The following is a 60880-nucleotide window of genomic DNA, read 5'->3' on the forward strand; positions in this document are numbered from 1 at the left end:
CTAGACTCGCCGAGTCGCCATGGCACTCGCCGAGTCCGGTCGAGTTGACCGTTGACCGTTGACCGTTGACCGTTGACCAGAGTTGACCTAAGTCTGACTTCTTAGGGATAGTCATACTTAGAAGACATAAGTGCTAATGAGAGATATGTGATATTATAGGAAGGTTGTAGCTCGTCGGATTGTGCACGAGTGATTTCAGGAGTTGTTAGCTTTCAGCATTTACGAGGTGAGTCTTCTCACTATACTGTACCCGGAAGGGTTTGACTGTGTGACCGGAAGGTCAGATATGATATGTGATATGTATGCTATATGTGGTAAGTTATTTGTTATATGTGTGCTATGTATGTTATGTGGGCCGGAAGGCAATGTGTTATGGGCCGGAAGGCGATTATGTTATGGGCCGGAAGGCGTTGTGTTGAGGACCGGAAGGTCAGGGCCTGGAAAGGCGTATGTGCGTAAGTGTATATTGGGGGACTCACTAAGCATTTATGCTTACAGTGGTTATGTATGTATTTCAGGTACTAGCGAGGACCGTGGGAAGGCGCCGGCATGATCGATACACACTGAAGAATGCTTTTATGATCTTGGGATTTTGATTATTTGTATTGGACAGAATACTTAAACTATTTATGCCTTGTTATGAATGGAAATAAATATATTTTTAAAATGAAAAATTTGTTTTGAAAATTTGCGTTGTTACAATGGCGATCTAGTTGTTATTTTAATTATTTTCATTTTGATCATCATTTTTCAATATTTTTTTGGTTATTTGTGTTATGGTCATTATAGTGTATATGGTTTTCGTTATTTGGTATGTGTATATGGTTTTGTTCACATTGGTTTCAACATGTATGTGCATTTTGGTTACATTGGTAAGGGTAGTTTGGTCCTTTCTATTTTGGCCACTGATTTGGTATATAAGGTAATGGTAGCTTGGTCCACTTGCCTCATATAGATCAAACTTTTTACATAAGGGTAGTTTGGTCTTTTTTGTTGGTACATAAGGTAAGGATAGTTTGGCATACTTGCATCATATAGCATCATACTTTTTACATGAGGGTAGTTTGGTCCTTTCTATTTTGGTCAATGGTTTGGTACATAAGGTAAGGGTAGTTTGGTCCACTTGCATCATATATCATTGTCATAAACATATAAACTTCCCTATCATTCTCATAAAAATCCAGTAGTAATATATATATATATATATATATATATATATATATATATATATATATATATATATATATATATCAAAATCGGTCTGGACTATACAAACTACAATTTTGTACATCTATCTACACACACAAAAATGGTTAACATTGGACATTACCAGACACTACTTCAAACTTAACAACCTACCACAATATACTACTTGCCCATTATATGCCATCCATATCTAAATCCCTACCATGATTATTAAAAAGACAAGCAAGGCAATCACAACCCTAGGAAGAGCTAGCATAGTTATTTCACCATGATAAGGGTTCTCTTTTCCTTTTCCAATGGTTTTTTTTTTTCTTTTTGACATAACTTCACACATAAGTTCCTTGTACCATGAACTTACTTCACCAGAGTAACCACATTCTTCATCTTCATCAGGTCGGTACTTGCAGCTAAAGGAACTTCTGGTCCATAGTAGCACGTCCTAGAGGGACCACTGGTTGATTTAATTACCCCATTGTGGGATATATATATATATATATATATATATATATATATATATATATATATATATATATATATATATATATAGAGAGAGAGAGAGAGAGAGAGAGAGAGAGAGAGACCATTGCATAGTGCTCTTGAATAACTGAGAAGAAAAGTAACGATGGATCAAGGGAAATAAGAGTGAAGGAGGTTAATATTCATTTATAAAGTTGTTACTGCCATCTAAGATATTAGATGGATGCCACATAAGCTAATGACCTAGTCATTAAAGTGCAAACTGTTTGACCTTAAGACAACATGTACAATGGTTACATTTAAAATAAAATTAATAACACGTTCTCAAATTTGAGACTAAAATATAATAATATATAAACACAACCTCAAATTAAAATTTAAGTGTAAACTTAATGACTCTTATATTATTTTCTCTTCTTAGTTCTTTAGTTTATAATGTAGAAAATGACTGAAATTCATGTTTCGTCCTTATAGTTTTTAACTTATAAAATAACATTTTTAGTTCGTATAGTTTTTTTTTAATCTATAAGAAAACAGAATAGTTATAGTTTTGGTCACTATAATTTTTCAAATTTAAGAATTTATACTCTTTAGTTTTTAATTTAGAAAATTACAATTTTGGTCTTTTTTTTTTCTCATTTTACTTATTATTATATAATAAATATATAATTATCTATTACTTGCTTTAACAAATAGATCATCTTTATCTTCAAGTAATTTTACATACCAACATTTGCCGAGACTTTAGTCTCTTTCAAAAAAAAACTTTACGTACCAACAAATTTCTGTTAATTTAATCAATCCAAAGTCCGAACGAATGAACCATTTTGGAAGTCGACTCACGGGAAACCATTAATGGAAAATCCTCTATCAACAAGAATCGTTTGGCCAGTGATATAAGAAGCAGCAGGCATACAAAGAAACGCGACCACTGATGACACTTCATTCGCTTCAGCCACGCGTTTCAAAGGTATTCTTGATACCATTGTATTTAAAAACTCCTCACTATTAAGCAACTACACAACACAAAATAAATTCTTACAATACGATCAAAATAATACAAATAGAAAGAAGGCTAAAATTGAGGTATATTACACTTTCCACAAGCGGGGTCCTAGTGCACCCTGGAGCTACACCATTACTCCGAATGTTATCTTTAGCCCATTCACAAGCTAAATTCTTTGCAAGTTGATTCATAGCAGCTACGAACAGAAAATGGAAGCTTAAAATTTTTTGTAACACCAATTACAATGATCAGGAAAATCAAAGTATTACCTTTAGTGGGTCCGTAGATAGATGTATAATTAACATGAACATACAGAACCTGCAACAGAGGAAATGAAGACAATGCTTCCAAATCCAGAAGCTTTTAAAAGAGGATGTGAAAGTTGAGAGATATGGTAACATGATTCCAAATTGGTAGCCATGATCAGGGAATACTCTTCTGCAGTATACTCCAAACTGGGTCTCACTATGTTCGTCCCAACATTGTTTATCTACAGTTTCGAAGTTTGTATAATTATTTGTAAGAATACAATTAGTAACACAAGAATGAATAATGAATGTGTTCGTTTCAGAAGATTAGGAATTCCTGCAAAATAAGATGAAACTTGATGTATCGAAGAATTCCCTAATTTATCGGTGAAATAAAATCAAAAGAACTTACTAGAATGTTGAGCTTTCCATTGAAGATAGAGGAGACTTTTTCTAGAAGCTGTTGGCGTTGAGGTCGAGAAGTTGCGTCGCAGACGGATCCAGTGACGGTGAAGCCCTTGGAAGACCATTCTTGTAAGCGGTGGTTGAGCTCAGCCTCGTTGCGAGAGCAGGTGTGTACTGCCGCCCCTAACTCTGCCAATTCCTCCACCACAGCGCAGCCGATCCCACGTGTGCCGCCGGTGACGAGAGCAGTCATGCCGGCGAGAGACCATCTGGAATTTCTAGTTTTAGAACTGCTCTCCGCCGCTGCCGCCGTCGTCATGTTATCCGATTGCTTTTGCAGTCGATATCTTCGAGAAGATGACTAGTTTAGACCTTCCGGTTTATAACAAGCAGATGATGGTAGTTGCTGAATATAGTCCATAATTTCTCACTCAATCAACGCATGACCTTTTCTTTTTTTTTTTTTTGGTTCGTATCACGCTTCTTTGTGCGTAATTGATTTACGCCCAATGTTTTAAAAACCAGTTTTAACGGGTCGGTCGAACCGGTTGGACCGGGAACCGGGAGAAAGAACGGTTCAACTATCACCGGTTTTATATTGATTTCTAAACCGGATTAAACCGGCTGGTTTTTAGAAAAAACCGGTTGAACCGGTCAAAATAAACCGGTTCAACCGAATAAAAACACATAAAAAAAGAACCATTTACATAATAAACTTTAGTGATTTTTTTCAAATCTATTTAGTTTTCTCTAAATAAAAACATATGGTAAATGTTATAAATTTTTTTGATGTGTTTGTATTCATCAAAAACTATATTTCGTTTCGGTATTATACTTTATTTTTTTTTTGACGTATATGAATTGATTTAAAACACTAAAACTTATAGTTATGTGTTATTTTAATGTATTTGAATTCATCTACAACTTATTTTTATGTATATTTTTAATGTTTGGACTTTTAAACATCAAATTCATAATTTCTATATATATGCATGTGTAGAAAAATAAAAAAATATATGAAAAATATAGAAACCGGTTCACCCGACGATCGAACCGGTTAAACCGAGAGCCGGTCACCATACCGGTTCAACTAAAAAACCGGTTTTTAAAAAATTGTTTCCGCCAAAAGGAAAAACTACTTCAGGTACATATTTTGATTGTGAATTTTTTACATATTTTATTTGAATTTATTTTACATTAATTACTAAATTGTCTTTTTATTTTATTAAAAATATTCCATTAAACTTTCATTTATATTTTAAGGAAATTTGCAGTAAATTCTAAATATTTTATAAATTTATGGTTTAATTTTAATTTTTATTTTTTGAAAAAAAAATCCCTAATTATTTTATATTTTGTATAAATTAATGAAACAATTTTTTTTTTGTATGACAAAGTATTGTATAAAATTAGATAATCAAGATTTTTATGTTCAAAAAAAATGTTTGGATTAAACTATAAACTGACCTAGATTATAATTCACGTTAAATGCTAGGAAACGCATAAAAAAACATACAAATGTTTGTAGATATTGTATAATAATTATTAAAAAAATTATGGTTATTTGTATTTTTAAAATGTATAGAAGATACATTGAAATCAATAAATATCAATAATCGTTGAACCTCTTTGTAGACTACATGTTTTATCTTATTAGTTGAACGATATTTTTCATCACATATGAGTACGTTCAAAATCGGATATAATTACATTAGTGTAATTTGATAAAATATTGATGTGTAAAACATTAAGGACAAGACTTTTAGCTTATTTTTTTCTTGAAGAAGATGAATCGTCACTTGAATCCATCACTTTGTTTTAATGTTAATGTTTCTTATAAAATTTAAATATATATATATATATATATATATATATATATATATATATATATATATATATATATGCATATTGGTGGGTTTTAATATTTTATATGAGTAAAGTAATAATTATAATGGGTAACATTATCTAAAAAATAAATGTTTGAAATATCTTTGGAGGGAAAAAATCGGGACCATTAAAAAAATTTATATAAGGAAAATACAAATTTAAATTGGGTGAAATTATTGATGAAATTAATGATGATTAAATTGGTAGGTTACGATTGTAATCCGATTTTGGAAAATTTGAATTTGATAAAGGAAACGCATAAGTCATCAAAATATAAATTTTTAAATGCAATGGAAAATATAAAAAAAATACATATAAAGTTATAAAAAACCGAAACAATAAAAAAAAATAAGTTAAAACAATATAAAAAAATATATCATAATCAATAAGAATCATTTTGTCACATGTCCTTTTCCCGTTCATTTCGCCGCATGACAATTTTTGGTATGAATTATTTATTTTTAACTTTTTATTATTCTATATTTTTCAATTATTTAAAAATGTTACTTAATTATATTGTTATATAAGCATAAACATTCTAATTAAACGTTCCTTCCATAATAAAGTTATTTAATTTAAACCAATATTAACAACCAATATATTGTTTTTTCATTCCATTAAATATTGATAACTATTTCATTTATTCAAATAAAATCATAGAGCATAATTTATGGAATGTTAAGTGTTATATGGATTTAATTTTGGTATTAAATAATGACAACTATTTCATTTATTCAAATTAAGTCGTAGGGTTTTCCATGACCGAGATATGACCTTTCAAAGATAGGGACCGATCAGGAAAAAATATTGAAATAAGAGTTTTGGCTTTTTAAATTTAAAAAAACCACATATATACATTGTTATTAACTAAATATGTTAAATACAAAATAGAAATTGCAATGATCTTAAATCACTCGATCTGAAGCATTTAGTTCATAATTCTTTCTTCTTGACTCTTTTATCATAGATCTTAAAAAAAATTAGAGAATCTAAATTGAGAGCGAGGCTTCAAAAATTAGTGAAATCGGGAGTGAAGTTTCGAAAATCAGAATTGGAGACCGGGTCTAGGGACAAAAATCAAAATGTATTGTTCATTTTTTTATCTGTCTAACTCATTTATGATATTCTTTAGAAGTAGATTAGTTTTTTTTTCTAATTCCTTTTTCCTCGAATTCAGAAGATTAAAGCAACAATATGTCCACCTTCAATCTAGCTTTGCGACTTACATGTTTCTGATTTCAAATTTTCTTCAAGCGTCAAAATCAGATGTTATTATAAATTTTTTTTATCCATTTGTACATTTGTGATATTGTTTAGTAGAAAATAAGTTATTTTTTGCATTATTTATGATCCCTATTTTCTAAAATTCATAAGCATTGAAGCAACGATCTATTGACTTTCAATCCATGTTGGAAGTTTAAAGGTATCTGATTTCAGATTTTTTTGAAGTGTCCAAATTTAGAAGGTTTCTTATTGATTTCTGATTTTTTTTTTTTAATTAGAAGCAAATCATAGTTTCTGTAACGCCCCAAATTTCGAGTCAAAAAATTTCTTTAAAAACATTACTAATTCATAACGTTAAGTTATTCAAACATACAAAACGGGTTTATATGACAAATCATAGTTTCATTTCCAAAACACTTGTTTAATTATTAGAGTAAATATCCCAGGCTAACTTGCTGTGGTGTGTGCACTGCAACCCTCCCGAGCTCCTCTTCTGAAAACTGAATACCTGAAACCAAAACTGAAAACCGTAAGCACGAAGCTTAGTGAGTTCCCCAACCTACAGCATACCAAACATATCTACTGATCCATACATGGCATACATAATACTGAGCACATAACCACATTTTGCGACTATTGGGCCACGCCCGCTATTTCGGGCCTCGCCCGCTACAACGGCCCCGCCTGGCTTCGAGCCCCGCTCGGATACAGATCTGTTTCTCTTAGGCCCCGCCTGTCTCTAGGCCCCTCCTGCTAACATATACTAACACATAAACATACCACAATACATAACCGAACATATACTACTGAATATTGTTCTAAGGCCTCGCCCTTGTCCTGCTACTGATGAGTCGCGGAACCCCGTCCACACTCCTTCTGATAGTGAGATACGGGCCCAGCCCACACTCACACCTTTCCTAACTTGGGCCTTGCCCCCTGCTCTACTGCTAATGAGATATGGAACACCGTTCATATTCTGCTATTGGTGAGATACGGGACCTCGCCCACAATCACCTCCCTACCAGGCACATACATGTATCACACAGACAACAAGTATAAACTATCATATAAACCATTCCTTGGGCACCCGCCCGCTACCATTTGACCTTGGTCCTGAATGCTATACTAGCATACTGTTCCTAGGGCTAACCCCCCGGGTCTTCCTACTCATAACTACATGGGTCGGCATTATGGCCGTAGACCCATTCACACAAGGGAACTCACCTGCACTGCTGAACGTTGTTGATAACCCTCTGGCTGCTGCCCGGCAACTTTCTGGACCGCTGTTCCACTAGCTCCCCGAGCTACTATTATCAATATAACACTTAGTTCCAAACTGAACTCTAGAAGTCAAACTAAGTCAACCCTGGTTAAAGTTAAAGTCCTGGTCAAAGTTAACCTTCCAGTTGACTCGACTCGCCGAGTCAACTCATAGACTCGCCGAGTCAACTCATAGACTCGCCGAGTCCCTAAACTCAGAAACTCTCTAAATACGACTCAACTCGCCGAGTCACCCTAAGACTCGTCAAGTTCAACGATCTCTGAGTACCATTCTGTCCAAATCGCTGAGTCACCACTCAACTCGCTGATCTTCGTCTTAACCAGAAAAGATTGAGGTTCTGCAACCAGACTCGCCGAGTCCAAGGCCATCTTCAACAAACTCGCCGAGTTGTTCTTCCAACTCGCTGAGCCCACGCTCATGATCATAAAACTCGCCGAGTACACCCATGTGACTCGTCGAGTCTCTTCAGATCTCAATCCATACAGTGGCTTTTCGAGCCATGCAGGGGCTCCAAGCCATAGATCCATTCTTCTACAGTCTATCCCCCACGTAAAGTTGTAAACTTTACGTGAAACCAAGGAGCCAAAGGCCCAAAACACTCTAGGGCTAGGGTTTATGACAAAGGGACTTCACCAACAACTTATTGACATAAATTTTATGACCTTCTGGACCATCACAACCCTAGATTTGAAGTAGTAACCTCAGATCTAAGTCCCAAACCCAAAATAGATCTCAATCCTACTAAAATAGCCCCAAAATCTCACACATAAGATAGATCTAATTGAAATAAAGCCAAAGAAACAGCTTATTACCTCAAGGATGACCTCCCACTGAAGAATAATCCAACTCTCTACAAAGCCCCTTGCTCCAACCTTCTTGATCTTCAATATCTCTTCACAAAAATCCCCTTATCCAAGCTCCAATTTGCTTCCAAGGGCTCTCACTCACGATTTAGGGTTTTTGGGTCTGAAAAGGGGAGTAAAGAGGTTGGGGGAATGGTGTAATGTTCTTTAAATAGGGCACAACCCTCGGAATTAGGGTTTTTCTCGTCCAGACCAGACTCGCCGAGTCCACTAGCCAACTCGCCGAGCCGGTCACTTACTCAATACCCCGGATCCCGCTCCAACTCATCGAGTTCCTCCCTGACTCGACGAGTAGACTTATGACTTAGAGCTTTTCCTCTCTTTTCTTGGTCTTTCAGATTATGGGTGTTACAACTCTCCCCCACTTAAACTAGACTTAGTCCTCGAGGTCCGCTATGGCCAACTGTCCTGCAATCCGCTCACTTCACCCTTGCCTGATGAATATAACTCCGGCCGACCACTTCCATGGACCTTCCGCCCGGTTACCTAGAATAAAACTAGTCCTCTTATGCTAAAAATTCTAGGGGTTCACCCCCTTTGTCCTCAAGTGCACTCAAATCCCGCCAATCCTGAGCACACACTCACTCAACTGAAAATCCTTCCAATACTCCCCAAGTACTTATGCTAAAAATTCTAGGGGTTCACCCCCTTTGTCCTTGCGCATTTTCTGGCCTTCCCAAGGCAACGTTCCACCACGAACCACCTCCTCTACCACTGTGAGAGACATATCCTTCATGGTATCCATTACTCCAGCCACTCCCAGTGCAGGTCACTACTGTCGATACCCACCGAACACTTCATGCTACTATAACTTGGCGCTGAGCACCCAGCCCAACGTATGGACCAGATAATCCTGCGAGTAAAAGATTCATCCCTGTAACAATTAGACTCCAACGAGAGCTGCGCAGCAGGGTCAAACCCTTCCCTCTGGGATTATCCATCCCTGCCGCAAGAGGCGTAGCACTCCTCGATCAACTAACTGACCCACGCCATACTTCTCTGTCATCACTTTCCTGCCTTATAGTCCTGCCCTTTCTCATCCGCCTTCCGAATGGAACGACCACCCTGGTCCCTCTACAGATCCTGCTGATAACCGAGTTACCGGATATTCACCGGTCACTACAACTACTACAATCTCTTAGTCGCTCCCAACGACTTCCAAAGAAACTTCGGCTATCTACACTGCTCTATCTATTCTGCCACTCTGGCGCTACAAGTCTTGGGATCCTCGGTCCCATATCTTAACCCTAAGATCCCTACCAGGTCCCACCTGCTGCTATAATCTCACGGGCCTCGCCCATGGGTCTCACCCGACTATATCCTAGAGTGGTCCTCCCTTCTGGTCTCACCTGCCTAACTACTGTCGCACGGGCCTCGCCCACGGGTCTCACCCAAACCATACTACTGAGCAATCCTGCTCCCAGGTCTCACCTATACTGTTGCTAATATACGGGCCTCGCCCACGGGTCTCACCCAACTGCATACTGGAGTGGCCTCACCTAACAAGGGCTATGCAGGCCAACTCCATACTAAACCTCAAGGACTTAGCCTATCCTGATCCCCATCGCTGACTAGGAGATACGGGCCTCCGCCCACACTCCACGAACTAGGAGATACGGGCCTCTGCCCACACTCCGCGAACTAATCTGCTAATGAATGCTACGGCCTACCCGCAGTCTTACATCACTACCCTCATGACTTATTGTTGGGGAATGCTGTGGCTACCCCACAATCTTACGTCCCGCCTAAACTCGCACCTGGCAAAGGCTCTGTGACCTGGTTTTCCCGAACCAGTCACCCGCTAGACATGAATACACAAACTCAAGGTTGGAAAGTTTCTCCAACTCCCAACTAACCTGATCCTCCATCCAAACAGCCACTTGAGCTGCTTCCTTCCTTACAAGGACTGCGAAACCACCCCTGTCTTGTACTTACTTCTATCCTTGGCCACACGGATGGTTCTCCCCCACTTCGAGTTGACTAGCTCCTCACAGCTCAGAGCTCGGAAGAATTTCCAAATCTTCCTACCATCCCCTGTTCACTTCACTGAAAACCCGACCTACTACAGCTGGGGATCTAACCGATCCATTTCCAATCGATACCTTCCCGAACTAGTGAGGCACTACCAAGCCCCTCAAAAGCATGCTGCAGATAATGCATCCTAAGTAACCCACTCTAAAGGAGACGACCTCCAACTATCATTCTAACATTCAAGGTATGCAGATGGCATATAAATCAATCACCAGTAGGCCGCAAAATTCCGAAGTATCATTATCAATACCGATGCAGAACCATAAAAAAATAAGACCATATCTTAAGCTGTTAGAGAAATGAAAGAAGATATGTACCTGACACATCGGGCTGCTTACACCTCATCTAAAACCAACTGATACACCCTGTTCCTTGCTGCAGGCGTCTCTGCCCGGCCCTGACGGCCGTCGGTGATCCTCATGGCTGCAGGGGCAGGTGCTATCACCTGTCCTGCTGAATGCAAACTCGGACATTTGGCCTTCTTGTGGCCCCTCTGACTGCAATGGAAACATAACAGGTCAGATCCCAGGGTGGTGGTAGCAGTACAATCTCTGTTGAAATGACCAATCCAGCCGCACTTGAAACAACCAGAATCACCACCGCTGCCACTCCTACATGCACCCTCGTGCGTCCTGCCGCATTTGCCACAGCGGCCCCGGTCCTGAGGACCTCTTGATCTAGAGTCTGATGTCTTGGGCCTCTTGCCCGATCCCATAGATACATGAACCTCCTCCGGCTTCCTCTTCCCGAGGTGCTCTAGATCGATCTCCCTTTCCCTGGCCCGAGCAATCATATCCTCCAGCGTCTTGCAGCTAGACCGACTCACAAACTCTTTGATGTCTTCTCTCAGCATATCGTGATACCGGGCCTTCTTCATCTCCTCATCTGCGACATACTGCGGAAAAAGAAAAGCCCTCTCCTTGAACTTGGTGGTGATCTCCGCCACCATATCGATCGTTTGCTGTAGATCCTGGAACTCCCAGGCTAACTATTGCACCTCAATAATCGGTGCAAACTCGGCCTTGAACCTGGCCGAGAAATCACTCCATTACATCGCGTCCAACGCGACATCATCCCCGATAACATGACCAACCTCCTCCCACCAATCCTGTGCTCTGTCTTTCATAAGACAGGAGGCGAGTCGAACCTTGTCCCCCTCGGGACAGCGGCTAGAACGAAAAGCATTGGCGACATCAGTTAACCATCTGCCACTAACAATGGGGTCCCTAGCCCCATGATAATCTGGAGCTCCATAGGCCTTGAACTCCTGGAAAGTCAAAGTACGTGCTCCCAACATAGCCATCAGCTCTGTGCGAAAGGCTCCAAACTTCTCATCCAAAATCTCCAGGATGCCCTCCTTGATCGTGCCAAAGATCACATGAGTCTGGTCAAGAATACCACGCATAATCTCAGCTAACACAAACTCTCTCATCCGCTCCTTGATCTGCTCGATCCCTGAACCCGAGCCTGACCCTTCTCTGACACCTGATCCATCCGCTGGTCCATCTTGCGATGTCGTCATTCTGAAAGCATACCATAACAATCATCAAAATACACATCACTGCTGAGGGACCTCACATGCACTGCAAGTTCCATGGTTTCGTCTCGGATCCTCTTGAATCGAGTATGGATCCTCTACTTTCAGTAGTATGGGCCCATACTACCTTCCACATCTATCCGTACTTTCTTCAAGAATTGCCTCAACTCCACCAAGTCCCTTGCATGACCACCACTGCTCCCAGCACTAAACTCATCCTAGGCCTACCCTAGGGAAATCTCTAACCCAAACCAGTCCTCAGCTACTGAAGGTTTCCTCATAATGCCAATCAGCCATTACCTGAATACCATCACATGTGACGAGGCTCAGATAATCCTTCAAGTAAAGGACTCGTCCCTACAACGGTTAGACTCAAATGAGAGCTGCGCAGTAGGGTCAAATCCAAAACTCTGAGATTATTCAACCCTAATCACATGTGACTTAACGTATTCATCTAATGCCTAACTCTCATCACTCAGAATCCCACAACGCACAGAGCAAGCAACATTTAGACAAAGGAAAATCTAACCATAACATAATTCAATCAAGTTGTTCTATACTCTACATAGGAATCTGTACTAGCATGCCATATAAGCTCACATAATCAGGTATAACCTAAACAGGCTATCCTACCACTGTCTAACCAATGCTAGCATGTAGCTCAATAAGCGCATATAATAGGCACATAAAGCATCCTCTTACATCCTTATCCCTAATCTAGCATGCTGATCACATAATCATATTATAAGATAAACTTGTATGGGTAATTTGGGAGAACTTAATTGAGCTCGGCTGATTGCATGCACCACACCCTTTTCTCTTTTCAAAGTTCTTTTTGCTTTTTCTAAAACCCTTTTCTTTCCAAAAAATCCTTTTATAAATATGGTTTTTCTTTTGGAAAATTTTATACCACTTACTCAGTTTGAGTTCAGGCACACCCTGGAGTGTGCCGGAATCCCTCAAACCAAGGCTCGGATACCAACTTGTAACGCCCCAAATTTCGAGTCAAAAAATTTCTTTAAAAGCATTACTAATTCATAACGTTAAGTTATTCAAACATACAAAAAGGGTTTATATGCCAAATCATAGTTTCATTTCCAAAACACTTGTTTAATTATCAGAGTAAATATCCCAGGCTAACTTGCTGTGGTGTGTGCACTGCAACCCTCCTGAGCTCCTCTTTTGAAAATTGAATACCTGAAACCAAAACTAAGAACCATAAGCACGAATCTTAGTGAGTTCCCCAACCTACCGCATACCAAACATATCTACTGATCCATACATGCCATACATAATACTGAGCACATAACCACATTTTGCGAATACTGGGCCACGCCCGCTACTTCGGGCCTCGCCCGCTACAATGGCCCCGCCGATCCAGGCCCCGCCTGGCTTCGAGCCCCGCTCGGATACATATCTGTTTCTCTTAGGCCCCGCCAGTCTCTGGGCCCCGCCCGCTAACATATACTAACACATAAACATACCACAACACATAACCGAACATATATTACTGAATCTTGTTCTAAGGCCACGCCCTTGTCCTGCTACTGATGAGTCGTGGAACCCCGTCCACACTCCTTCTGATAGTGAGATACGGGCCCAGCCTACACTCACACCTTTCCTAACTTGGGCCTTGACCCTGCTCTGCTGCTAATGAGATATTGAACCCCGTCCATACTCTGCTATTGGTGAGATACGGGACCTCGCCCACACTCACCTCCCTACCAGGCACATACATGTATCACACAGACAACAAGTATAAACTATCATATAAACCATTCCTTGGGCACTCGCCCGCTACCATTTGACCTTGGTCCTGAATGCTATACTGGCATACTGTGCCTAGGGCTAACCCCCAGGTCTTCCTACTCATAACTACATGGCCCGACATTGTGGTCGTAGACCCATTCACACAAGGGAACTCACCTGCACTGCTGAACGTTGTTGATAACCCTCTGGCTGCTGCCCGACAACTTTCTGGACCGCTGCTCCACTAGCTCCCCGAGCTACTATTATCAATATAACACTTAGTTCCAAACTAAACTCTAGAAGTCAAACTAAGTCAACCCTGGTTAAAGTCAAAGTCCTGGTCAAAGTTAACCTTCCAGTTGACTCGACTCGCCGAGTCAACTCATAGACTCGTCGAGTCCCTAAACTAAGAAACTCTCTAAATACGACTCAACTCGCCGAGTCACCCCAAGACTCATCGAGTTCAACGGTCTCTGAGTACCATTCTGTCCAACTCACTAAGTCACCACTCAACTCACTAATATGCGTCTTAACCGGAAAAGATTGAGGTTCTGCGAACAGACTCGCTGAGTCCAAGAACAGACTCTCCGAGTCCAAGGCCATTTTCAACAAACTCGCCGAGTTATTCTTTCAACTTGTCGGGCCCATGCTCATGTTCATAAAACTCGCCGAGTACACCCATGTGACTCGCCGAGTCTCTTCAGATCTTAATCCATACAATGGATTTTCGAGCCATGCAGGGGCTCCAATCCATAGATCCATTCTTCTACAGTCTATCCCCCACATAAAGTTGCAAACTTTACGTGAAACCAAGGAGCCAAAGGCCCAAAACACTCTAGGTCTAGGGTTTATGACAAAGGGACTTCACCAACAACTTATTGACATAAATTTTATGACCTTCTGGACCATCACAACCCTAGATCTAAAGTAGCAACCTCAGATCTAAGTCCTAAACCCAAAATAGATCTCAATCCTACTAAAATAGCCCCAAAATCTCACACATAAGATAGATCTACTTAAAATAAAGCCAAAGCAACAGCTTATTACCTCAAGGATGACCTCCCACTGAAGAATAATCCAACTCTCTACAAAGCCCCTTGCTCCAAGCTTCTTGATCTTCAATATCTCTTCACCAAAACCCCTTATCCCAGCTCCAAATTGCTTCCAAGGGCTCTCACTCACGATTTAGGGTTTCTGGGTCTGAAAAGGGGAGTAAAGAGGCTGGGGGAAGGGTGTAATGTTCTGTAAATAAGGCACAACCCTCGGAATTAGGATTTTTCTCGTCTAAACTAGACTCGCCGAGTCCAGTTGCCGACTCGCCGAGCCGGTCACTTACTCAATACCCCGGATCCCGCTCCAACTCGTCGAGTTCCTCCCTGGACTCGATGAGTAGACTTATGACTTATAGCTTTTCCTCTCTTTTCTTGGTCTTTCAGATTCTGGGTGTTACAGTTTCTTTCTGATTGTGTAATATAACTTTCTGAGTTGATTTATGTTTTTTACAATTATTTGTAAATGACAAAGGTCTGATACTTGAGTTATAAGTGAATGATGATTACTGTCACAGCCCCCCCCCCCCCCCCCCCGACGACAGACACACAGAGTTGTGCGCTTATGTCGTGACTCACAGATATTGATTACATTAAACACTACACAAAAGTATATAACATGAATATCACTTCTATTATGGAATAAATATTACATGGAAGTATGTTTTTATAATACTAGGAATTTAAATACAAATAGTACATTGACAATTAGGCATAACAATAAATGTAAAGCCCGTGTTTCTAGGCTAGGCATTAATATTGACATAATGGTCTAGGTTAACCTTAGTAACTCATTTAGAATAAATGAAAAGGAATTATGTGAATATTATGTGAATTATGTGTTTTCTGCTTAATTATTAGGGCTTAATTAATTAAGAATAAAAATAAGCGTCAAAATTAAAGTTTGAGATAAGCCCGATATCTTTACATAAAGTTGTAGTGGTCGAAACAAGGATTTCGGGGATATAAAGAATACCAAAATCCGAGTTATAACGAAGAAGTTATGACCTGTCGAAGTTTCGCGACAAAACCGGCACGGTGCTGAATGTCGTAAAAAGTGAGTTTTCGATAAACTACTTTTTAGCCTTAGTGATCTAAACGAAATTTGTAGTATTCGTTAAACTGAGAAGTTCGATAAAAAGAACGCCCAAATCTGACTTCGTACGAGGAAGTTATGATTTTTCGAAGTTTTAGCTTAGTAGTAGACAACTAAAAACTTGAATTTTAGATCGAGTGATTTTTAGCCAACACAACCTAAACGAGAATTGAAGGTCTCGTCATTAGGAGCACAACGGTAAAATGTCTGACGAAAACGGACATCGGATGAAGAAGTTATGAATTTTTAAGGGATTTCCTGTCCCGGTCTGTTAAAAATAATAATATTAAATTTAAAGTCAAAATTAGCTGACGATGTCTAAACAGAAGTTGTAGAGCGTAATTTTAGCTACGCGTGCATATAAAGAATGTCAAAAACAGAGCTCGTATGCGAAAGTTATGGATTTTAGAAGTTTTGGTGCGAAAATCGAGAAAATTCGCATAGTCACACTTTGCCACGTCACCCTCGCCTCGCATGCGCCACGTGTCCTGCTGAGTCACCCGAGCTGCTGAGTCATCTGAGCACCTGGCCTTATCCGAAGCGGTTCAATCAGCGAGTGCCACCGAGACCCTCGCACATGCTGACCACCTACGCATCGGACACACGCCTCGGTCCAATCACAGACTGCCAGCGAGCCCTCGCATGCGCAGACCATGTGCGAGCCACCCCCCTGCGAAGCCTCTCAACCGTCGGATCAGAAGACTCTCATCCCTTGGATCATAACTTCGGACCCTATAAATAGAAGGGTACCTGCGAAGGCTCTCGGTTACTTTTGGAGTTTTGCCATATTTAGCCCCTCTCTTCATATTTTCTTCATCTTAGAATCCCCCAAAGCCCCGGTATCGATTGTAAAGCCCGGAATACGCCACGAAGTGCCCGAGAAGCCCGGAAAATTTATTTTTTCGGTTTCGAAGCCCGACTTATACAAAGCCCGGTTTCTCAATAAAACTCCCGGTTTTATTAGAAACGATCGTTTTAGGAAACGAATTGCTGCCCGATTATCATCAAATCATGTGAGTGTATAGTCACTTTCATTTTACACATAGATATGAAGTATTAACTTATAATACGTGCTATGTGTAGATATATTAATTGTTTATTTGAGGTGACTGTTGAGTTAACGTTTTATACAAGTTTTAAACTGTATAAGTATTTTTATCTATAAATATGTTGGGTAGAACATGGGTAGATAGTGATGTGTGATAAAATAAAATTGAGGAGAGGCCTCGACGAGTTTTGAGATTCAGTCATCTAGCGGAGTTTGGATGACGACCACAGACTTTCTAGATAGTCCAGTGGGAAACATTAGCAGGTCCGCAACCTGTAGGTGTTAATGAACTGAGAGTGTTCATTCGTTGTACTCCATCCTCCTCATGGTTGCCTTTAGGACATGTATGGCTGGGGAAACCCCTTAGCAATAGTGTCCATCCCGATGATATTCTTTAGGCAAGGTCCCTTGTGATAAGTGTTTAGGGACATAAAGTAAGGATAACGGGAACGGGTAATCAGGGTTATTGTTGATTGATGAACTTAGTAAGTTTATTATTATTGTGGGTTGAAAACCCTATATGCTCACCAGGCTCCCAAGCCTGACCCACTCAGCTTTTTATGTTACAGGTAGTGGACCCCGAGCATAGTCGGAGGACAATGAGGGATTTTTGGATTATAGGCCAGTAGTTGTAAATAACTGTTGAAAGGCTTATAATGTCCTGTTTATGCTTTTGATCTGTATCGGAACATGACATCCCGAGGTTTTGATATGAAATGAAACTATACATTTCTTAAAGAAAGTTTTGATAAACTTTTATCATGTTTTGTTTTGGGAACAAATTCCGCAACATCTTTTAAAAAGATTTCTCTGATTTTATTATAAAGAGGATAAATTAAATCAGTCTTTTCTGGCCGAGAAATTAGGGGATGTCATAATAAACGACAATAATAATAATAATAATAATAATAACAACAACAACAACAACAACAACAACAACAACGCTTCTAGTGATCCCATATATGTTTCCCCTAATGATATTTTTGACTTTTACTTTCCTGAGAATACATGAGATGTTGAAAACATCAACATAATGTTTGTGAGTTCACAAATTTGAAATGTTATAACTCGAAAATACCTTTTTATTCTAACTATATTTAGTTGTATATAAGTATTTTTAATTATGATGTTAGGGTACCTTTATTTTAAAAGTAGTATTCTACTATAATCTAAGTGTTATTTCCTTTTGCTTATCAACCTTATTTAATGTTTTACAATATATAAGTACATTTTAACTTATATATTATTATCTTTTTCGGCGTTTGATGAAGCAAAGTTACAATGAGTTACCATAATTGAGTTTCTGGCTAGAGATTTGCCCCACACGATGTTTCACCGGACATCGTAAAGATTAGACAGTTATCACTAGCATGAATCGTCTATACATAACTCTCTCATTCACTTAAGATTTAACGATTATAGGACGGAGTCTTAGTTAAATAATTAACTAAGATGAGTGAATAAATCTCATTTCACAATTGCATGAATATCCCTTAAGAGTTATAATTCCCAATGTTTTATTAGACCAACTTTATTTGGTAAGGTTAACTTTATGATGATTAATTATCTTTTTAAAGATTAGAGAAATAACAAAGTGTAATATTTTCCATATTAGAGTGTGGACTATGTATATTATTATAATAAATAGGCAGAGTAACAACAGATAACAATATCTACTATATTATTTGGGCAGAGTAAAGACATGGAATAATATTTGTTATATTATTTGGTTAGGGTAACGATACAGTATAATATTTATTATGTTATTTGGGCAGAGTAACGACATAATATAATATATACTATATTATTTGGGCAGAGTAACAACAAAGTATAATATCTACTAAATTATTTGGGCAAAATAACGATATGGTATAATATTTATTATATTATTTTGATAGAATAACGACAGAGTATAATATTTAATATATTATTTGGTGCAGAGTAACGATAAGGTAAAATTTTTACTATATTAATTTGAGAGAGTAACAACAACTAATTGTATGTAACAAAAGTTGATTAACATAACTAATGATAATCCAAATATATAGTAAATGATAATTACATAAATAAATTATTATTATAATAGACATGATAATCCCACTCACTATATAATAAAATAGTAAATAGATGGGATCCTATATTATGGATGTCAACAGGGGTAAACGGGACGGTGAGTGCATCCCCCGCCCCCGAAATAAAAAAGTTAAAAACATGTTTTTTGTATCTGACTGGGTCAACAATGTCTGACTCACTCATACCAAAAAAAAAAAGCTTGTTGACTGAAGTTGATTGAAATCCACTCCATCATTGCCTCTGAACCAACACCACCCTCATCCTCCTTCCTCATAGCCGTTGATTTAATCTCTAGAAATGGAAGAAGAAACATGAACAGAGGCATCAAACGAGGTGGTCCGGTAAAGGATTAGCAAAAGGAAACATGAAAAGGGAAGGAAGGGTGGAGAAGATTGGGCATACAACAGGTGTGTTACATCCCAATGTTCAGGTACTTCTAAATTTATCCCCTTTAAGTTTATTATATGTTAATTTGATCCGTAAGTCCAAGTATTATGCCTTGAAGCCCTAGTGGCATTTTTGTAATATAGATATGAGGAGTACGCTAAGTGTACATGTGTGTACGCTAAGCGTACTAGGGCGCACCCTAGTATGCTGGGCATACACTTATGTATGTTGGGCGTACTCATGTCAGGAGGAAACCCTAAATTTTAGGGTTTGAATGGTATTTAAGCATCATTATGGCTCATTTCCTTTCCACCTTTCCACCTCCACTCCATTGGGACGTTTTTGCAAACCATATCTCTAAGTGTGTATTTTGGAGCTCAAGTGTGTGCTTTTTGGTGTGTTCTTGGTGTGCTAGAGGAAGAAAAAAAATCTTGGAGAAGCCTTGGTGAGGGAGCAACTTGTGGATCTGGGATTCTTACCTTCTTGAGAAGCTCCAGAAGGTATAAAGCTTTAATCTTGCCTTGTTTTCTTTTAGATCTTGTCATGAGGAAATTATGTGTTCTTAGTCCCCTTTTTTTTGGTGTTAATGAGTATGAGCTACTCTAAGACCAAAGGATATGTCCTTTCTTAAGAAATAAGGTGCAATAAGTCATAAAAATGCTATCTTGGCTCATTTGGTGTATGCATGCTAGTTGTAGAGTTATTTAGTGGTTAAGACAAACAAGAATATTGGTGTTGGGCCTTATTAAGACATGCAAAACCATAAAGTTGGAAACATTATGGTTTGAAACACCTTTTTAGACCTGGATCTGAAAGTTGGACGTCAGACTGAATGAGATAAGCTCTTAATCAAAGTCTTGCATGGCCACCACGTACGTTGGGCGTAGGTGGTCAGAGGCGCGATTCCGGGTCAATGCGGAGTATGATGGGCGTACAACTGGGTACGCCCCGTATACTCAGTCTCATGTTATGTATGCTAATGTATTGTTATGATCTGTTAGATCAGTATCTTGGTAGATAGGATGTTGTTATGCTGTTATGATATGTTAGATCGGTATCTTGGTAGATAGGATATTGCTATGCTTAGTGATTTGTAAATCTGTTTGGCTAGCTGTAGACTGTTATATGATTATTTGTTATATGTACACATGTTTGATTGGTGGATGAGGCTTCTCTGCTTTGTGCGTAAGCCAACAAGCTGGGGCATTCTAACCCGATGGTTGATTGGGCCCGAGGGTATTCCATCTCGAGGATGATTGGACCTATAATATGTTGGCATTCCAACCCAGTGGTTGGGGGGCCTGGGGTATTCCAACTCGATGGTTGATTGGACTCATAGTATGTTGGCATTCCAATCTAGGGTATTCCATCCCGAGGTTGACTGGACTCTATGATTGACTGGGCCAGGGGTATTCCAACCCGATGGTTGATTGGGACCATCGTATGATGTTTCTATATGTGTTATTGTTTGTATGTCGGTACTTTGGGGGAGTTCACTAAGCTTTGAGATTATAGTTTTGGATTATTTTTCAGGTACCTCAAGGAATCGCGGGAAGGCGAAGGCGTGATTGTGCACCTTCTCATATTGTTTTTGTGATTTTGGGCAAACTCTGATATTAGACATGTTTTGGAAACTATTTTGTAAACAGTGATGATTTCTGGGTTGTATAAAAAGTTTAAATTTTTCATGAATTTTATGGTTGTTACGGGGTGGGGGTGGTTCTGTGGTGTTAGATCGAGACAAGAAGGAAGGAAATCGTCCGATGATTGCAAATCTGTCAAGGAAGTTGAAGCTATTGCGACTGGTGATCCTCTGGTCTCATTGCCCTTTTCGCCGAAAGCAAATCGAGGAATGTAGGAAGAAGCAGATGCGGCAATTGGTGGTTATTGTCGACAACAGGGGTGACAAGGGGTTGCTCCAACAGCTCCTCTTGCTTCTTCTTTCCTGATAAAACGCGAAGGAAATGGGTGTTTGGGTGTAGCTTCTCCGTGTGCTCCGGTCAACAGGAAGAAGAGGGCAAGAGCTTGTTGCCTCTTTGATCTCGCCGGAAAAAGAAAACAATCACCACCGGTGGTGTGTTTCTTGATAGCAAGGAGGAAGAAAAAGAAAAAGAAAGAGAAATGAAGGATTGTATAGAGCATTATTATTATTATTATTATTATTATTATTATCTATCACTAGAAGGTAAAATGGTCATTTTACATTAGTCAGCCTATTAAGTCAGATGTACAATCAAACAATATGGTTTTTTACTCGGTTAGAAATTGTTACTCAAAATTTTCCAATAAATACTTTCTCAATCGAACAACTATCAAACATGACCTAAGTCAATTCACGAATTTTCTGTTACTCAACATTCAAGACCTTGTTAAAATATGAGATATCATATCAGTTTTTGTAACAAGAAACTCCTTCACCAATCATTTATTTAAAAAGCACCATGACGATTTCTACATCATCTATTTTCATACTCATTTCTCGTTTTATAAACAAGAAAATATCATCTTTGTGCCTTTGTACAAGTAATTTTACATGCCAACATTTTCTATTAATTTTGGAAGTCACGGGAAACCATTAACAGAAAATCCTCCATCAACAAGAATTGTCTGACCAGTGATGTAAGAAGCAGCAGGTAGACAAAGGAACGCCACCATTGATGACACTTCATTCGCTTCAGCAATGCGTTTCAAAGGTGTTTTTGACACCAATGTATTTATAAACTCGTCATGATTATTAAACAACTACACAACACAAAATAAATTCTTACGATAGGATCAGAAAATGTCAATAAATATAACAATTAAAAAGAAGGCTAGGATTGAGTTATATTACACGTTCCACAAGTGGGGTCCTAGTGCACCCTGGAGCTACACTATTACTCCGAATGTTATCTTTAGCCCATTCACAAGCTAAATTCTTACCAAGTTGATTCATAGCAGCTATGAACAGAAAATGGAAGCTTAAAACTTCTTGTAACACCAATTACAATGATCGATCAGGAAAATCAAACCATATTACCTTTAGTGGGTCCGTAGATAGATGTGTAATTAACATGAACAGAACCTGCAACAGAGGAAATGAAGACAATGCTTCCAAATCCAGAAGCTTTTAAAAGAGGATGTGAAAGTTGAGAGATATGGTAACAAGATTCCAAATTGGTAGCCATGATCAGGGAATACTCTTCTGCAGTATACTCCAAATTAGGTTTCACTATGTTGGTCCCAACGTTGTTTATCTACAGTTTTGGAAGTATGTATAATCATTTGTAAGAATACAATTAGTAACACAAGAATGAACGTGTTTGTTTCAATATATGATGAAACATGATGTATGGAAGAATTCCCCAATTTATCGCTGAAATAAAATCAAAAGAACTTACTACAATGTTGAGCTTTCCATTGAAGATAGAGGAGACTTTTTCTAGAAGCTGTTCACGTTGAGGACGAGAAGCTGCATCGCAGATGGATCCGGTGACGGTGAAGCCCTTGGAAGACCATTCTTGTAAGCGTTGGTTGAGCTCAGCCTCGTTGCGAGAGCAGGTGTGTACTGCCGCCCCTAACTCCGCCAGTTCCTCCACCACAGCGTAGCCGATTCCATGTGTACCACCGGTAACGAGAGCCGTCATTCCGGCGAGAGACCATCTGGAGTTTCTAGTTTCTGAACTGCTCTCCGCCGCTGCCACCGTCGTCATTTTATCATATTGTTTTGAAATATTGCAGTGGATTATCGATATGTTCGACAAGATGACTAATTTCACTCCTTCCGATTTGTTACAAGCAGATCAGGGGAGTTGCTGTATGGTCCAGATTCTTCCCACTCAATCGACGCCTTTTTTTTTCCGTGCGTATCACGTATCTTTTTACGTATTTTATTTGAACTTTTTGCATTGCTGTCGTAGGGACCTAAGTAGGGCTCGTTTTTTGGGTAGGACCATAGAATGATAGAATGGATGGATTCCCATCTTATCCTACCTTTCATTATTTTTTATTTATTTATATATTTATTTTTGCAAATGAAACCTTTTTTTTACCATTTTATATCTTTATGTTTTTTTAATTTACTGTTTATTGTTTATTATTTTGTATTGTAACTTATGTTTAATTTTATATCGTTTGAACAAAAAATTGAATGCTTGAATTTTTTTTCATGTTTTAAAATTATAAATTAAAATTATGTTCTATTTTGTGGGATCTTAGGATCTCGATCCCGACCTTACAATTCTGATATTGCAAACCGAAAAACGATCCTATGTAGGATCCCGATCTTAACAACTTTACAAATTATCTATTTGTTTTATTAAAAAATATTCCCTTAAACTCTTTTTTATATATAATTAACCATAATCTTATTTTTATACATATCGTCGGCTACTGAATTCTTTTATTCTAATTTTTATTAAAAAATTGACCATGCTTGGTATCAAACTTGAAACCGCAACCAAGGGAACTACCCATTGTACCATTAAGTCGCCAATATGCGTTTACGATTTTTAATCTTCTTTAATATAATACTCACTTCTTCCCAAAATTATGAAAAACATACAAATTACGAAAACATTGATTACTACTCATTTTATTAAATGAAATGAAAATTATACTATTTTTCATTTAATTACATCCTTTTGTTGCATTTAATTCAATAATAAGTTAATCAATAATGAAGGGTATTTTGGTAATTGTGATATTTGTTTTTAAAAATATACTATTATTTTGGGACAAACCAAAAAGGAAACATGAACTATTAATATGGGACGAATGAAGTATATTGTTAGAAGATCTGCTAAGCGTTATAGGAAGACTAATAATAATAATCGAGACAAGAATCAAACGTAGGTCTCTTCATAATTAGGGTCGGTCCAAGCCGATTTTAAACTTCGGACAATATATATATATATATATATATATATATATATATATATATATATATATATATATATATATATATATATATATATATATATATATATATATATATGGCCTTTAAGTTAAAAAAATAAAAGTAGTAAAAGAAAGTGCATGGTTTTTTTTGTTTTGTTTTTCTTGAATGGGCCCTTCTTATAAATTTATCCTTACATTCTTTTTGTAATTTTAGTTGTTTGGCTTTTTTTGTTTTTGTTTTCTCCTTTTTTCAATATCATATAAATGTTTATTAAGCAAATTGTTATTATTTTAAACTTATAAAACAATTAAAGAAAATAAGTAAAGGAAATGAAAACCACCTGGTTCTTAATCGTTGTCTAGGACCCAACAACAAGGATTTCAAAACTTATATGATGTTGAAGTTTCAAGTTATCAACAAAAATTTCAAAAAGAAAATGCTTAAGTTAATTTTTTTTATCAAAAAACTAACATGAAAGAATTAAAGAACAATAACGAAATCTTACAAATTACATGAATCATAAATGCAAATCAACGATTCTACCTGAAATCAGATTAACACGAATACAAGATTGATAGGATGCGTGAAATAAGATTATCAAAATCGATGTATTGAGAAATATTGAAATCGGAAATCAGATTAACACGAATATAAGATTCGTTAATTAAGATTATCAGAATCGATGTATTGAGAAATATTGAAATCAGAATTAGAACATTAAAATTTAAATTGAAAATCAAAAATCAAAATGATGCGTAAAAAACATAATCAATTTATTGTGAATTGATTTTTTTTTTGTTGAGGTTTTAAAAAAAACAATAATTAATTCATATAGCCATTCTATCGATGGTAGTGAGAGGCCAAATGAGATGATTATTTTAGAAGATTCATATGTCTCTTAGTCTTCCCTACTAATTTTTGTTTTGGCTCTATGTTTTTTTTCCTTCTTTCGCTCAACTGCTATACACAATATATCAAAGTTTTTTTTTTCCATTACTAACATAATAAGATATATAAAAATGAGAACCTAAAAATGTAACACCCCATTTTTAATGTTCTATAAGATTCAATATAAACAAATGTTTCTATAATTCGAAGTAGAAATATATTACTCTTTAGCCCAAGAAAAATAGGAAAAACTAGCTGAATTGTCTGTAAATCGTAAAAATAAGTATGCCAAAACATATATATATATATATATATATATATATATATATATATATATATATATATATATATATATATATAGAGAGAGAGAGAGAGAGAGAAAGAGAAAGAGAGAGTACAAGTAATCCCGATCCAAAAAATTTAAATTTCATAGAAATCTTACTCCATATGAATTAGATATGATTTTTATAAGATATAAAAGTCAGTTGCGCACAAGGAATGTGTGACATAAAAAGCTACAAAGAAAATGGTTGATCTTTAGCTAAAGTTATCAAAAGGAAAATCATAGTACTCTTTAAGATAATAATTTTGAGAAAAAAAAAAGAATGTCAATAACATAGTTTGTACGAGAGAGTTATGATTTTAGCAAAATCATTTAATTCTATAAATATTGATGAAAAAAATAAAATAAGAGTTAGTTGTTAGGGTCTAAAGGAAACTTTTAGATCTCGTCGAGAGCTTTCTGGGGATATAAAGAACGTCAAAAACGGAGTTCGTATGAAGAAGTTATGGAATTTACAAAAACTATGTTTTGCTAATTATTCTGTTAGGTGTGGAAATTGAATTCGAGTATATATGTGACTTCTTCCTCTTGAAGGCTCTTCAAGACTTGACCGATGCCTGATCCATCCTTACTTGATGCTCTATCTGTGTGTAGCATCCAGTTTTCCTCAGGCTTTGTCTTATCTTGCAAGCCGGTGGGAGTTTAGCTTTAAGGTGGATGTTGTATGTCTTTTGATATTTATGTCAAGAAGTTGTTGTTGGTTTAAGGAAATTACTTATTTAGCTAGCCTTCCCGGTTTCTCAGGCTTGAGGAGTATTTTCTTAAAGGGTTGACTCGTCAATACCTCGTGATTCTTTGTGATTGCTTCCTCTCGACTCGAATTTGCATTTCCAAGACAAGAATAGACAAGCAGAAACTTAGAGTTTTTCATAATTTCTTGGTATGCCAACTTTTACCATTTTTTCTACAAATCTATTTTATTTATTTATTTATTTATTTTCAAATTGACCTTCTTTCTTACATGCATAAATTTTGTCTTTTTTAACTAAAGAAACCGGTAGAAAGTGCAAATTTTGGCAACGGGTTGACGAAAAACATGCCAGACTGAACCACGTATGACAATTATTAATGAGATGTTCTCATATGTAGCTGGTGTAAGAACAACTCATTAATAATTGTCCCACATAGGATGCCGTGAGTAAAATATGAAAAAACTGGTCATAAGGATTGCATGTATACAAAAACAACAATGACTTATTTTGCAACAACAAAAACATTAAGGACTAAATGTATATAAAATGAAAACTATATTACCTGCTTAAGTCATTTTTTCCGATTTAACCTGAAGTAATCGGTTATAAAGACTGAATATGTACAGAAAACAAGTTAAATGATCAAATTTGAACAAAGAAAAAGCATCAATGACTATATTTTTACAAAATGAAAACTATATTACCATATTAAGTCAATTACCTATTTTACATTTGTCAAAAGAACAAAGCCATACTCAAAGACGAAATTCGGGCAAAAGAGTATTGTTTATACTATTAATTGCTAAAAATATGGTGAACATGAACTTTTTTTCTCTTTCTTATTTTGCCACGGAACTTCTTTTTTTTCATTCTAACCCCACAATTTCCTTCTTTGATTCTTCTTTTCTCTTCTTATCTACTCCCTGCCGCCTTCTTCTCATCCATTTGACACCGCCTTCTTTACCCAATCAAAACGCCACTTCCATTCACCTACGTCTTACTCTTCAACAAAAAAAAAGCCCAAATGTTACATTCTTCCTCTTTCTCTGATAACATATGCCTCGTCCGCTGCTTCTCGAGCGGTAGTCGTCTCCGGCGGAACTGGATTTCCAGTCCTCCTCCGCTGAGGTCGCCGTCTTCGTCTCCGACAGAGATACTACCGTACTCCAAACCCAACGCCTGAAGGAATCTCTCAATGACAACAACAGAAACACGAAGACTAGAATGGGAGAAAGAGAAAGAGGAAGCTGGAATTCGACTTTAGGTGACCATAATTACTTCATCTTATTTTCAATTTTTTCTAAACCGATTTATTGTTCAAGTATTGAATATTTGGGATATTTGATGTTTTTTCTAGATCTTCAATTACCATGCCTTTGTGTTGATACCAGTGTTCTAAAAGGCGCGCCATGGCACGCGCCAAGGCGCGCCATTGCGTGAGGCGTGACTTCACCGTTACGAAAAGCTTCATAACGTTGCTGTTAGGCGTAACGCGTGGCAAGGCGTGATATGGCGTGCCATGGCGTGTTATGGCGCGTTATGGCGTGTTATGGCGCGTGTTTTTTCGTTTGAGACACAGTTTTTTTCTCTTCATTATGTCTTTTCAAATCGGAGATACAAGTATTGTGGTTTTTGTTAACTTTTTGTTATTAGTTATTGATCTAACACTTCTAATAAGTAGTTATATTTATATAAATTTATATTTATGTGGTAATATAATTTTAAATTAATACAAAATCGCCGCCTTACATTACGCCTTGAAAAACGCCGTGGCTCGCCATGGCTCGTTAAGCTTGAGGCTTGGCCTTGCCGCCACGCCACGCCTCACGCCATTTAGAACCTTGGTTGATACCATGTTATAGAAATAAAATACCTTTCCCCACCGTCACCCTCTCCCCCACAAGACAACCAATTAGGGTAAATTGTAGATTGAGGTCAAGCAAAGATGGATATACACATGTTTTGCAGCCGCAGGCTAGGGCTGTTTTTTTCTGTCACAAAAAATCCTACTAATATTAGTTCAAACATTCAACAGGCTGTTATCAGTTGTTTCAATAGCTTCGTGGTTGATGTTTTCAAACCTGAGGTACAATTATTATATATCATGTGGGTTTTATTTTGTTAATTCGTATCTTAATTAGTTTTGTAATTTTTGTAAGTTAAAGTTTAATTAAGGTTGGATTTCCTATTAAGAAAACCGTTTCTACGAATGTGCTTCAAGATGCTTTGACTGGAAATGTTACAATCAAACCCCTGCCATTAGGATCACCAGTTAGTGGAAAGGTGCACGCATGTCTATTTTCAACATATTCGAGATTTTTAACATTGTCTTTTACCTACTCAATTAACTTAACTGAGTTTCACTGCAATGGCATGGATTTTAGATGAATGCTCCAAATTCCATGGATACTCCCCTGCTGTTGTTACTGGAAAACCTATTGTATGCCCTGTTTCCTTTTTTCCTTGAATTCCAAAACTACCCTTTTTATCTGGAATTTCAATTACATACATTTTACATTTTTACTTTCCAAAATTGATTGAATCATTCTGTGTGAAACTTATGTTGCCACAATACGATCGACATACATGAGATGCACCTACACTATACACAAAGACATGTAATAAGATAAACAAAATGATGGGTATTACAATGTGGCTAAATGTAATCTTTCTTTTCTTTTACATGAAATATTCTCCCTCATGTGAAAAATATGGCACCCCTATATCGATTGAGGTGATCCATGGGATGAAACAATTATTTAGCTATGCTATCCCTTCAGCTGTCATGATTTGGTTGCTACTCTTCTCTCTTTCTACAAAAACTATATATTTGATTATATTTGCAAATTCAATTTATATTTAACATTTTTAAACATTAAAATATTTGCAGACTTGAATGGTGGTCATATGAGATCCTAGTATTGTTATCTGGTCTTCTCCCAAATCCAGAGCTTGAAACTTCCGTTCTTTCTGAATGGTTCGTATTGACCATTTGGAATTACCCCTTTGACCATGTCATCGCCACATGGACATACTTTGATTCTAATTAAATGTCTAAGTAGGCTGAGAAAAGAAAGATGCTCGGTTCTTACATCCTCATGCATTACCGATAATTGCAGGTCTACACAAAATTAACTGTATGTATAATTGTTCTTTCTTATGTTTTAGAGTGATTATGGATGCTTGATTTAGCTATATATTATCAGTTGGATTAATTGTTCTCATAGTGATGTTCTTAAAACTTTCTTTATAGTTGTAGACTTTGCATCTTCATTCGTCTTTTTCTTTTTTCTATCATGTAGGTATATTTGTATGGAGCCCATGTGACATCTTGGAAAAATGAGCATGGGGAAGAGTTGCTGTTTGTCAGTAGTAAGGTGTCAAGTCTGCCAAATACTATAACACTTATTTCTTTTTAACTTAAATGCATACAACATGTTTTAGTGGGTTAAGTCAGACCTCACTTTTACAATATTACCCTTGTGTTTGCTTCTCCCTTCATCCATAAATAATTTCTTTTTTTTCTGTAGGAGATCTTCAAGCTTCTAAAGCCTATACGCGGAAGCATTCCTATATGTTTCCCTCAAGTAAGTGACTCCTTTGTCTTTTGTTTCTATTTCTTGAATTTAGTTCTTTCTCCTAATCTGGGAAACTTGAGTTCATGATGCAGTTCTTTTTCCTTTCCGAACTGATGCCACCAATAAAGTTTTTACCGTTTTGATTCTCAGGCCCACTAAAGAGGATTTGAAAATATGGCCCCACAGGTACATTTTATACAACTTCTCAACTTTCTTCAATGTAAGAAAAGTTTCCTTTTGAATAATATCTTTCTTCTTCTTCTTCTTCTTATTTTTATTAAGCTTTGAGTATCAGTTGAGGATTACTTTGGGACCTGGAACAAACTTGATGTTGACTCTACGTATCAGAAATACAAACACTAATGGAAAGCAATTCACATTCACATTTGCATATCATACATATTTTTCTGTTTCTGATATAAGGTACACCTTTTTTTTAATCTTTTAGAGATAAAGTTAACTAGAAATAGAAATCGAAAGATATAAATTATAATACATGAACATATGAAAGTAGATTGGTATTTTTGTTTGTCCAGTGAAGTCCGTGTCGAAGGATTGGAAACTTTGGATTACCTTGACAACTGTCAAATAAGAGAACGCTTCACAGAACAAGGAGACTCAATAACATTTGAATAAGAAGTAACTTTTTCTTATTCTTCCTTAAACCTTGATCTTCATTACTTAACCTAACCATGGGTATTTATGTCTTTTTAACTAGGTTGACAAGATCTATCTTAGCACACCAACCAAAATTGCAGTCATGGATCATAAAAAGAAACGAACATTTGTGATCCGCAAAGATGGACTTCCAGATGCTGGTCAGATTATTATTTTATTTCCATATTTTATATAATTAAATGAAATGATGTATAATTAATTATTATTTATGCCAATATACATAAAAATTAGCCGCTATAGTTTCACCTTTTTTTTCATTGCTTATCCTGCCTTTCATGAGCTTACACCAAAGGTATCTCTTGAGTTAAATGCAAAAAATAGCAAATGACCTTTCATTGATCTATTTATTATAGTATCCTACTTTCATTTTTTCTATAACAACATTGTACTTTGAAAAATCTATCAAGTTGTAGCAATGTCATTCCTACACAATAATTTTCACTCTTATAATTGGATAAAATTTTCCATTTTCCAAAAGTAATTGAATATGGTTATTTTTCAAAGTACTATGGTGTAATAAAAAGAAATGAAACTATGGCGGAATAACCATACTAGCTCCACTCTATTTTTTTCCCTTTTTTGAATACCCCTCAACCTCAAAGTCTGAAATTGGTTGAGGAAGATGATGTTACTTTTTTTTTGTTTTCCTTTTAATGTTAATCACAACAAATAGAAGAGTTAAACTGAATTCATTAATACCCTTCAACCAATGTGGCTATGAGGTTTTTCTTAAAGGGTATTTTAGTATTTGGTGGGATATACAGATTAAGAGTTTCCCAACGAAGACTGCTTATGAGGTTTTTACTAAAGGGTATTTTATTATTTATTGGGATATAAAAAAACCAACGATTGAAAAGCAAAACGGGTTTTATTTACTATATTTGTTGATGGTAATTATTCTACAAGAAGCTACATTGTTGAAGTCCACTGCCTGGAGGCTGATTGCAAACATTATTCTAATCAAAGGATGTTCGGGTATTTTTGCCTTATGATATGCATGTAGACCCTCTCTTCTTTCGACTATCTTTAGGTTCCAGAAATGAACGTATCTTTCGGTTCCAGTAGAGATTGTTTCATCCATGCAGTTGTAATGAACGAGAATATAAAATAAGTTCATAGTGTTTACTATCAAAATAAATGACTCTTGTACACAAAAGAAAACCATTGTTTACTTAACACAACCCCATTTTTAAATTGAAGGGAACCAAATACAAAACAAAAATTCTATCAACTTTTAGGTAAACTTCATCCAAATCTAATTCCTACTAGTTTTGTATTAAATTCTCTACTTTTTAACACAATGTTATTTTGTACGGAAATTACTTTTTTTTACAAACTATAAAGATTATGTATGTAATTCATTATAATAATAAAAATAGGGATATAATAGTACTTATTATTATTATTATTATTATTATTATTATTATTATTATTATTATTATTATTGTAATTGTAATTTTAACTTTTAATGTTAGTGTTAGTATTATTGTTAAATTTTTAAAATGGGGATATAATTGTTATTTTCAAAATTATAATTAACCAAAGGCACTATTTTCGTGGTTCCTTTTCGTAGACACTAATTTTGCCGCACACAATAATTTATGTTTTAAAATTTATATAATTTGTATATTGCACAATCATTTACCGAATAAATTGTTGTATATAACAAAAAATTGGTGTACAACTCTATTTTAATTCACTTATTCTTCAATTGATACAAAAACTCGTTAAAATCCGATAGGAGATAATATGAGTTTTAAAATAAAAAACTCCATCATTAATTATCAAATTAATAAACAAGCATCATGACAATTTCTACACCATCCATTTCTCAATCATCACCAATCAAAAGCCAAATCCTTGAACATTTTGGAAGTCATGGGAAACCATTAACAGAAAATCCTCCATCAACAACAATTGTTTGGCCAGTGATGTAAGAAGCTGCAGGTAAACAAAGGAACGCCACCATTGATGACACATCAATCGCTTCAGCAATGCGTTTCAAAGGTGTTTCCGATACCATTGCACCCAAAAACTCCTCATTACTTAGCAACTACACAAAATTTGTTTATTGGTTTATTAAAATCAATACATTCAATAGGATAAATAGACCAAAAAACAAAGAAAGGTAGAATTGAAGTATATTACAGGTTCAACAAGTGGGGTTCTAGTGCACCCTGGAGCTACGCTATTACTCCGAATGTTGTCTTTTGCCCATTCACAAGCTAAATTCTTTGCAAGTTGATTCATAGCAGCTATGAACAGAAAATGGAAGCTTAAAATTTCTTGTAACACAAAATACAATCAGGAAAATCAAAGTATTACCTTTAGTGGGTCCGTAGATAGATGTGTAACTAAAATGAACAGAACCTGCAATGGAGGAAATGAACACAATGCTTCCGAATCCAGAAGCTTTTAAAAGAGGATGTGAAAGTTGAGAGATATGGTAACAAGATTCCAAATTGGTAGCCATGATCATGGAATACTCTTCTGCAGTATACTCTAGAGTAGCTTTCATTATGTTAGTCCCAACATTGTTTATCTACAGTTTTGGAAGTTTGTATAATCAATTGTGGGTATTCAATTAGTAACACAAGAATGAATGTGTTCATTTCCAAAACATTAGGAATTCCTGCAAAATAAGATGAAACTTGATGTATAGAAGAATTTCCTAATTAAATGGCTGAAATAAAATCAGAAGAACTTACTAGGATGTTGAGCTTTCCGTTGAAGATAGAGGAGACTTTTTCTAGAAGCTGTTGGCGTTGAGGTCGAGAAGTTGCGTCGCAGACGGATCAGGTGACGGTGAAACCCTTGGAAGACCATTCTTGTAAGCGGTCGTTGAGCTCAGCCTCGTTGCGAGAGCAGGTGTGTACGGCCGCCCCTAACTCCGCCAGTTCCTCCACCACAGCGTAGCCGATCCCACGTGTGCCGCCGGTGACGAGAGCAGTCATGCCGGCGAGAGACCATCTGGAATTTCTAGTTTTAGAACTGCTCTCCGCCTTTGCCGCCGTCGTCATGTTATCCGATTGGTTATGCAATATTGCAGTCGATATCTTCGACGGAGATGACTAATTTCACTCCTTTGGTCCTTCCAATTTGTTACAAGCATATCACCGGAGTTGCTGAATATGGACCATATTTGTCTTACTCTACCCACTCCACAGTAAAATTATGATAATTGTCCTATCTAGTCATCAAAGTCTTTTTATTTTTATTTTTTTATTTTTTTAAAATTTTTTTTAATCATTAAAATTACATTTTACCTATTAATTAAGGATATATTTGAAATTTACCCTGATTACACTTGATTATGTGGCATTTTTTTTGTTTTAAATTAAAATCAGATACTTGATCTATGTGGCATTTTTCCTGGATGAAGTTATGAAGTTCAGGAACATGATCTACGAGTTAATTTTTCTTTCTCTCCTTTAATACCATCTTGTCACCATCGGTGAGCCCTCCGGTGAAATGATCGCCTCCCATGAATCTGCCAAAAGAATGGTGATACTTCTTCTTCCACATAGATTTCATCTTTTCCCCTCCCTTTTTATCGATTGGATGCATATAACATTATAAAAATCTCAATAAATTTTAACTTTTCAAAAACAACCAAAAACTATAAATGTTTACAAAACCATTGTTTCAAAACTGTATTTCAGTAATCAGAGTATCCTAAAATTCGAATAAGATAAAACCGAAGGATGTGCATGATCAAGTCTTCGCCTTGCCACGACCATCTGAAGTACGTGAATCAATAAACTGAATTGTAAGACAAAACTTAGTGAGTTCTCCCAAAGTACCAACACACACAACATATATCAGGTCCACAACTAACATAATGGATTATCCCTGAGCACATAGTATGCGTCTAACTTGCCTTTCAGGCCCATAACTCATTTCTGGCTTGCTCCCAAGCCCACAACATAAGTCTGGCTTGCCCTTTAGTCCTACAGCTTATGCCTGGCATGCTCTCGAGTTTGTTGGTTACCGCACAAAGTAGTACTACCTTAACCCAACCATACTATGTCGACATATATATAACATCTAACATATATCCAACAACATATAAATATATAACCAGTCATCAGACAAACATGAAGATCTAAAGATCAGTACGGCATACTACATCCTATTTACCATGATATCGATCTAACATATCAGTATAACATATCAACATCCTCTCAGTTCTAGATCTATAATACCACTTACCACATAAAATTGGCAACTTTACACACATGCATGGCTTAATGGGGATCAAGAGCTTACAAAGAGCTTAATGAAGGTATTAACACATGTATAGTTCAAGATACACCATAAAGCTTTAATTTTTGTGAACAAAGGGACCAAAAGAAGCCTAGATCTAACACCAATACTTCTGGAGTGAGTTAAAATGCTCATCAATCGCTCCAAGGACTTAAAAAGCATAAAATAACAAAATAACTAGATCTAGCATCATGTATCATTAAGATGTGAGCTTTTTACCTCAAAAGCTTGCAAATAATGGGCTTACCCAGGATCTTCAAGCTCAAGACACTTCTCTAAATGCTCCTCTTCTTCTTCTCCTTCACAAACCACCAACAAACACTCTTTAAGGCTCAAAACTCACAAAAACACACTAGGGTTTCAATTTCTGGACAAAGGAAGGTGGAGGCTGGCTAAACATGACCAAATGAGGCTATCATAAGGTTTAAATAGGGTGAAAACCATAAAAATTAGGTTTTCACTCTTACTTACGTACGCCATGCGTACTCCACGTATGCCCAACGTACGCAGATTAGATCTGCGATCACAACATCAGGTTAGTACGCTAAGCGTACCACCTAATACGCCCTGCGTACTAGCTTAAGGACCACAATGCAAAGTTTTTAGATAAAAGGGTTAAATGTGAAACTTACCAACTCGGGTGTTACAATTCTCCCCCACTTGAATCAAACTTCGTCCTTGAAGTCTGCTGCTCCAAATAACTCCGGGTAGTGCTCCCTCATCTCAGCCTCTGGCTCCCATGTCCATTCAAAACCCTAGCGATGTGGCCGTTGGACTTTCACCAACTCAACAACCTTGTTCCTCAAGGTTTTCATCTTCCGGTCAAGAATCGCCATTGGTCTTTCAATATAATTCAATCGGTCATCCACCTGAATATCCTCTAATAGAACCAGTACAGAATCATCCACTAAACACTTCCGCAGCTTAGAGACATGGAACGTGCTATGGATCTGACTGAGCTCATCTGGAAGATCTAAGAGATATGTAACCCGACCCACCTGGGCTAAACCCCTGAAAGGATCGATGTACCTGGGGCCCAGCTTGCCCCTCTTCCTGAATCGGATGACTCATTTCCAAGGCTACACCTTTAGGAGAACCATGCCCCCCACCTTGAACTCTAGATCTTATTGGTGTTTGTCGGCATAGCTCTTCTGCCGACTCTGAGCTGTCCAGAGTCTACACCAAACCTGTTGTATCAACTCCGTGTGCTTTCTGAGGAAACTTCGTGATGAAATCCATGGTAATCTCCTTCCATTTCCATACGGGAATGTAACGACCCGTCTCCGGTATGATGATTCCATGGTATTTATTTTGAAGTTTGCAAGGGGGACTCGGCGAGTTCATAGCCTGAGTCACCGAGTAGGGACGGGATTTCGAGCACGTGTTAGTCGGCGACTCGGCGAGTCCATATTCTGGACTCGGCGAGTCTGTCTGTCTGGAAGAAACCCTAAATCCCCGGGTTGCCCACTATTTAAGCCACCTTATAGCCCCAATCTCGCCTCCTTCACCCTCAGAGAGCTGTGAGAAAAACCCTAATCCGTTCTTGAGTGATTTAAGTGTTCTTGTGTGAATTTGTGAAGGCTTGAAGAAGGAGAAGAAGAACGGTGCAAGGAGAAGAGGTGTAGAGCAAAGATTCAAGGGCAAATCAGAGTTCCTTGAGGTATTCTTCGGATTTCCTTCCCTTTTATGCTTTAAAACCCCATTAGAACTCTTCTAGATCTAGTTTGATGCTTTTCTCAAGCCTTATGATGATATGGATGCCCTATTAGGTCGAGATATCCTTAGATCTGTTCATTTAGGAGTTGTAGAGCCCGGATCTATTGTCTTTTGTTGATACCTTGCATGAAAACCCTAGATCTAGCCTTCTCTTTATGATTTTGAGCTATTTTATCTTCATGGATGCATATGGACACGTAAAGATAGAATCTTTACGTGCTAATCGAGTTAAGGGAGTCCAGATCTATAAGTTTTATGCACTGGATTCAAGCAGAATCGAGTTTTGAGTTGTTGCATGCAAGCGACTCGGCGAGTCTGAAGAACGACTCGGCGAGTCGAGTCGAGAGTCCCCGATTTTCCCTTTTCGAGTGATGCCGAGTAGGACCAGTGAGTGGTAGAGTGGACTCGGCGAGTTTGAGGTTAGACTCAGTAATGGAGGGACTCGGCGAGTTGTTCATACAACTCGGCGAGTCCAAGGCAATCTTCCTAGCTCGAAGAACAACTCGTCGAGTTGTTCATATGACTCGGCGAGTCGGATGCAAATTGCCTAAGTTTTGATTCAAAAGGGAACTCGTCAAGTTGATGCCATACTCGACGAGTAGCAGCGAGTAGGGTCGAGAAGTGAGAATAGGGACTCGGCGAGTTGGCGGCCCAACTCGGCGAGTCAGGTCAACTGTGGGTTGACTTTGACCAGGAGAGTTGACTTTGACCAAGGGTAAAAGAGTCATTTTACCCCAGTGTGTGTTTATGGACTTGTAGCCGAAGCAGCAGCATATAGCTTCCAGAGCCATACACACAGCAGCCAGTTCACGAGCTGAGTTTCCTTCGAGTAGGATCAGGGTCTAAGGCCACAATGCCGGCCCGTTCAGTTAGTAGTAGTTTCAGGACTCCGGTCCAATGCAGTAGTTAGTATGTTTGACGCCTTCGTGGCTCAGACAGGATGTATGTGTTTATGCTAGTTGGCATGTTATGCTATGTTTAGTCAGTTAGCTTCGGACTTCGGTCCGATGGAGGGGACAAGGTCCCAGTCAGTTAGCTTCGGTCTTCGGTCCGATGGAGGGGACAAGGTCCCAGTCAGTTAGCTTCGGACTTCGGTCCAATGGAGGGGACAAGGTCCCAGTCAGTTAGCTTCGGACTTCGGTCCGATGGAGGGGACAAGGTCCCAGTCAGTCAGCTTCGGACTTCGGTCCGATAGAGGGGACACGGTCCCAGTCAGTCAGCTTCGGACTTCGGTCCGATGGAGGGGGCAAGGCCCCAGTATGTGCTTTATATGTCATTGTATGGTATGCGGTAGTTTGGGGGAGCTCACTAAGCTTCGTGCTTACAGTTTCAGTTTTGGTTTCAGGTACTTCCGCAAGCAAAGGGAAGAGCTCGGGATGATGGCATCGCACACACCACAGCTTCAGTTTTCTTCCTGGGAGTTGATTCTGTTCTTGATTTTGATATGATATAGATATGATACAGTTTTCCTCGCAATGTTTTTACTATGTTTGAGATACATCACATATGGTTTTATGATATGATACTCAGATTATGGTTTTTGGTTATATTGAAAAAATGAAATTTTTGGGTCGTTTCAAGTTGGTATCAGAGCCTTGGTTTGAGGGATTCGGATACACTTCCGGGTGTATCTGAACTCAAACTAAGGGGAAGATAGAAAGATTTTTAAAAGGAAAATGTTTTCTAAAGAATTTTGAAAGCACTTAGAAAGAAAGAAATTTTTTAAACGAGATAAGGGTGTGGTGCATGCGATCAGCCGAGCTCAAGTATGTACTCCCAAATTACCCATACAAGTTATTTGTTCAGTTTCAGTTTCAGTAGAACAGCATGCTAGTATAGGACTAAGGATCTAGGAGGATGCCTTATGTGCCTGCTTTATGTGTTACAGCTTTATGAGTATTGCATGCTAGTATTGAGTAGACAGCAGTAGGATAGCCTGTTTAGGTTATGCCTGATATTATGAGCTTAGCATTGTATGCTAGTACAGTTTCCCCGTTATGGGGATAGGATTGCTTGAGTGGTTCTTGTGTTCGAATGCTGCTTGCTTCGTGCTTTGTGGGATTCTGAGTGATGGGAGTTAGCCATTAGGTGAACACGTCACACCACATGTGATCAGGGTTGAATAATCCCAGAGTGCTGGAATTGGCCCTATTGCGCAGCTCTTGTTTGAGTCCAACCGTTATAGGGACGAGTCTTTTACTTGAAGGATTATTTGAGCCTCGTCACATGTGATGGTGTTCAGGTGGTGGCTAATTAGCATTATAAGGAGGCCTTCAGCAGCTGAGGACTAGTTGAGTTGAGTCTGAGGTTTCCCTAGGGCAAGCCTAGGATGAGAGTAGCAGAGATCAGTAGTAGTAGAAGTGACTTGGTGGAGTCAAGGCAGTTCTTGAAGAAAGTACGGATAGATGTGGAAGGTAGTATGGTCCCGTTCTACTGAAAGCAGAGGATCCGTACTCGAATCAAGAAAGGCTGAGACAAGACCAGGAAGCTAGTTGTAGTATCAATGATCCCTTGAGATATTTCAGTTTTCTGATGTAGTTGTGATGTGTTTCAGAATGGTGGTTTTGCGTTCGAGACCAGCAGCCGGCAGTGGAGGTGTCGGGGAGGGAACAGGTTCAGGCTCGGGGGACGAGCGCATGGATGAGCAGACCCGAGTGTTTCTTTCTTTGGAGATTACGCGCATCATTATAGAGCAGACTCCTATGATCTTTGGTTCGATCAAGGAGGGAATTCTAGAGCTGATGGATGAGAGATTGGGCACCTTCCATGCCGAGGTGGCGGCCATGATGGGGTCGCGCACCCTTACATTCAGGGAGTTCAGGGCATGTGGAGCTCCGGACTATCATGGGGCGCGGGACCCCATAGCGAGTACTAGATGGTTGGCGGATGTGGCCAACGCTTTCCGCACTAGCAGGTGTCCCGAGGGGGACAAGGTCAGATTGGCGTCCTGTCTTCTGAAGGACAGGGCACGGGATTGGTGGGAGGAGGTCGGACATACCATTGGAGATGATGCAGCATTGGACGCCATGACCTGGGCTGACTTCTCTACCAGGTTCAGGGCGGAGTTTGCATCGGTTATTGAGGTGCAGCAGTTAGCTAGGGAGTTTCAGGACCTCACCCAGACTACAGAGACAGTGGCGGAGATCACTGCCAAGTTCAGGGAGAGGGCTCTTCTCGTTCCTCAGTATGCAGCCGATGAGGAGATGAAGAAGGCCCGTTATCATGAGATGTTGCGGAGCGATATCCGCCAGTTTGTGAGCCGGTCTAGTTGTAAAACGCTGGATGACATGATTGCTAGGGCTCGGGAGAGGGAGATTGATCTCGAGATGGAGAAGAAGAGGAAACCGGAGGCGGTTTCGGGTACAGGCGGTTCGGGCAAAAAGCCCAGGGTTTCAGATCACAGGTCCAGGGGACAGCCGAGCCACGGTCGATGTGGTAGGTGTGGGAAGATGCACGATGGGGTCTGCAAGGCAGGGAGTTCCGGCTGCTACAAGTGCGGTCGGATTGGGCATTTGAGTAAGGATTGTACGGCCCCTGCTACTGCCGTTGCAGCATCAGATCTGATTTGCTTTCAGTGCAATCAGAGGGGACATAAAAAGTCCCAGTGTCCGAGTTTAGCCGCAACAGGGAAGGTGGATGCACCTGCCCCTGCTACCTTGAGGATTACAGATGGCCGGCAGGGCCGAGCTGATGCGCCAGTGGCGAAGAGTAGGGCGTTTCAGATGACAGCAGAGGAGGCGCGAGCGACTCCTGATGTGGTGACGGGTATGTATCTTCCCTTCATCTCTTTATTATTATTGATTGAATATTGCTTATGATTGTATGTTTTATTTAGGGTCGTTCTCTGTGAACGGCATTTCTGCTATGGTACTATTCGATTCGGGGGCTACCCGATCATTCGTATCGCTTGCACTTAGCAAGAGATTTAGTAGAGCTCCAGGGGAGCTGGATTGTCCATTAGAGGTTGAGATAGCAGATGATAGGACCGTGAGGGTCGGCAGAGTGCATAAAGGGTGTTCTCTTCAGTTGTTTGATGAGCAGTTTTCAGTGGACCTGGTTCCTATTCCCCTGCGAGGGAATAAGGTTATTGTGGGCATGGATTGGCTAAGCCCCAATGGGGCGGTGATTGATTGTGAGTTTCAGCTAGTGAGGGTTCGCACTCCCAGTGGGGGAGAGTTAGTGATTCAGGACGAGAGGCCACAGCGTGGACCGACCTTTTGTTCCGCCGCAAGGGCGAGGCGCTATGTTCAGCAGGGTTGCGCCGGTTATGTAGCTTACGTCTTGGATGCCCGGGTGAAGGGCAATACGACAGTTGATGATGTTCCTATAGTGCGAGACTACCCGGATATGTTTCCCGAGGATTTGCCGGGGATACCTCCTGAGAGGCAGGTTGAGTTCAGGATCGACCTGATTCCTGGTGCTGCTCCGATAGCCAAGGCACCGTATCGACTAGCTCCCCCTGAGATGTAGGAGTTGTCTACGCAGCTGCAAGAGCTGCTAGACAAAGGATTCATTCGGCCGAGCAGTTCGCCTTGGGGAGCGTCGATCCTGTTTGTGAGGAAAAAGGATGGGTCGCATCGTATGTGTATAGATTACCGGGAGTTGAATAAGGTAACGGTGAAGAACCGTTACCCACTTCCGAGGATAGATGATTTGCTTGATCAGCTTCAGGGAGCGTCTTGGTTCTCCAAGATCGATCTACGCTCCGGTTATCATCAGATGCGGGTTAGAGATGAGGATGTACAGAAGACTGCTTTCAGGACCAGGTATGGTCATTATGAGTTTGTGGTGATGCCATTTGGGCTCACCAATGCTCCAGCCGCGTTCATGGATCTCATGAATCGCGTGTGCAAGCCGATGCTGGATCGGTCAGTGATAGTATTCATAGATGATATCTTGGTGTATTCCAAGACGCAGGAGCAGCACGAGGAGCACCTGCGGGAGGTGCTGGAGGTTTTGAGGAGGGAGAGACTTTTCGCAAAGTTCTCCAAATGTGAGTTCTGGTTGCGCGAGGTGCAGTTCCTTGGTCACCTCGTCAACCAGAAGGGTATTTTGGTAGATCCGGCCAAGATAGAGGCCGTGATGCAGTGGGAGGTCCCAAAGTCTCCATTTGAGATTCGGAGCTTCCTAGGGTTGGCAGGGTATTACTGGAGATTCATTCAGGATTTCTCCAAGATAGTTGTGCCGCTCACCCGACTGACCAAGAAATCGGTGGTATTTCGTTGGGGGCCTGAGCAGCAGGCAACGTTCGAGACCCTCAAACAGAGATTGTGCGAGGCTCCGATCCTTACCTTGCCAGAGGGAGTAGAGGACTTTGTAGTCTACTGTGATGCCTCGATCACAGGTATGGGAGCAGTATTGATGCAGCGAGGCCATGTGATAGCTTACGCCTCGAGACAGTTGAAGCCTCACGAGGCTAACTATCCTACCCATAATTTAGAGCCGGGGGCGGTTGTGTTTGCCCTCAAGATTTGGAGGCATTATCTTTATGGGGTCCGTTGTACTATCTACATGGATCACAAGAGTTTGAGGTACCTTATGGATCAGCCGAGTCTGAACATGAGGCAGAGGAGATGGTTGGATGTGCTAAAGGATTATGATTGTGAGATCCTTTACGATCCAGGGAAGGCCAACGTGGTGGCCGACGCCCTAAGCCGCAAAGTGTCGGCAGCCCCTATCAGGGATCTGTGTTTGAGGATGACAGTGATCACTCCATTGTTGGAGCGGATCAAGGAGGCTCAGGTGGAGGGCCTCAAGGAGGAGAGGCAGAAGTGTGAGAGGATAGTGGGCCGAGTAGCCTCGTTTGATTATGACAGTCGGGGATTGCTGATGCTTCACAAGAGGGTGTGGGTACCGTACTGGGGTGGAGTACGGCAGGTGTTGATGGACGTGGCTCATAAGTCTCGATTTTCTATCCACCCAGGGGCGACGAAGATGTATCGAGATCTTCGACCCGATTATTGGTGGCCCTGCATGAAGCGGGACGTCGCCTGGTATGTTGAGAGATGTCTGACCTGCAGGAAGGTCAAGGCGGAGCACCAGAGGCCTCACGGCAAGATGCAACCGTTAGACATTCCAGTGTGGAAATGGGAGGACATCACCATGGATTTTGTCACCAAGCTTCCCAGGACCGCACGAGGAGTGGATTCGATATGGGTAGTAGTGGATCGGTTGACGAAGAGTGCTCATTTTATCCCGATCCAGGAGAGTATATCGGCAGAGAAGTTAGCCGATATCTATGTGCGAGAGATTGTGGCACGTCATGGAGTGCCGGTATCGGTGGTGTCAGACCGAGATGTCCGTTTTACATCCAGATTCTGGAAGCGGTTCCATGACGAGATGGGTACTCGTCTCCATTTTAGCACCGCTTTCCACCCTCAGACGGACGGGCAGAGCGAGAGGACGATTCAGACTCTCGAGGACATGCTTAGGGCATGTGTTTTAGATTTCGGTGGCAGTTGGGATACGTATCTTCCGTTAGCGGAATTTTCGTATAACAACAGTTATCATGCGAGCATTGATCGACCTCCCTTTGATATGCTTTATGGGAGGAAGTGTAGGACCCCGATTTGTTGGGGCGAGGTCGGTCAGCGAGTTATTGGGAGCACAGAGGTGGTGCTCAAGACGACCGAGTTGATCCAGCAGGTCCGTAGTAGACTGCAGACTGCGCAGAGTTGGCAAAAGAGCTACGCCGACAGGAGGCGTTCAGACTTGGAGTTCCGGGTGGGTGATATGGTCCTTCTGAAGGTCTCACCTTGGAAGGGTGTCATCAGGTTCCGGAAGAGAGGCAAGTTGGGTCCCAGGTTTATTGGTCCTTTCAGGGTTTTGGCCCGGGTGGGTCGGGTTGCTTATCAGTTGGATCTTCCTGAGGAGCTTAGTCAGATCCACAACACTTTCCATGTGTCTCAGTTGAGGAAGTGCTTGGTGGATGAGTCAGCAGTCGTTCCCCTAGAGGATATTCAGGTTGATAGTAGCCTGAATTATATTGAGAGGCCGGTCGCGATTCTGGACCGGAAGACCAAGACCTTGAGGAACAAGGAAATTCAGTTAGCGAAGGTGCAGTGGCAGCACCGGAAGGGGTCTGAGTAGACGTGGGAGGCTAAGGAGGAGATGAGAGAGCACTACCCAGAGATATTTGCAGATTCAGCCATAGCAGACTTCGAGGACGAAGTCTGAGATAAGTGGGGGAGAATTGTAACGACCCGTCTCCGGTATGATGATTCCATGGTATTTATTTTGAAGTTTGCAAGGGGGACTCAGCGAGTTCATAGCCTGAGTCGCCGAGTAGGGACGGGATTTCGAGCACGTGTTAGTCGGCGACTCGGCGAGTCCATATTCTGGACTCGGCGAGTCTGTCTGTCTGGAAGAAACCCTAAATCCCCGGGTTGCCCACTATTTAAGCCACCTTATAGCCCCAATCTCGCCTCCTTCACCCTCAAAGAGCTGTGAGAAAAACCCTAATCCGTTCTTGAGTGATTTAAGTGTTCTTGTGTGAATTTGTGAAGGCTTGAAGAAGGAGAAGAAGAACGGTGCAAGGAGAAGAGGTGTAGAGCAAAGATTCAAGGGCAAATCAGAGTTCCTTGAGGATTTCTTCGGATTTCCTTCCCTTTTATGCTTTAAAACCCCATTAGAACTCTTCTAGATCTAGTTTGATGCTTTTCTCAAGCCTTATGATGATATGGATGCCCTATTAGGTCGAGATATCCTTAGATCTGTTCATTTAGGAGTTGTAGAGCCCGGATCTATTGTCTTTTGTTGATACCTTGCATGAAAACCCTAGATCTAGCCTTCTCTTTATGATTTTGAGCTATTTTATCTTCATGGATGCATATGGGCACGTAAAGATAGAATCTTTACGTGCTAATCGAGTTAAGGGAGTCCAGATCTATAAGTTTTATGCACTGGATTCAAGCAGAATCGAGTTTTGAGTTGTTGCATGCAAGCGACTCGGCGAGTCTGAAGAACGACTCGGTGAGTCGAGTCGAGAGTCCCCGATTTTCCCTTTTCGAGTGATGCCGAGTAGGACCAGTGAGTGGTAGAGTGGACTCAGCGAGTTTGAGGTTAGACTCAGTAATGGAGGGACTCGGCGAGTTGTTCATACAACTCGGTGAGTCCAAGGCAATCTTCCTAGCTCGAAGAACAACTCGTCGAGTTGTTCATATGACTCGGCGAGTCGGATGCAAATTGCCTAAGTTTTGATTCAAAAGGGAACTCGTCGAGTTGATGCCATACTCGACGAGTAGCAGCGAGTAGGGTCGAGAAGTGAGAATAGGGACTCGGCGAGTTGGCGGCCCAACTCGGCGAGTCAGGTCAACTGTGGGTTGACTTTGACCAGGAGAGTTGACTTTGACCAAGGGTAAAAGAGTCATTTTACCCCAGTGCAGTGTTTAGCATTGATTGAGTGTGTTTATGGACTTGTAGCCAGAGCAGCAGCAGATAGCTTCCAGAGCCATACACACAGCAGCCAGTTCACGAGCTGAGTTTCCTTCGAGTAGGATCAGGGTCTAAGGCCACAATGCCGGCCCGTTCAGTTAGTAGTAGTTTCAGGACTCCGGTCCAATGCAGTAGTTAGTATGTTTGACGCCTTTGTGGCTCAGACAGGATGTATGTGTTTATGCTAGTTGGCATGTTATGCTATGTTTAGTCAGTTAGCTTCGGACTTCGGTCCGATGGAGGGGACAAGGTCCCAGTCAGTTAGCTTCGGTCTTCGGTCTGATGGAGGGGACAAGGTCCCAGTCAGTTAGCTTCGGACTTCGGTCCGATGGAGGGGACAAGGTCCCAGTCAGTTAGCTTCGGACTTCGGTCCGATGGAGGGGACAAGGTCGCAGTCAGTCAGCTTCAGACTTCGGTCCGATGGAGGGGACACGGTCCCAGTCAGTCAGCTTCGGACTTCGGTCCGATGGAGGGGGCAAGGCCCCAGTATGTGCTTTATATGTCATTGTATGGTATGCGGTAGTTTGGGGGAGCTCACTAAGCTTCGTGCTTACAGTTTCAGTTTTGGTTTCAGGTACTTCCGCAAGCAAAGGGAAGAGCTCGGGATGATGGCATCGCACACACCACAACTTCAGTTTTCTTCCTGGGAGTTGATTCTGTTCTTGATTTTGATATGATATAGATATGATATAGTTTTCCTCACAATGTTTTTACTATGTTTGAGATACATCACGTATGGTTTTATGATATGATACTCAGATTATGGTTTTTGGTTATATTGAAAAAATGAAATTTTTGGGTCGTTTCAGGGAATCTCCAACGGCTGCATCTTGTCGTGAGGTCGCTGATACCCGGTCTTGACTTTCCTGCAGCTCAAGCACCTCTCCACATACCAAGCCATATCCCGCTTCATGCAGGGCCACCAATAATTAGGACGAAGATCTCTATATATCTTCGTCGCCTTAGGAGGAATGGAGAACATATACTTGTGCGCCTCCTCCATTAGAACCTGATGCACATCGCCCCAGTATGGAACCCATACCATCCGATGAAGAGTCAACAACCCACAGCTAACATAATGAAAGGAAGCCACCTGACCCACAATACGCTCACTCTTTCGGTGGTCTTCCTTCATAGTCTCGATCTGAGCCTCATGAATTCGCTCCAATAGCGGAGTAATCATGGTCATCCTCAAACATATATCTCTGATCGGAGCCGCGACCGCCTTTCGGCTGAGAGCATCACCACTACATTGGCATTCGCTTGATGGTAAAGGATCTCACAATCATACTCCTTCACCACATCTAACCACCAACACTGTCTCATATTCAGATTCGGCTGATCCATCAGATACCTCAAACTCTTGTGATCAGTGTAAATAGTACAGCAGACCCCATTGAGGTAATGTCACCAAATCTTGAGGACAAAAACCACTGCCCGCAGCTCCAAATCATGCGTCGGATAGTTCGCCTCATGAGGCTTCAGTTTCCTCGAAGCGTAAGTGTTCACACGACCCCTCTCTATCAAAACTGCCCCCAAACCCGTGATTGATGCATCACAATAAACCACAAAATCCTCAACACCCTCCGATAGGGTCAAAATTGGCGCCTCGCATAATCTCTTCCTCAGGGTCTCAAAAGTTGCATGCTTCCCAGGCCCCCAATATAATGTGACCATCTTCTTTGTCAACCGAATCAAAGGAACAACTATCTTGGAGAAATCTTGGATGAATCTCCGATAGTAACCTGCTAAACCAAGGAAACTCTGAATCTCAAACGGAGACCTCAGAACCTCCCACCGCATCATGGCCTCGACCTTGGCCGGATCAACCAAAATACCATTTTGGTTGACAAGGTTCCCTAGAAACTACACCTACGCAACCAGAACTCACACTTGGAGAACTTTGCGAAAAGTCTCTCCCTCCTCAAAGTCTCCAACACCTCCCTCAAGTGCTCCTCATGCTGCTCATGGGTCTTGGAATAGACCTAGATTTCATCAATGAATTCAATCACAGACTGATCCAGCATCGGCCTGCATACGCGGTTCATGAGATCCATGAACACGGATGGAGCATTGGTAAGCTCGGAGGGTATCACCACAAACTCGTAATGACCATAATGAGTCTGGAAGGCCATCTTCTACACATCATCATCTCTAAACCTCATCTGATGATAACCGGAACGCAAATCAATCTTCGAATACCAAGATTCACCCTGAAGTTGGTCGAACAGATCATCAATCATTGGGAGTGGATAACAGTTCTTCACCATTACCTTATTCAGCTCCCGGTAGTCAATGCACATTGAATGAGACCCATCCTTCTTCTTCATAAACAAGATCGGGGATCCCTATAGAAAACTGCTCGGTCGAATGAATCCTTTGTCTATTAGATCTAGCAGCTGTGTAGACAACTCATGCATCTCGGGAGGAGCCAACCAATATGGTGCTTAGGCTATCGAAGCCACACCTGGAACCAGATCAATCCTCAACTCAAACTGCCTCTCCGGAGGCACCCCAGGCAAATAATCTGCAAAAACATCCAGATACTCCCGCACAATAGGCACATCATCCACAATCTCCTTACCTTTATCCCGAGTATACATAACATAGGCGACAAATCCGGAACAACCCTGGTGAATATAGCGTCTGGCCCTCGCTGCTGAACACAAAATCGGCCCACGCGGAGCTCTCTCCCTGAACCACTAACTCTCCCCCACTTGGGGTTCAAATCTGAACTAACTGCTGCTCACAATCGATCACCACCCCATTAGGACTCAACCAATCCATGCCCACGATAACCATGTTCCCACACAAAGGAATGGGAACTAAATCAATCAGATACTGCTCGCTAAACATCTGAAGAGTACAACCCCGATGAACCCTCGCTACCTAGACAGATTAATCATCTGTAATCTTCACATCTAAAAGACAATCTAGCTCCCTCGGAGCTCCAACAAACCTCTTGCAAAGAACAAGCGATACAAAGGATCAGGTAGCCCCCGAATCAAACAATACCAAAGCAGAAATATCGTTCACGAGGAACGATCCTAAAATAAAACATATGAATATAATCAAGCAATTTAATATAAATAAAGAGATAAGGAGAAGATACATACCCATCACCACATTAGGTGTCGCACGAGCCTCGGCCGTCAACTGAAAAGCTCTGCTCTTCACCACAGGTACATCCGCCTTGCCATGGCAGCCGTCAGTGATCCATAGAGTCATAGGATCGGGTGCTAAAACCGGACCTACTGTAGTCAAACTTAGACAATAAGCCGTTTTGTGGCCTCTCTGATTGCTATGAAAGCATCAGATCAATTGCTGGGTTGGTGGTGGTAGCAATAGAATCCCTGCTAAAATGATCCGTCCGATCGCACTTGAAGCAACCCAAACCACCCACCCTGCACGGTCCATCGTGCATCTTGCTGCACTTCCGACAGCGGCTTAGCCCATACTGGCCTCTAGATCTCGAATCGTGAACCTTGGGCCTCTTGCCCGACCCCCTGAAACCTGATCCGGATCTAGCTTCCTCTTCTTCTCCATCTCGATATCAATCTCTCTCTGGCTCTCGCTACTGTCAGATATCACTCCTCAACATCTGATGGTACCTTGCCTTCTTCATCTCCTCGTCCACCACATATTACGAAACCAAAAGTGCCCTCTCGCAGAACATCACGATGATCTTAACGACCGTCTTAGTAGTCTGACAGAGATCCTGAAACTCTCATGCCAGCTACTGCACCTCAATCACTGGTGCAAACTCAACCTTGAACCTAGTCACAAATACTTCCATGACATGGACTCAATCCCCTCGCCTCCCAAGAATGTCCTCCTACTAGTCCCAAGCTCTCTCTTTCAGAAGACAAGAAGCAAGTTTGACCTTTTCCCCATCGGGACAACTGCTGGTGCGGAATGCATTAACAACATCTACTAACCATCGCCTACTCACTATCAGGTCCTTCTCTCCATAGTAGTCTGGAGCACCACATGCCCGGAACTGCCTAAAGGTCAATGAACACGACCCTATCAAGGCCACCATCTTAGAATGGAAAGAGCCCAAATGTTCCTCCAACAGCTCCACAATTCCCTCCTTTATCGTACCAACGATCACAGGATTCTGCTCGAGTATACAACGCGTAATCTCAGATGAAATAAACTCCTGCGTCTGATCATCAAGTTTCCCAGCTCCAGAACCTGAGTCTGAGCCCTCACCTGCACCAAAACTACCAACCGGTCTGCCTCGAAGAGTCACCATACTGAAAATAGACCATATAAACCATCAAAATACACATCAAAATATATATCGAGGGATCTCATACTTTACAAGCTTCCTGGATTCATCGTAACTTTGCTTGACTTGAGTATGGATCCTCTGCTTCTAGTAGCATGATCCCATACTACCTTCCACATCTATCCGTACGTTCCTCAAGGATTGCCTTGAATCCACCAAGTCACTCTTTATCCATACAATTATCCCTCATCAAGATAAGGCTCTCAGTACTAAATCTCTTTCTAGGTTTAACTTGGGCAACCACTGCACCACTCTCCACCATCATCTGCAAAAGGAACTCATACTGGCACCCTCTAACTAGCTCACGAATACAATTACATATCACTGACACCAGATAATTCTTCAAATCACACTACAATGGTTGAACTCAAACAAGAGCTGCACAATAGAGTCATTGAGACTTCAAGCCAAACTCTCGGCTATGAAGGAAGAGCACCGAAAGTGTGAGTGCATTGTGGGTCAGGTGGCTTCCTTCGATTATGATGGTTGGGGGTTATTAACCGTTCATCGGAGGGTGAGGGTTCCGTACTAGGGTGGTGCATGACTGGTTTTGATGGAAAAGGTGCACAAGTTGAGATTCTCTATTCATCACAGAGTGACAAAGATGTACAGAGATCTCCGTCCTGATTATTGGTGGCCATGTATGAAGCAGGATGTGACATGGTATGTGGAGAGGTACTTGACTTGTAGGAAAGTCAAGGCCGAACATCAGCGACCTCACGACAAGATGCATCCGTTAGACATTCCTGTTTGGAAATGGGAACATATTACTATGGATTTCATCGTGAAGTTGCCTCGGACAACGTGCAAATTCGATTCGATATGGGTCATAGTGGATCGATTGAACAAGAGCTCACATTTCATTCCAATCTAGAAGAGTATCTCTGTAGAGAAGTTGGCCAAAACCTATATCAGGGAGGGCGTGGCATGACATGGGGTGTCGATTTTAATGGTTTCAGACAGGGATACCCGGCTTACTTCCATGTTTTCGAAGAGGTTTCATGAGGAGCTGGATACTGTTGGATTTGGTGTCTAAGCTCATATCTATAACTGGTATGTACTTGGCCCGATTGTAGCATGGTCCTTTTGGGTTGCCTTCACCAGTGCAATTTGATAGGATGAATTTTGAGAATAAGGTTATTTATGGTTTATTAATATATTACAAGTATAATATATTAATATGGAATTATTTAATTAGTATTGATTAAGAATTAATTTATTAATTTTGAGATCAAAAGAGACTAATTAAATATATGGGGATTGATTATGTAAATCAAACATTCTTGTAGTGTGGGCTAATGATCCATGATTATGGGCTAAACTAATCCATGGATAGTCCATGGAGGTTAAACCCATGGAGCATGAGAAAGTCATGGGTTATTAGGGTTTACCAAGTGTAACCATAGCATGTCCAACACTATAAACATAACCCTCCATAGACCAAAATCGGTTGCCTCTTCTCTTTGAGATAAATAGATTATTCTCTTAAATCATCATCTTGCATATTGGTGTTTGTGAACCATTAGAGGCATCACACTTGAGGTGCTCAAGCTGTCAAGGGTCAAGAACAATAAGTCCTTCAAAAGGTATGTCATCTAACTAGATGTCTTATTCAATTAGCAAGTTTTATGCTAGTTAGGACAATGCTTTGGAAAAATTGAAAATATGCATGTATGATAGAGAAAACATAGATCCAAAGCATTTAGGGTTGCATGTGCACCATAGGAGTGTTGTAGTGCTTAAAACCCAACAATGATATCAAAGCCTAGGATTGTTTTCAATTAAATTTGATGCTTACTAGTTTTTCAAAGCTGAAAAAGTCAAAATTTTTGCCTCTGAGTGGTGAAATCGCTGAGTACATGAACAGACTCGACGGGTCTACTCAGTAACAGAACTCGTTGAGTCCAGTTCATGTACTCGATGAGTTGGAGGCTCTGTGTGCAGAATTTCGAGATCTTTGCCTGGTTTGGATTTGGAACACTACCACAAACAGTTTTGGATCATTGGAAATGTTTTTTATGATATGGTAGTGCTTGTACTCATCCAACCACAAGATAATTGTCAAAGTTTTAAAATAATTGTTGTTTTTATATGATAAACAAAATTGCTTTCAAATTGTTGAATAGAAATTATCTTGATTATGATTTTAGTTAGATCATAGATTGTGTGATAATTTTAGTTGTTAGAATAATGATCTAAATGCATTTTAATGACCTCCATAACTTGTCCTCAAGTTATGGAAAATGAAAGGTCTCTTCATTAAAATCAAATAAACTTATAGGTTATGAATGTGAAGAGTTTTGACAAGTTTCAAAACTTGCCGTCAAGTTTTGGAATTTGCAAAGTCTCATTAGATGAAACTTTAATTCCAAACCCTAGAGCTTTAAAAGTTAAAATTCAACCCTTATACTTTATAATATTACAAGTTTATATATATATATATATATATATATATATATATATATATATATATATATATATATATATAAGACAAAGTCGGTCTTACCGTTAGTAGGCCTCATTCACGAAGCCGATCTATAAGGGGGGTATAGTTTAATGGGTGTCCATTCTCACCCACCGCTTCCTTGATTGGTGGAGGGTCGTTAGCCGAACGGTTAGGATAGGACATTAATTCTCCCTCATTAAAAGTATAATGATAAACAATAACTAAACTTTTATTAAATTCCCAATCTTAGTTACTTCAGGAAAAATGAGAAATGGTGCTAATCCATGAAATTACACTTTGCACCTTGTTAAGTCGTTAGTGGAGCGTGTGCAGTTAACCGGCACACTAATATGGGACTGACAGTGTGTGGCAAAGGGTAACTTGGTGTTAATCATAGATCAATGGAACGTGTATGGTTAACCGACACATTGATTAGGTGATTTGTAACATTGGGTGTACCAAGCTAATTTGTATGGTTATTCACTCCTTGTTTTTGATCCTCGACATCACAATCACAAACTTGAAGGGCACAATCGAGATTTAAACATGCCATTAAAAAGTTCAATGAATCTCAAAGATCTAGGAATTTCAAATCCAATTAAAACTTAATAATCTATTTCGTTTTTCATGGTGGAAATTGGGAAATCGTCATTTACCTACCTTCAAATATTTTACAATTGGATTACGACATCCCTCTTCACAATTGTAGAATATTGTGTTGGATCTTAGCCTTAATATTTTATATTGGGTGTAATATTAAGGATTATCATCTAAACTAAACTTTATTCTTCTTCTTTTACAGATGTCTATTCCAAACAATGCTTCCAACCCAATCCCTTCAGGCTCCTTCTCCCTCAAGAACCTATGTGGGAGGGTCATTTTCGATGGCTCGAACTTCAATGATTGGATTCAAAACATCAGGATGGCTTTTCGATATGAGGACAAATAATATGTCCTTGATAAAGAGGTAAAGGAGATTGATTTAACCACTGCTACTCTTGAGAAAATCATTGAACACACTACTCATGAGAGGGATGCGACAAAAGCGTCATGTCTAATCATTGCAACCATGACCACTTAGTTGCAGAAGTCCTATGGGGACTACTACCCTTAAGAAATGTATCATGATTTGATGGAAAGATACCATCAAAGTGCTCAGCATGAGAGGTATGAGATCATTGCCTCCATGATCACAACCAAAATGAAGGATGGTGAACCCATCAAGGCCCACTTGAAAAAGATGCAGAGATTCGTGGACCGCTTGCTAAAATTGAATGTTAATTTTGATGAAGAGTTGGCCGTAGATATAATTCTACACTCTTTACCTCCTTGTTATGATCGGTTTCATATGACTTATCATATGAAAAAGGAGGATGTCACTCTTAGTAAGCTTCAAGGCCTTCTTAGGATTGTAGAAAGCAACTTGAAAGGAAAGTTGGTTGTGTCTACTCCTACTATTACTTCTGCCCCTGTTCTGGCAATCGGACATGGAAAAGGAAAGAAGAGGAAGGATCCCTACAAGAGCCGCAATGTAAAGTCTCTTGATGGATCCTCTTTAAGTGGGACCAAAGCTGGTTCTGCTAATCCCTCTTCCAATTCGAAGGAAGCAGAGTGCTTCCACTGTCATGAAAAAGGGCACTGGAAATGAAGCTACCCCAAGTACTTGCAAGACATAAAGGATGGAAAGATCAGGCACTACTTTGCAGGTATTTACACTATTCAATCTAATACCTCATTACATGATAATTCTTGGGTCCTTGATACAGGTTGTAGTATTCACATTTGTTCTGACTTGGAGGGACTAAAAAGAAGTAGGGATGTGGAGCACAGGAAGATAAACTTAATCATGGGATATAGGAAAGTGTCGCCTGTGACCAAGATTGGAGTTTATTCTTTATTGCTTAGTAATGGTTTAAATTTAGATTTGAATAGTTGTTGTTACTCGGCCGATATGGTTATAAATGTTATTTCCTTTCACATTTTGTATAAAAAAGGTTTTACCTTTTCCTTTAATAATGAAAATGGCGGTATTTATGCTTATTGTAATGATGTATTTTATTTTGAAGTATTACCTTGCACTGGTATATATGAAACTGTGATGATTGTACCTAACTTAGGAAATAATGTGTTGCATATTGATTCTTCCAATGAATTGGATAAAGCATGCTCGTGGCAATCTCGTCTTGGACATGTCAACATGGAGCGCATAGCCCAACTCCAAAAGATGGAGTTTTGAAGTTATTTGACTTAAAATCGGATGACATTTGCGAATCTTGTTTACTTGGAAAGATGACCCAGTCACCCTTCACTGGTACTTGTGAAAGGGGTGAAGGTCTATTGGATCTCATACACACTGATGTGTGTGGACGATTCAGAAAAGCCACAAGGGATGCTAACTGCTTCTATGTGACTTTTACTGATGATTATATTAGATATGGGTATATTTACTTAATCAAGCATAAGTCAGAAACCTTTGAAAAGTTCAAAGAGTTTAAGCAAGAAGTGGAGAATCAATTGGGCAGGAAGATAAAGATACTACGATCTGATCGTGGAGGAGAGTATCTTAGTATCGAGTTCCTTGACTATCTTAAGGAATGTGGAATTGTTTCGCAATTGATACCACCTAGGACACCATAGCTTAATGGTGTGGCTGAGAGGCGCAACAGAACCTTGCTAGAGATGGTTCGTTCCATGATGAGTCGATCTTTGTTACCTATCTCATTCTGGGGGTATGCCTTAGAGACTGCCGCGCATATCCTTAATCTAGTCCCTACCAAAAAGTTTTCCAAAACACCTCACAAGATGTGGAATGGGAAAGTTCCCACATTAGATAACATCAAAGTTTGGGGTTGTGAGGCTTTTGTGATAAAAGAAACTCACGACAAGCTTGAACCTCGGAGTGAGCGATGTATTTTCATCGGCTACCCACAAAAATCCTTTGGATATCTCTTTTATAGACCGAGTGACAATGTTGTCTTCGTTGCGAGGAGAGGACTCTTTCGCGAGAAAGAACTCATAGGCCATGGCAACAGTGGGAGGCAGATTGACCTTGAAGAGCTTTAAGATTCATGCGGTGAAGGAACCTCAAACACTAGCAATCAACCCGAGAAGGAAACTCCAGTTGATCCAGTTGACGAGTCCTTACCTCTGAGGCATTCAAGTAGAGCTAGAAATACACCTGAGTTTTATGGTTTCCATATTACTATTGAAGGTGATACATTTATCAATGATAGAACACTGGTAAATTTGGATGAACCTAACAACTACAAGGAAGCCATGGAGGCCCCGAGTCTACAAAATGGAAAGAGGCTACGGACAATGACATTCAGTCCATGTATGACAATCAAGTTTGGAACTTGGTTGACAATGTACCGGGTCGTAAGACAGTCGGGTGCAAATCGATCTTCAAGAAGAAGACCGACATGGATGGGAATGTACACACATATAAGGCGCGACTAGTTGCGAAGGGCTTTACTCAAAATCCGGGAGTTGACTATGATGAGACCTTCTCACCAGTAGCAAAGATTAAATCTATAAGGGTTATGTTGGCCATTGTTGCATTTCATGACTATGAAATATGGAAAATGGACGTCAAAGCTGCTTTCCTTAATGGAAAGTTGGCTGAAGATGTTTACATGAATCATCCAGAGGGTTTTGTCAATGCAAAGTGCCCTAATAGAGTGTGTAAGCTTGAGAAATCCATTTATGGATTGAAATAAGCATCTCTCAGATGGAATCTTTGTTTTGATGAGAAAGTCAAAGAGTTTGGATTTTCGAGAAGCGAGGATGAGTCCTATGTATATGTCAAATCTAGTGGGAGTATAATGAGCTTTCTGGTATTGTATGTAGATGACATACTGTTCATAGGAAATGACATCCCAACCTTGAAGGAGGTGAAGTCCTGGCTTGGGAAGTGTTCCCTATGAAGGAACTCGGAGAAACTGCTTATATCCTAGGGATAAGGATATTGAGAGACAGAAGTAAAAGGCTAATAGGACTTAGTCAAAGTACCTACTTAGACAAGGTGTTGGAATGTTTTAGCATGTAGAACTCCAAGAAAGGTGACTTACCTATCCAAGGCAATGCTAAACTGAGTAAGACTCAGAGTCTGAGTACAGAGGTTGAAATAGCATAAATGAGTCATATACCACATGCTTCCGCAGTTGGTTCGATAATGTATGCTATGACTAGTACTTATCCTGATGTGGCCTTTGCTTTGAGGATGGTCAGCAGATATCAAGGGAATCATGGTAAAGCTCATTTGACTGCAGTTAAGAACATTCGTAAGTACCTGTGGAGGACTAAGGATTGGATCCTTACCCTCGGTGGGAGTGATGACTTGAGAGTGATAGGGTCTAGCGACACCAACTTCAAAACCGACAGAGATAATTTTCGGTCTTAGTCAGGTTGGGTGTTTACCCTGAATGGAGGAGTAGTGACATGGAAAAGTTCCAAGCAGGAAACTGTAGCTGATTCAACGTGCGAATCAGAGTACACGGTAGCAAGCGAAGCATCGAAGGAGGCGATATGGTTGAAAAACTTCATCGGAGACCATGGAGTCATTCCATCCATAAAGGAGGCTATGGAGATTTTTTGTGATAATGAAGGTGCGGTTGTCTTCACCAAGGAACCGAGAGATCATGGTAGATCCAGGCATATCGACAGAAAATACCACTTCATAAGACATCAGGTAGAAGAAGGGCCCCTCGTGGTAAAGGGGATATCATCAGAGGACAACCCAACAGATCCTATTACAAAAGGACTAACTAGGGTTAAGCACTTGCAGCATGCGAGGAGCGTTGGGCTAAAGGACGATATTAGTATTAGTAATTAGATAAATCGAAACTTTTAATAGCTAAATTGTAATTGAAATTTGATGGTGAATAAAAGGGGTTTTTATTTATAAGTAAAGTTACTGTCTTGTGTTACTTATTTACTATTGTTTCACTTTGCATGTTTTGACTTCCAGAATAATAAATTATTATTATTCAAACCATCCACAGTCGATCATACATTGGAAGTAAGTATGAAATAAGACTGTCATGAGTGGGCTTGTAGATTTCTCTAAGGAGTTAGACAAAGCAACATGTTTTCTACACCATTCATGAGTACTTTTGAAATAAGATTTGAGTATTGTATCAACCCGCACTCACTTGCATCACTTCATGGAATTTATCACGAGTGATCGTGAGACGATAATATCATATAAGTTTTCAAACCTAGATATATGAGTTGTTGACTACAAGTTGGTTGTGCATTGATGATACGAAAACGCATCAGTAACTTTATGTTATAAAACGTATCGTTGTGCATGATTTGATGAGTAGTTAGTACAAGCATATAATGTCGAAGTTTATCTGTTTCTTTTATCCTAAGAGGATTAAAAGCGATATCTTGGGCCCCTCGATGATTCTGTTTTGACTTATGTGTCGGGCCCGGTCAGAACTAAATTAATGTGTTCAGTTATGTTCTATGTCAGATGAATCGGAAATCAGGAAACAAACAGCTGGAAAATAAGTATGACATTGTTCAATGTATTTGTCCAGCTGATATGTTGAGAACATAGGATTATATGATCCCTTATTTGAAGGACGTGTCACTGAGTAGGTCCGAGTTCAACAACGGCTTTTGAAAGCTTAATTGCTAAGTCAAATCCTGAAGTGCATAAGCAGTAAGAGTTATTAGACTTATCCAAGTAGGAGACTGTTGGATTTGGTGTCTAAGCCTATAACTATAACTGGTATGTACTTGATCCGATTGTAGCATGGTCCTTTTGGGTTACCTTCACCAGTGCAATTTGATAGGATGAATTTTGAGAATAAAGTTATTTATGGTTTATTAATATATTACAAGTATAATATATTAATACGGAATTATTTAATTAGTATTGATCAAGAATTAATTTATTAATTTTGTGATCAAAAGAGACTAATTAAATATGTGGGGATTGATTATGTAAATCAATTATTCTTGTAATGTGGGCTAATAATCCATGGTTATGGGCTAAAATAATCCATGGATAGTCCATGGAGGTTAAACCCATGGAGCATGAGAATGTGGAAAGTCATGGGTTATTAGGGTTTACCAAGTGTAACCCTAGCATGTCCAACACTATAAATGAAACCCTCCATAAACCAAAATTGGTTGCCTCTTCTCTTTGATATAAATAGATTATTCTCTTAAATAATCGTCTTGCATATTGGTGTTTGTGAACCATTAGAGGCATCACACTTGAGGTGCTCAAGCTTTCAAGGGTCAAGAACTATAAGTCCTTCAAAAAGTATGTCATCTAACTAGATGTCTTATTCAATTAGCAATTTGTATGCTGGTTAGGACAATGCTTTGGAAAAATTGAAAATATGCATGTATGATAGAGAAAACATAGATCTAAAGCATTTAGGGTTACATGTGCACCATAGGAGTGTTATAGTGCTCAAAACTCAACAAGTACTTGACTGTATTTCAGAACGGCTTTCCACCCGCAGACTGATGGCTAGAGTGAGCAGACTATCCAGACCTTGGAGGATATGCTTCGGGCATGTGTATTGGATTTCGGTGGGAGTTGGGATATGTATCTCCCTTTGGTGTAGCATTCGTATAACAATAGTTGTCACACCAACATTGACCAACCTCCATTTGAGATGCTCTATGGGAGAAAGTGCAGGAACCCGATATGTTGGGGTGAGGTCGATTAGCGAGTTATGGGGAATACTAAAGTGGTACTCAAGACTACCGAGTTGATTCGGTAGGTTCGGGGTAGGCTTCAGACAGCATAGATTCAGAAGAAGAGCTATGCCGACAAGCACCGATCAGATTTAGAGTTCCAAGATGGGGATATGGTTCTCTTGAAGGGGTCACCTTGGAAAAGTGTCATCTAATTCATGAAGTGGGGCAATTTGGGCCCCAGATACAACGGTCATTTCAGGATTTTGGCCTGGGTGGGCCGGGTTTCATATCGTTTGGATCTTCCTGAGGAGCTTATTTAGATCCATAGCACGTTTCATATCTCTCAATTGCGGAAATGTTTGGTTGATGATTCCGATGTGGTTCTATTGGAGGATATTCAGGTGGATGATCTCCTGAATTATATTGAGAGACCTATTTCCATCCTTAACAAGAAGAAGGAAACCTTGAGGAACATGGTCATGGACTTGGTGAAGGTGTACTGGTAGCACCGAAAAAGGTCTGAATGGACGTGGGAGACTGAGGACGAGATGGTGGAGCATTAACCAGAGTTATTTGCTGCAGCGGACTTCCAGGACGAAGTATGATTCAAGTAGGGGAAATTGTAACACCCGATTCAAGTTACTTTTCATTTTGACCCATGGTATGTAAATATTTTTGTAGAATTTGTCCCTGCGAGCAGTTTTGCCACTTTTCGGAAATCCTAGAGTGTGCGGGGCGTACACACCGAGGGGATAAACCCTAAATTTTAGGGTTTGGACCCTATTTAAACAACATTATGACCCATGTTCTTCTCATTTCTAAGCCTCCATTTCCCTTTGAGTCCTATTTCGAAACCCTAGCCCCTCTTGAAGAGATTTTACCATCTTCTGTATGTTTTTAGTGTGTGTTGGTGAGATTTGAGGAAGAAGAGCTTGGAAGAAGGTGCCTTGATCAAAGGAGAACTTGTAGATCTAGATTTCACATATCATTTCCAACTCCATTGAGCTATAAAGCTTGGAACTTGATCCTTGTATGCTTAGATCTAGTCTTTATTAATTTTTGGTCCCTTTTTAGTCCTTTGATGAGATCTAGTGTGTTTCTTCCACTCTTGAAGTTAGGAGTTGCTTCTCTTGGTGTTTCTGAGGTTCCTAGTCCATAAAGTTAGCATCTTGATGGTTGTGGATTAACCATACATGTGTTTAGGTCCATTTGGTGAAAGTAGAATGCTAAAGTATATTTTGGGTTCTTTTAAGCCATGCAAAGGCTCCAAGTTGATAACTTTATGGATTAAGACGTTCCACCAGACTTAGATATGAATTTGGATGAAAAGGTTTTAAGGGAATAAGACCCTAAGTTGGATTTTGGGACTTTGCCCAGTACGTCGGGCGTACTCCATAGTATGCTGCGCGTATTGGGTCAGCAGGCCGTTTGTTTGGCTCAACACGCGTACGTGGTGCATACGAGGAGTACGCAAGGCGTACGCTGTGATTGGGCTTTTTTTTTTTTTTTGGTCCTTCTTTTCGACTTTGACTCCCTTTGAACTTTGGGCCTTACCTGGATTTTGGGACTTGTATTTTTGGGTCATAGTTGGATCGTAGGTTTATGGGTTGGGCCATTATTGGGCCACTATAGGTTTATTGGGCCAAGCTAGTTGGGCCCAATAAGGGAAAAGGTAGAATAGTCTTTTACTCTAGAGGCTGAGGGTGTTGGGTTGGGGACCCCGTTTATGAATTTTTACCTAATAGTTAATTAGGGTATTGTTTGATTGATTAGCGTGGGGATTTTTCCAGATCAGCAATCCAGACATTTATCTTATATTTATCAGTCTGAGGTGAGTCTCCTCATTATGCCTGGTGGGTCGAAGGCATCAATTTCGGCCCATGATTTATTATGATTAGGATGCTAGTTATGTGTGTGACTCTTGAATATGTAGTATGTGATATGTATATTGGGCGGGGTTTGATGCTAAGCGGGGCCTGATGAATGTATTGTATGCTATTTATCTTAGTGATTCTTGCATGAGTTTTATGTGTTTGTATGCATGTCGGGTGGGGCCTGATGCTAGGTGGGGCATGATGAATATGATGAGGCGGGCCCATCTCATGTTATTGACAGATCTGTTCTAAGTGGGGCTCGATGTCGAGCAGGGCCCGATGGTTGTTGGGCATGACCCATTATATGTTTGAGATGTATGGTATGAGGTATTTTGAGGAACTCACTAAGCTTTGTGCTTACGGTTTTCATTTTATGTTTCAAGTGCTTCCGGATCGAAGGGAATGGCTCGAGATGATCGCACTACACACACTACGTTGTTCAGCATTTTGTTGACTTGATGTACTTGGATGATTATTAACATACTCTGATTTTCTTTTATCATTTTATGAACATGTTTTGGATGATGATTTTATTATTATAAAAATAAAATTTTTGGTT

The 60880-nt window shown here is 39.9% G+C and overlaps 1 protein-coding gene and 3 pseudogenes across 1 annotated transcript; 1 reads left to right on the forward strand and 3 right to left on the reverse strand.

The window, feature by feature from the left end:
• Positions 1–1734: 1734 nt before the first annotated feature.
• On the reverse strand, positions 1735–4043 carry LOC111885186 (tropinone reductase homolog At5g06060-like; annotated as a pseudogene).
• A 17918-nt stretch (positions 4044–21961) lies between these two features.
• On the reverse strand, positions 21962–23422 carry LOC111885185 (tropinone reductase homolog At5g06060). The gene is made up of 4 exons (XM_023881465.2): positions 22949–23422; positions 22588–22804; positions 22402–22508; positions 21962–22310 (listed from the first exon to the last, which is right to left on the reverse strand). Exons 1-4 carry the CDS (start codon positions 23258–23260, stop codon positions 22131–22133), a joined length of 816 nt encoding a protein of 271 aa, XP_023737233.1. The 5' UTR covers positions 23261–23422; the 3' UTR covers positions 21962–22130.
• A 4893-nt stretch (positions 23423–28315) lies between these two features.
• Positions 28316–30891, forward strand: LOC111885162 (putative glucose-6-phosphate 1-epimerase; annotated as a pseudogene).
• A 1446-nt stretch (positions 30892–32337) lies between these two features.
• LOC111885178 (tropinone reductase homolog At5g06060-like) lies at positions 32338–33785 on the reverse strand (annotated as a pseudogene).
• Positions 33786–60880: the final 27095 nt, after the last annotated feature.

Source organism: Lactuca sativa, chromosome 9, assembly GCF_002870075.4.
Source record: "Lactuca sativa cultivar Salinas chromosome 9, Lsat_Salinas_v11, whole genome shotgun sequence".
NCBI classification, from domain to species: domain Eukaryota; kingdom Viridiplantae; phylum Streptophyta; class Magnoliopsida; order Asterales; family Asteraceae; genus Lactuca; species Lactuca sativa.

Bases quoted from the DNA above. Each gene is read 5' to 3' on its own strand.
- LOC111885185 (XM_023881465.2), bottom strand. From the start codon at position 23,260: ATGACGACGGTGGCAGCGGCGGAGAGCAGTTCAGAAACTAGAAACTCC. The intron at 22,509-22,587 runs GTAATATGGTTT...TTCTGTTCATAG, and splicing joins TATCTACGGACCCACTAAAG to CTGCTATGAATCAACTTGGT. The intron at 22,311-22,401 runs GTAATATAACTC...TGTGTTGTGTAG, and splicing joins GGACCCCACTTGTGGAACGT to TTGTTTAATAATCATGACGA.